This window comes from Thermobia domestica, chromosome 2 (assembly GCF_964235325.1).
Source record: "Thermobia domestica chromosome 2, izTheDome1.hap1.1, whole genome shotgun sequence".
Classification (NCBI taxonomy): domain Eukaryota; kingdom Metazoa; phylum Arthropoda; class Insecta; order Zygentoma; family Lepismatidae; genus Thermobia; species Thermobia domestica.
Window position 1 is genome coordinate 191969869 of NC_137455.1, and position 72089 is coordinate 192041957.

The following is a 72089-nucleotide window of genomic DNA, read 5'->3' on the forward strand; positions in this document are numbered from 1 at the left end:
TGGTGAAACCATCCGTCTGTTGCGGAGATACGCCTAATAACTGGTCTCGATCGGGGTGCGTGTGCTACACTCCCGCAAGAGAACCAGTCTAGACTCGGCACTGAAATGCCTGCTCCAACAACAGCTATTGGCCAGAAAAGAAAACAAGAAAAACATGCACTACTAGAAGACTGAACTAAAAACATGTAGAGATAGAACTAACAGGGCAAAAACAATTCTCCACCAATTAGGACAGTAGCAGGGGTAAAAAGAAAGAGTAAAAAGCCACATCTCCACCATATAAAGGGTGTGTGGGGGAGGAAAAAGAAAGGAAACTCCACCTACACACAAGCCGTCAGAAGAACTAAAGTGGGGAATTTAGCTCAGTTCACAGGCACTGGATTCGGACGGCTGTCCTTTGAAGAAAAAGATCATTGGGGATATTAGATTAATTTACTGAGAATTTCTATGAAAAGAAGAGAGAGAGGGTTTAGGATAGGATTATCAGTTAGGAAAGGTGTACCTTCATTATGACGTCCGGGCGTGCGTTGGTTCCTCTCTGGTCTCCTGGTGTCTCGCTCACTCTCTATGGATCAGGGCCTGGACTACTGGCAAAATACTGCGGGCATCTGCCAGTTCATAGAAGGAGTCCGAAATTAGCTTCCACTCTGAACCGTTACTCCCGGCTACAAATCTGTATCGCTACTCCACGAGACGGAAGTAACCGGGGCTATTTAAGGAGGGCCCCCAGGCTCGGTGACTATTCTGGTTGATATCGAAAGCGAGTCCCAGACGTCATAGGAGGTGTGGTTGTAGGTGTTCGGAGGAGTCAGGAAGGTGTCTCTCGTAACTTTATTACAATAAATACATAACATTCATAAATTGCTGATGTAGCAAAACAACAACCAGTTGGCTGTTGACAGTTCAGGACGCAAGCACTCTACACAGAAACTCCACAAAACACAAATAAAATTAATAGAAACCTGTCACCAACATCATTGTTTGCATAACTCAATGCATTATTAATAACAGTCTTTGTGAATCGAAGCAAAGACACATTGATTCCTTTACACTCCATTACTCAACGGCTTTCTCTGAACAGATTCTCTAATTCCAAAAAATGTGCTTCTACGTCACACATTTTCCAGTTGGAAATGACTGAAGTACTCCTTACTAAGAAGAGCCAGTCTGAAGACACAAGGATAAGGATGGTATCGGAACGAGACGAGATAAGACAAAACTTAATACAGTCTCAGTCTCGTCTCAGTTGACAAATAGTTGTCTCAATTTCAGTTTGATCTCGAGTCGAAAATAATCGTATCGGTTTCTGCCTCCTCCCGATCAGCATATACTTGTCTTGATTTCGGTCTCGGTCTCATCTCGAAATAAATTAATGAAATTAAAAATGGATAAGTAATATCATATCACAGTATAACATTTTCTACATTTATTTCTTTTTAGTTCATTCTTGACTGTAGCGTTATTGTAGGTCGAATATTCTTTCGTAGCTAAGTATCAATAGTTATGCTTTCTGTGCGTATAATAAATCCGAGTAAAGTGAGCAGAAGGTTAGAATTTCTTTTCTATCTTTTTCCATGTCACTGCCTGGTTGGCTAATTTAGAGTATCACATCGTTTCCATTACTTCATATACAAGACTTGCACCTTTAACTTAATTCACAAGATTCTTACAGCAGTGTATGATATACGAATCTAATTTCAGTAGGATGGCGAAAGAATAAATCCAGTAACAATCTCAGTTCGAAACTTGAAGTAGTACTACATGAAGGCAGTTTACACAGCATACAAATAGTGAAAAACAGCAGAAAATGTGTTTACAAGTATCACCATGCTTCACTGACATCAAATTACACAGTATGAACAGAGGATTGAGTTCTTATGGAACCTCATGTTCGGTGTACAGAACACAGCTTTTGTTACCATGAAATTGGAAGTCGTACAGGACATAGCGTCATCATAGTAAACAAAAGACAACTGTACGCTGCTACGATCGCGCAAAGAACCACGAAACTTAGCACACAATGGGATGAGAGATACCGTATGTGCGTGGTCTTAACTAACCGTGCAGTGTAGTCTACAATTTACTTCCATGCTGTCCCAAGACAGCATGTGTGGAGTGCCATCTGCTGAAACATTATACTGAGAGAACCCATGTCTTTACCTACGCTTCAATCGACCAAGAATCACAACGTCTTAGGCTACACTGGACATGTGAAGTCAGTTATGAATCTCCTTTTTACCTATAAAAGAGTGCATGGACTAAGGAAGAATTTATACTCGTTCTAATAGAATCAGTAAACAAACAAAATCCTTAGCCGTTATTAAATTCCTCAGTTCCGGTGTGATGAGTAGCATGTAGTTGTATTTTCTGTCCGTTTCAATCTGTGTTAGAGTGATGGCTTCATATGCCTTAGACACTGTAGTAGTAAGTGCTGTCTACCATAGTGCATTGTCTAGTGTCATAACGGCCGAACTCCCTCGTGGCTGTGATCGTAGTTTTGGCGCTAGAGACCCGATTTCGATTCCCAGTGCGAGCTCATGTAGTTTGGATTAAGCTGTAGGTGTATACGGAATCGATGCTCAAAGTGACGCTAAAACTCCAAATTAACCACCAATAATGACCGAAATAAATCTATAAACGAGTAAAGAGATTCCATGCATGTAACAAGTGACCTCAGTTGCTGCATACTGAGGGCAACCTCACCAGTACCACCTATCAAATTCTAGATGCTGAGGCCATACTCTACCCGCAAATAACTCCAAACACCATATATCGTCAGAACAATTCCTGGTCAAATATATCCTGGAATAAGAAAGCTTTCTTTGAGGATCGGTGGGGACTGTCGTTTCCCTGGCCTACACGGTCGCCTATTATCACGCTTTTCGAACAGGTGTGGTCGGTACTTTGTTCGTTCTTTAGCACATAATATCGAACGTGTCATGAAGTCGAATACAAGAAACGTGGCATGCAATTTGTCAGGAATACGACCAACTTCTATTTGATGCTATGTTATGCTCTGATTACAGCACTTGAGACTTTACTTCATATTGATTTATCAATATTATAGATGCTAGCTAAAATTCTATCATTTCTGTATTCATATAAGGAATTTGTGATACTAATTACATTCCAATTACAAGTCCTGGGATTCTGGGAGAGAGAGAGAGAGTGAAAGAAAGAGGGTACTAATAATGATAAGTTGTAAAAAGATGTTCAGTTATACGTACAAGATGGACGGGAATTAACTGCTTGTAAGAAATTGCTTATATCTTTTTAATGTGTAACCAATTTGCATGAAACAAAAAGCATTTTGTTCCTTACGATGTACTGAGAAAAATCCGTTATCTAGACAGCGAAATATTGTACAAATATACTGAATCCTTATGTTTACTACGAAAACCAGTACGGAGCATACGTTATCCATATACTACACGTACTGCTCTTTTTCCGCTCAGATGTTACAACATGCCGCTGCTGCGGGATGGCTGACATCTGACAGTCTTCCGTATATTACATATGTATACGTGTTACATATGTCAGCTGTATGTTATATATATCCGTCTGTATGTGAGATCCTGACCGCTTATATACAGAATTCCTTTCGTACGGAAAATACATTTATTCAGAACATTTATACGGGAAGTACGTATAAAATATACTTTTTTCAGTTATACGTTTGATGCAGGGTTACATAGGGTTGTATGTTAAGTACAAAACTACAGGATTTACGCATGTAACCTATGTTTTACGTACGTCACATACAATTTTATTTCTCAGTGTGGTAGAATTTATTACATGATATATTATTTTGTAGTTGTTGATATCAGAGGCGGACCACGATGCAACGCGTAACCTTTCGTGAGCGGGCTCAGCTGGTATCGTGGAACGAAGTATGGCAGTTCGTGGTGCAAGTACATAGATGGTGGCGAAGTAAGAAAGAACCTTGTGCCTCCGTAGATGTAAAAAGCATAAACAATTGTCATTCGAAACCAATAGACACAGATTTTGTAGTAGTATTAGAGACGCTGAAGCCCCTCAACATCCAGGACGGATTAAAATGTGCAAGTGGTTCAGGAAATGTTCATTCGAAATCCTCAGAAATCACAAAGACAGGCCTGAGGGTTTAACCCAACGCACAATCCGAACTAAATACAATGCAACACACGATCCTGCACTGTTCTAAAGGAAGAGTTGAATTTTCGTTCTGTCAGGAATCATCATCGAAAGATTGTGATCATCAGTTGGAGTATGAGAAAATTATGTTTCCTTAGTATGAAAACTGGTCCGATCTTTCCGGTAATATCCTGTGGTCAGATGAAGCGGTGTTTCATGTTGAGGATTTGTTAACCAGCAAAATTGTTATTATTGGGCAGGAAATTCGCCAATTTCCAGCAAACGTACCGCTGGAATATCTGCAGAAGTCTGTTGCAAAGATCCCCAACCGTTTTCATAAACTTGGGCACAATTGTGGTGCTTATATGAATTTTTAGCAATGTATAACAATTCTACTATTGTAAGGAACAAAATTCATTTTGTTTCATCCCGCCCACCCTGTATATATAGGTCTACATATAAATAAACTATATATATATATATATATATATATATATATATATATATATATATATATATATATATATATATATATATATATATATATATATATATATATATATATATATATATATATATATATATATATATATATATATATAGATAGATAGATAGATAGATACAAGGAAGTGTCGTAAGTCTTGCAATGTTCTGGTGCACAACTGCATTGTTACAGTACAATGAAACAAATTAACATTCAAAGCATATTCCATCGTGTTGAACTGTCTGCAGCCACTTTCCTACCAGTTCTTCGATTTCATGTCGATATGACGTCTTGTCCTTAGAGGGAAAGAAATCAGTCACTGCTGTTTCCACCTCTTGTTGATTGGTGAAACATCGTGATTACAAGAAATGCGCCATTGACGAAACTGGAAGTAGCCCGAAAGAGCCACTTGAGGACTATATGCTGGGAGTGGCGTCAGTTTAATGCCATCGAGTTCCTGAATTTTTCTTTGCGTTTTTCGAGTCGAATGTGGTTTTGTGTTGTCCTGTTGTAGCAGGGTGCGCTTTGCGCAGGGTCCTGTTGTAGCAGGGTGTGTAATGCCAGGGGGTGCTCTTAACCTATGTCCAGAACCTCTACTTTTACGCTCTCTTCACAGTGACGTCACCAGCGAGGAGCTTGAGCTTGTCGTCTGCTTGGCGCGCGAAGATTTACTTGTGAGACCAGAAAGAATTCTATATTTAGTTTGGGCTTTTGCTGTGTTGAATTGTTTTGCTTTGTTTTCTAGTGGCAAATGTTTGTGGACACATTTTTCTATTATACGTTTTTGAGTACGTGGACGAATATTATTTAATACAGGAAAAGATTTCTTTACGTGGGCTTGGCTGTACAGACATGCAGTATTGCAAGATAGTGTGGTGAACTTCAGTAGTGTGTACATATTTATTTTTACGTGTATTTGTGTCTTTCTTTTCGTGTGATATAGTGATATTTTTTTGTTTGTTGTGGGTGTTAATAAAAATGCCTTCGTGTACTGTAGCAACGTGCAGGAATCATAATAAAAAAAAACAAAAGGTACAGGTATTGTGTATCACAATTTCCCTAAGGACTCTGTTCTTGTTAAACAATGGGTCCACGCATGTAAAAGAAAAGATAAAATAAACTTTAAAAACGCGACTGTTTGTAGTGTGCATTTCTCAGAAGAACATTATTTACGAGATCTGAAATCTGAACCTCTAGGCTTACCACCAAAGAAAATTCTGAAACCAAATGCAGTTCCCTCAGTCCAACTAGGCATTCAAAGTCCAGTTCCTGCACAAAATGAAACAAATTATGTTGAAGGTTGTCTTTCATCTCCAAGTATTCCACATGATAGAACAATAAGATATGAATCGCGAGAAGTCAGACTTTGACTATGATTTTGATGCTCAATGACAGGGACATTATTATTAAAAATAATCTCAGCGATTCATGAGGCTGGTTTTAAAGTAGTTGCCGTTGTTTCGGACATGGGAGGGGGGTGAAACGCGAGAGTCTGGAGAGATCTCAAAGTAGATCATAACTATCCGTGTTTTCCTAATCCCTGTGAGTCCGATAGTCGAGTTTGGGTTTCGCTGATATTCCTCATTTGCCGAAGCTACTACGTAATCACTTTTCGGACAATGGCTTTACATTACCAAGCTGGAAAAAAATAGATAAGAATGTTGTAGAGCGTCTGCTGGCATTAGATGATGGAGAAATAAAAATATGCCCTAAATTGAATTCTCATCTTTTGACCGTATCAGGAAGAGAACGACCTTGCATGTGAGCTCTTTTCGAATCACGTTGCACAGGCCATCGCATACCTACTGCCCGAAGAAAAGGAAACATCTGATTTTTTTTTTCAATTGGTCAATGACACATTTGACATATTAAATTCAAGGGTGGCACATAATGAAATGCAACCTATAGCAAGTGCATTTGGATTGCATGCCACAGCACAAGAAAGTGTGCTACTGAAGTTTCGTTCTATCTGCGAAAAAATGAGAGTAGGCAATGCAAAACATCTTCTTCCCTTCCAACGTGTGTATTTGATGAGTATTCGATCTATTCTGGGATGTTTCTCTGACATAAAAATGAAATGTGACATAAAATATTTATTAACTGCAAAGTTCAACCAGGATTGTCTTGAAAATATTTTTTCTCAGATAAGAGCACTCGGACGAACATATGATAATCCGTTGCCCGTGGAGTTCATAAGCCGCCTGAGACTTTTAATTATGAGCAGGAATATATGCGACCTTCCTTTAAGCTCTGTGACACCTGTTGCAATGGAGAACAAAGAGGAAGATTACTTCACTTCCCATCTTTTTACGGGGCTCACTCCAGATATATAACAACCTGTATCTGCAATTGAAAGTGATGCTGTAGCACATGAAATAATTCTTCAGGATATGTCCAGAGAGAATAATTCTGCCTCATCGCAATCAGAGTGTTCTGGAGAATGTCTCCGTTACTTAGCAGGATACATTGCTCATCGTTGTTACTCACTGGACTCATCACTTGGACAACCCACAAGAGAGACCTTAGTTGAACCACCAAATGCTGAAGGTTGGATTGAAAAATTATCAAGAGGTGGATTATTTGTTCCTTCAGAAAATTGGTTATTTACTGTTCGGGAGTTTGAAGAACTTTTCGCCGGTTTCATGGGAATAAAATTGATCAGAAAAAAGGAGTGATTAAGACTTTGTGTAAGGTTTTATGTGAAAAGTACTCCCATTTGCATCCGACCATAATAAAAACATATGTTCGCACAAGAACATTTATTCGCATAAGACATTTAAATGTGCAAGCCAAAGCCAAAAGAACAATGAAGTATCACCAGAAGAAGGCGCGGATGTGGGTAGCGTCGTCGATTTCAAAGTAAAATAAGTAAGTTTATTTCTCTTATTCATTTTCATAAATTTCTATGTATGCATGAAGTTCATAATTTAAAATGTTATTTTTCGGTATTTTTTTCTGCTTATTGGTTCTCTGTAGGTATAACTTTAAGCCTGAATGCCGTATATTGAACAAAATAAAATGCTAGACATCAAAGGGTTTCCGCAACTGAAAGTGGTGAAGAATAATATTACAAATAAACATGACATACTTAAGTCATTATCTAAGTTTATATTGAAAAACCATTTTTTACAGATAAGTGTTGCTTTTAGAATACCACTAGAACATTCATTTTCTGAGTGTGCGAAACCTCTCGAATTATAGATGCTACATTTTAATCAAAATCATAAAAATCGAAGAAAATGGTAAGAATATTTTTTTAAAAACGTACGATTTATTAATACACTTTACTGATAATAGAAAATTTTAGAACAGTCTAAATACATTACATTCCTGCTTAATAAAAATGTCTCGAAATTGCAAATGTTGCCCTAAGGGATATCGGTGGAAAGATTATTCGAACAGAAGCAGAAAGGCATGAAACATTATTCTTTGTTAATTTGTATAGACGTTCAAGGTACATTTCCCGCAATGAACTACTTTTCATATAGATGATGGGAAATTATGAGTTTATTGGGAAATGGTCAAGGTGGCAACCTTTCTAATATTGTTTACTAGTGTAGAAAGTTCATGAAAATATAAAAATATTTCTTTCGGAAGGAGATACACACCATCCCTTTTGTACTTTAAGAGCTGAAAAATGCTTTGGGAGGGAATTTTCCAGAATTTCCCATTTTATTTTCCTTTTCTGTTCGTCGCAGCCCAAATGATTAACATTGTTGGAAAGACTGTTCCAATGGAAGCATAACAAGGTCTGAACCGTTATTCTACGTTAATTACTGTAGAAGTTACAGATAATTTCCCAGAAGTCAATAATTTTTTGGTAATATACAAATGATGGGAAATTGTGCGTTTTGTGGGAAATGTTCAAGGGTGTGTAACCCACCCAAGTTTCATAATAAAATGAAACGTTGTAAAGGAAAACTTTTGTGAGATGAAACTCCAGTTTACTGTTAAGTTGGTTCTTTCTCTTGGAGTTGGAAGCACTGCTTAACCTTCGGTTGGATTTGCGCGAGTCGTCGATCGGGATGACGTCACGTTGCAGCCGAGGTTCTGGCTTTAAGCCTGAAGCGCTTTGCAGTGTATAAAATGAGGTAAGAGTGATAGGTCCTCTGAATGAAAATGGGTCGTTAAAATTAATATTCTTTCCGTATAATCGTATAGTTTAGTTAATTTCTTTTGAAATCTATAACAATTCCTGACTATGGTTATTATTTAGAAGACATTATTATTATTCAATATATTTTGGAAGCACTTATTTCTAAAACATTGCGAAAGGAAAAGTAAGAAAGTAAAATAGTTAATTGAATAGTTCATGTTACTGGTTTTGTGTAGGCAGAATTAAGCCTTGAGTTAAAACATGTTGATTCTTGTTTTTCCTTGATAAAACTAAAGAAAAGTCGCCAGTCAGGAAGTTTAATATATTGAAATTACGGAAAATATTAAGGCTAGTGGAGACTTCAAATGAATGATTTATGTCTTTGGTCCGCTTTGAAAAGGAAAGAAAAAAAATAAGAGGAATCTATAGAGTTACAGATGAGCTGATGCTCGTAACTCATGTATTTTGACCCATATTTAAGGAATCTTTTCCTCCCACATTTTCATTCCAAAGAAAGCCACTTTGCAGTAACTTCGAGTTCCATACATTTTAATGATATTGTTATATAGGTTTCTAAATTCTATATTTTGGGATTTACGATTGGTTATAGTATTTACTTCAGAAATTTTGTTACTTGGAAAAAAAAAAAAACTTTTTGGAAAATTAATGTTGCTTGCTAACGGCGATTTCGATTAATGATATTACTGCTTGTTAAAATTGTTGAATGTTTTCTATATTACTATTTATATAACACGTTTCGGATTTGTTATAATAAAATTTTCCATTTTGTTAGAAAACTCTTTACATTTTCAAGTAGTTATAGACATATACCTGATTATCTTAATAGTGATATTTTTGCATACAGTATAAGCCTTTTCCAGTATTGAACCTCACTCTTCACGTCGTCATTATTCTCAGCCGTGGGGGAGTGGAATTCTCCTTTCTCTCTCCTTTTAAAATTCTTATATTCTAAAGGGGGAAGTGGGGTGACGTCCGTTCTCGCAGGACTGTGGGTAGTGGGGGCTATTTAAAGATTATATGTGTATCGTTCATCCGTTACATATATAATTTTTAAATAAAAATAAATTTTATACACTGCCCTGGAAAGGCAAATTTATGCTGGCTTCGAGGTCCGGTTCGGGGAGGTCCAGCAAAAGTGTTCCCCTTTATATTCTAAAATTTATGTGTATTTCTTTGGTCAAATTAACCTCTAAATTAAATAACATATTTTCATTATACTATGCCTTTCTTGTTGAGTAATATAAATGTTGTATATGAATGTTAATGTAAAATACTTAATACAGTGTTGCCGGGGTCGGATACAAAATTTATGGTTTAGTAGGTCATTGTGTAATAAGCAGATAATTATTGATAAGGTTGTAAAAATAGTAGTAATTATTCTTTTGGTTTCTTTGTGCTTAATATTTTGTGGTGTGCTTGTAAGGATGGCACAGTCAAAGGAGACGCATGTAAAGTATAGATTTTCGGATTCTTCAAGTTCTAGTGGGGATGAATTTCTTGGATATTCTTATGAATTTAGTAATCCTATGTTTGATCATTTAAGGCCTTCAGCCCATATTCAAGTGAATCCTCACGAACCTTTACTAGGTGGTCAAAGTAGACCATTTCAGAATCAAAATTTTAACGTGGATCCACAAAGTAATGTGGGACACAGTACACAGTTTGCGAATTCCTCGCCTAATTTAAGAGCAGGAGGGAGTCAGAGCTTTCAAAATAAATATAGAGATCGACCATTTAATATGGCAGCTTCATTAAATTTAAATTTTGAGAAATTTGCTTCGGAAGGAATCTATAAATCTTTGTTGCATGATATTAATAGTCTACCTATAATAGATGGTACCAATACTGAGTCTACATTTCAGTTTTTATTAAAACTTGATAGTATTGTCAGAGGTAAGGGTTTGCCTTTAGATCTTGTGTTAGTAGCTTGTCTTTCTCGTACAAAAGGAGAAATGCAAGAAGTTATACAATCGTTTATTGGGGACGCTTCCCCTTGGCAAACAGTTTGTAGACATTTAGTGGTGCGATTTATTTCCACTATTGGTAGAACACAATTCATGCGACTATTTTTCTACGTTCCCATGCGGGAGGATCATTCATTATATGAGTTCGTAGATAATAAATTATCGATTATTCACGTACTTGATATGTCCTTTGATGAAGCCACCATTTGTAGTTTAATTACTAATATGGTAACGCCTTCTGCCCATCAATTTCTAGCTGAAAGAGGTATGCCTATCGATTTAAATCAATTGTATTTAGCTGTAGAACACTATGACGCTTTGCATAGATATAGGAAAGATTATTATCGATTACGTAATCAAGGTAGTAGCGTACGGGACTTGGTACCACCCCGTAAATCATCTTCCTTTATCGGAGCGAAAAACACAAAACAGCAAGTAGTGTTGCAATCTCGTGAACCAATAAATTTACATAAAACTTTAGTTTCTCCAGCTATGTATTCTTTACCATCTAACTATAAAAATTTTGATAAGGCGGAATTTTCTCATAATCATAATTTAGAATCTCAGTACTTAACTCAAAATAACTTAGACTTAAAACAAAATGGTAGTAAATTGGAAAATTTATTAGCGATTCCTGTTTACATTACGAGCATGCGTTTTAAGTGCTTAATTGATACTGGGAGTACGAACTCTTATTTGGCTCGACATCTTTATGATGAACTTAGAAAAAAATGTAAAATAAGAACAGAAAAGGTGAACGTTCAGACGATTGGCTTAGGAAATGTACAAGTAACAGTGGATATGAGAGTAAGACTATATTTTAAAATTGGAAGACACCAATTTAGTGAAATTTTCTTCATCGTGGACTCTAATGAGTTTGATCTTCTGCTTGGAAATGACTTTCATACAAAATACAATTCCGTGATAGACATTGCTGGTAATTTATATAATATAAAAGCTCGGAAGTTAGTGGTTCCTATGATCCGAGCTGATGAACTTTTGTGTGCCCAGACTTCTCTCGCTTCTGCATATACTTCTAGGAATGGGGTGAGTGGAAAGCAGCCGCTATGCGACCTTGGTTGTCCGAAAGCTACACCTCAGCCTAGATCTTTTGGTAATTTCAATCAGAGTTTGACTCCATCGACATCAGTAACCAGAGACAGCGGAGTTAATACCACGTTTGACCCAGGAGTGGAATTCGTTTTTGATCAGTCCATATTGCATCCACCGGAGACTAAACCGGAGGAATCTCAAGGTAATTATACGGTTCCTGATCAATTATTACTATGTGATTCTAATTTACAGGAATATGTTAATAACTTGTTAACTTCATATTCTGATGTTATTGGAAACAAAATTGGTAGAGTAAAAAATTTCACTTACAAAATTGAACTTGCCGAAAAAACTCCCATTCGATTGCAACCTTATCAGCTTCCAACGCATAAGCAAAAGGAATTAGATTCTTTTATTGCACAGCTTTTAAAAGACGATATTATAGAGGAAGTAGATTATTCTCCCTACACGTCACCCTGCTTTCTAGTAACAAATTCAGACGGAAGCAGGCGGCTTGTAATTTCATACGGAGAGGTGAACAAAAAGGTGATGGTAAACAGCTATCCTTCTCCTAACATGGAGAATGTAATATCTAGTATTTCGGACAACAATATCTTTTCAAAACTTGATTGTAAATCTTGTTTTCATCAAATTCCTCTGTCTGAAGAGAGTAGAAATATTACTGCTTTTGTGACAAAAAACAAAATCTATCGATATAAATCGGTACCAATGGGATTAGTATTATCACCTTTTGTTTTAAGTAATTTGATGTCAAAAGTCTTTGAAGGGTTAATTGGTAAGAATTTAGAGATATATTTTGATGACATAATTTTATTTAGCAAAGATATTGAGAGTCATAAAGCTCTATTAGAGGAGGTATTATCTCGACTAAGAAATTGGGGAATTACTATTTCAGAAAAGAAGTCCTGTCTATTTCAAACTAGTATTAAATATTTAGGGTTTCGTTTTGAAAATGGCAACATGTCAATAGACCCTGAGAGAATTAAAGCTATCCAGGAGATACCAAAACCAAAGAATAGAAAAGGAGTGAACAGAATATGTTCATTTTTCTCGTTCTATTCTAAATTTATTTATGGGTATTCAGAGTTAATTGCTCCCCTTCAAGAATTAAGATCTGTAAAAAAGCCTTTTAAATGGACTAAAGTTCATGATGAAGCCCTACAAAAATTAAAGGATGCCTTTTGTAGTCAGGTTATTTTAAAAGTCCCAGATATGAATTCCAACTTCGTAATACATTGTGATAGCTCTTTGCGTCATTTTTCTGGGGTTCTCAGCCAATATGATTCGGAAGGGAATCTTAGACCTGTATCTATGTTTAGTCGGGCAATTCCACAATCTGACTGGAGTAAAAATATATACGAGTTAGAACTTAAGGCTCTTTCTTTATCTTTGGAAAAATTCGAGTATTATTTGGCAAATCCCTTTGTAGTATATACTGATAGTAAGAGTTTAACTTGGTTACTTAATAACCATAAAAGACAAAGGAGATATGGAACCATGTTAGAGAAAATCTCGAGGTTTAAATTTCGTATAGTCCATGTAAGATCAAAAATAAATAGTATAGCCGATTTCCTTTCAAGGGTTGGAAACCATCTAGAATTCTATACAAAAGATGAAAATACAATGGAAGTCGTAAAAGATCATAATAAAACAGTAAATTTGTCTTTCATTAATTTTTGGCAAAATCCTGTGTTTAATGTGCCTCTTACAGATCACCAGAGGAAGGATCCTGAATTAAGAGAGATTATCAATAGGTTAGAGCAAAAGGAAGAAGTTCCTCCGTATGTATTAAGAAATAAGATCTTGTTAAAAAAGACTAAAGGTAAAGGGAATAATGGATTTAGAATTGTAATACCTAATTCTTTAATTCAGTCGATTATTGAGTATTCTCATTGTCCAATAATTCATGGTGGGCATATGGGATATCGAAAAACCATTGCGAAGGTCGCTGAAAAGTATACCTGGCCTACTTTATATCCTGACATTAAGAATTTTATACAATCTTGTCATTTGTGCCAAACCTGTAAAGATTCTAATCGAAAACCTATGGGTCAATATTTTACAAAAAAGGTAATGCACCCAAATTATACTTGGTTTATTGATATTGCAGGGAAATTGCCTAGTAGTTCTGGATTTGAATATATTTTAATTGTCACTGATGCCTATAGTCGTTTTGTCTTTTTAGAACCTTTAAGACGACTAACCTCAAAAATCATCTGTAATAAGTTGCAGGAATTATTTCTTCGATACGGCTTTCCTGGTAAAGTCCTAAGTGATGGCGCTTCTTATTTCGTGAGTGATTACTTCTTGAAATTCTTGTATAGCTATGGTATACAGAGTGTAAAATTCTCCCCATATAACCCACAATCGAACAGAGCCGAACGCACGGTGAGATCGGTTAAAAATTTAATTCGTATTTATGTTGATAAGTCTCAACAGAATTGGGCCCAATTACTATCTAAAATTGCTTTTACTATTAACATAAGTATGAATGAAACTACTGGGACCAGTCCATGTGAACTTTATATGGGACGGAAATTTTACCATCCATTAGATGTTAAATGGTTGATGGATTTAGATCTTTTAGACGATGACCAGGATAAAGAGCAAAAATTAGTCAATATAAATAATAACATTGAACGCGCTTGGAAACATAGTGCGAAGGTATATAGTCAAAAACATAATCCTGTTAATTTAAATATTGATGATTTAGTATTGGTTAAAAGGTTCATGAAAATTTCAGCAGAGAAACATTTCAATCCAAAAATCGCCCCTCAGTGGGAAGGCCCATATCGCCTTATTTCTAAACCGACACCCAATACAGTTTGGCTAGAAAATATTGAAAGACCATATGTTCATATAAAACGCCATGTTCGTTTTTGTAAGAAATATTTTCCACCGAGACAAGTTAATCAACCTAACCCATAAGGTAACACAGAAAAAAAGATTTGATATGAGAATTGAGGTTAAGTAAATTATTAATATTGTACTTATTTATATATTTTAGGATGTTTGTTCGAACAAATTTTGTGTGTTGTATATTTTTTTTTTTATTCCTGCAGGAATGCCTCGTCCGAGAAAGTGAGAGGTCAACCCTTTTCATTTTGTAAATACCTCATCATCATCCTTTGTGTATGTTATGTAAGGAATTGGAAAATTTACTGTAGAAGTTTGTAAAGAAGGCGTTAGCATTTGAATATTTATGGAAGATTTGGTAATGTATTGAAATTATTTTATTATTCAACTTGGGATTTGTTATGGTTAGGAATTTTTTTTTGACCGACCCTCGGATATTATGTAACCCACCCAAGTTTCATAATAAAATGAAACGTTGTAAAGGAAAACTTTTGTGAGATGAAACTCCAGTTTACTGTTAAGTTGGTTCTTTCTCTTGGAGTTGGAAGCACTGCTTAACCTTCGGTTGGATTTGCGCGAGTCGTCGATCGGGATGACGTCACGTTGCAGCCGAGGTTCTGGCTTTAAGCCTGAAGCGCTTTGCAGTGTATAAAATGAGGTAAGAGTGATAGGTCCTCTGAATGAAAATGGGTCGTTAAAATTAATATTCTTTCCGTATAATCGTATAGTTTAGTTAATTTCTTTTGAAATCTATAACAATTCCTGACTATGGTTATTATTTAGAAGACATTATTATTATTCAATATATTTTGGAAGCACTTATTTCTAAAACATTGCGAAAGGAAAAGTAAGAAAGTAAAATAGTTAATTGAATAGTTCATGTTACTGGTTTTGTGTAGGCAGAATTAAGCCTTGAGTTAAAACATGTTGATTCTTGTTTTTCCTTGATAAAACTAAAGAAAAGTCGCCAGTCAGGAAGTTTAATATATTGAAATTACGGAAAATATTAAGGCTAGTGGAGACTTCAAATGAATGATTTATGTCTTTGGTCCGCTTTGAAAAGGAAAGAAAAAAAATAAGAGGAATCTATAGAGTTACAGATGAGTTGATGCTCGTAACTCATGTATTTTGACCCATATTTAAGGAATCTTTTCCTCCCACATTTTCATTCCAAAGAAAGCCACTTTGCAGTAACTTCGAGTTCCATACATTTTAATGATATTGTTATATAGGTTTCTAAATTCTATATTTTGGGATTTACGATTGGTTATAGTATTTACTTCAGAAATTTTGTTACTTGGAAAAAAAAAAAAACTTTTTGGAAAATTAATGTTGCTTGCTAACGGCGATTTCGATTAATGATATTACTGCTTGTTAAAATTGTTGAATGTTTTCTATATTACTATTTATATAACACGTTTCGGATTTGTTATAATAAAATTTTCCATTTTGTTAGAAAACTCTTTACATTTTCAAGTAGTTATAGACATATACCTGATTATCTTAATAGTGATATTTTTGCATACAGTATAAGCCTTTTCCAGTATTGAACCTCACTCTTCACGTCGTCATTATTCTCAGCCGTGGGGGAGTGGAATTCTCCTTTCTCTCTCCTTTTAAAATTCTTATATTCTAAAGGGGGAAGTGGGGTGACGTCCGTTCTCGCAGGACTGTGGGTAGTGGGGGCTATTTAAAGATTATATGTGTATCGTTCATCCGTTACAGGTGCCAGCGCGGTACCGTTCCTAGTATTGTTTGCTATTGTCTAAAGTTCATGAAAATATAGAAATATTTTCTATCCGGATGGAGATTCGAGGTACGGCTCTTGGATATTAAGAGCTGAAAAATGCTTTGGGAGGGAATTTTCCAGAATTTCCCATTTTATTTTCCTTTTCTGTTCGTCGCAGCCCAAATGATTAACATTGTTGGAAAGACTGTTCCAATGGAAGCATAACAAGGTCTGAACCGTTATTCTACGTTAATTACTGTAGAAGTTACAGATAATTTCCCAGAAGTCAATAATTTTTTGGTAATATACAAATGATGGGAAATTGTGCGTTTTGTGGGAAATGTTCAAGGGTGCCAGCGCGGTACCGTTCCTAGTATTGTTTGCTATTGTCTAAAGTTCATGAAAATATAGAAATATTTTCTTTCTGGATGGAGATTCGAGGTACGGCTCTTGGATATTAAGAGCTGAAAGATGCTTTGGGAGGGAATTTTCCAGAATTTCCCATTTTATTTCCCTTTCCCTTTCGTCGCAGCCCAAATGATTAATATATTTGGAAAGACTGTTCCAATAGAAGCATAACAAGGTCTGAACCGTTATTCTACGTTAATTACTGTAGAAGTTACAGATAATTTCCCAGAAGTCAATAATTTTTTGGTAATATACAAATGATGGGAAATTGTGAGTTTTGTGGGAAATGTTCAAGGGTGCCAGCGCGGTATCGTTCCTAGTATTGTTTGCTATTGTCGAAAGTTCTTGAAAATATAGAAATATTTTCTTTCCGGATGGAGATTCGAGGTACGGCTCTTGGATATTAAGAGCTGAAAGATGCTTTGGGAGGGAATTTTTCAGAATTTCCCATTTTATTTCCCTTTCCCTTTCGTCGCAGCCCAAATGATTAATATAGTTGGAAAGACTGTTCCAATAGAAGCATAACAAGGTCTGAACCGTTATTCTACGTTAATTACTGTAGAAGTTACAGATAATTTCCCAGAAGTCAATAATTTTTTGGTAATATACAAATGATGGGAAATTGTGAGTTTTGTGGGAAATGTTCAAGGGTGCCAGGGTGATACCCGTCCTAATATTGTTTGCTAGTGTCGAAAGTTCATGAAAATATAGAAATATTTTCTTTCTGGATGGAGATTCGAGGTACGGCTCTTGGATATTAAGAGCTGAAAGATGCTTTGGGAGGGAATTTTACAGAATTTCCCATTTTATTTCCCTTTCCCTTTCGTCGCAGCCCAAGTGATTAACATAGTTGGAAAGACAGTTTCATTTGAAGTATAACAAGGTCTGAACCGTTATTCTACGTTAATTACTGTAAAAGTTACATATAATTTCCCCGAAGTGAACGATTTTTTAATGAAAAGGGGAAGGGAAAATCGTTAGTGAGTTTTGTGGGAAATGCTCAAGGGTGCCAGCGTTGCACCCGGCGGTTTTGGATTCAGAACATCAAAATCTTTAAGAAAACATCAAAAAACCTTGGTCACCCCAAAATGCAAGGTTCTCTTGCTCTGCCACCAGACTACTTTTTGTCACATTTGAGAATATATTTCAAACGTAAATCACATGAATTTTGAAGCAGTTGTAGGCACACATCCCCTCTTTTCTTACCTTGATCTGGGGTCAACTCATGTGACTAGTGGTCTCCCCAAGCTCATAAAGCCGACGCACTACAGCGCACTGGGGCATCAAGTGTTGGTTTGATAATCGTCGTGTGTTGGTGGATGGAATTTTCTCAACGATGGGTCGTATTACCTCAAAATCTGTTACCGTGGGGTGACTGGACCCTGGCTGATCTTCGATGTTTTAACAACCTGTGAGTTGGTGTACTGTTGTTCATTTCATCTTTCCCTTTTGGATTACAAATATTTTGGGTCACTGCTGCAGCGTATCCTCGAGTTCTACTCATACAGTAACTGTTCACGTATCAGACGGGCGTTGTTGAGCACTTGTCCTTATTGTTACTAAACACTCACTGATAACACTGACAGATTTTTGGCTTTCGTATTAAGTAGTCCACTTGACACTAACTCTTGGGGAAGTTTGATCTTATACTTACGGCTGATCACGGCGTATACATATGCCTGCTGTTTGGATTGTAGAAATATTGAAAGACTTAAGACTTATCTTTGTAGATATAACGATGGTATGTTATGTCCATATTTGTCAAAGTATAATTTTGATGCAATAATGCATTACACTTTCATATTACTTACCTATTATTATTATTATTATTATTATTATTATTATTATTATTATTATTATTATTATTATTATTATTATTATTAACCTTAAATCTACCTTTCCTTACTTCAGTCTTTTTATATTTTGTCTAACCCTTCCACTTCGATAACCGATAATTCAATGATGTCATGCCATGTTGAAGTGTCCCTTTTTTCTTTCTTTTATTTTGGAAAGCTTTTAAAGTTACAGGAAGACTTCTGTTAATATCTATTGACAAAATTGTTTGAGATACAGGTTAATATATTCGCTATTCCTATTCAAACTAAAGGGATTAGAATTGCAATCTAGACTTGACATCTTGTTGTATGAGAGGAAATGTGTAAAGTATAAGAGTGTGAATCTGTGCCTGAAACAGGATATTCCATTATTGACAGATATGTAATATTGTATGTACAATATAAGGTACCTTCCAGCACAATAAAGATACATACGCTTCTTGTCTGTTGTTCATCTAACCATATTCGAAGTTTTCCCCCCACAAGACGACCACATAACACAGAGTAATAGAGGTTCTATCTCAAGGCAGCACTATTGTCACTTATATATCTGCTCTTTGCTACCAGCTACCTAACTAATATCACTTGTCACAAAGTTGATAGAATATCTTGAGGCTATTGTAACGACAGAACAGAAACATTTTAAACTTTTTAATTCGAAAACAAAAGTCACAGCTTGCGACACGAGGCAACACTGACACAGAGACAGTAAGCCAAAAAGAGGAGAGAGAGGAAGTTTAATATGAACTCTGTGTGAAATGAGACAAGATCTACGAGTCGCGCAATAACTTATTATTTAAGGATACAAGGAACTACTTTGGTTGAATGCTTATGGGCAAAGAGCGTCAAAATCAAAAGGGTGTTTCAGGAAATTGAGCAAAACAGAATGAACGAAAGCAGCAGAAGAATTCTCTAATGTTGTTGACGATGGAAGAATATTCACATGAAGAGATTTTGCTTAATCATTTCTCGAGGAATGTGGACTTGATTATGAAATTACTAAGTGATTTGCAAGAATGTATAAGCTATATAAGGATTTCAATACCTGTCCCCTTTAATCAATACTATATTACACGGGACACATAATTACAAACTCTAGAATTAAGGATTACATTACATGTGACAAGATACAGATATCCATTCAAACATTTCTCTGCTCTTCTATAACAATAAATTAGTTTTCCATGTTTCCTTGTTTTCTCGGAATAAACACTGAAATAATTTGACATAATACATAGGAAATATGAACATGATAATGGAATTCTCAGTATTTATCTGACTTCATTTTTTTCTTATCAATATTAATTAAACTACAGAATAACTCTTATTAACTATTTCAAATGCCTTTTAATGGAAAATAACTACGTTGCTCAATGCATATAAACTTGCAGCTTTCCATTGTTCAAATCCTTAAAGATTATTGAACAGCAATTTTAAACAAAATTATTCTACATTTATAACGATTATTATTTTTATTATTAAAGGGTATCATTTTTCAAAGCTGTCATGAGCTATTACGCGTAGTTCTATGTGCTATTGAAGTATTGACTAGTAAAAAAAAAAATAATTGAAAAAGAAATTAATCGTTTATAGGCTATGGTCTCTAATTGTAGCTATATGCTTAGCGCACATGATTTTGTTGCAATAGACTCAGATTTCATTTCTTGTTGGAGCTTATGTGGTTAGAATCCTACGCTGTAAGTCCCAGTTTCATATAGCCTTGATGCTAAAATTCACGCTAAATTCCAAACTAATCAACTAACCAGCCAAATGTCTAGTCTGCCACAACAATTTCAAAGAGTAACTGAAAAGACTTTGCTCGTAGTACTGTTTGGAATTGTATCTTAAAACTAATGCAGGTAGTCGTATCACTACGATATATCTTGCTATCGTTCGTAATGAAAACACAAACATCAACTCAAAATAGGTATAATCTATGTTAACATTTAAGTGCTGTGGAAAGTTGTCAAAATTTTCTGTGGAGAATAAGTTCTGATCAGTTGTACAGTATTCATTGTTAAAATCAGGGTTTGCTTTAACTTATTACCTAATGTTCATCTTAGTCCAGTAGATAAGTGAATTTTAAACTATACGTACATTAAAACTATGTAATTCTAATTTAACGTACATAATGGAAAACTACAAAGGGTTTTGTTCTCAATATTAGAAGTTACTAATATTTTTATCTTTTCTGGAAAGTAATGTCTGTTGTGAGTTCTAATAGCTGCATAACACTTTTTTTTTTAATTAAAAGAACTGTTATTTCTATATGATATTAAATGGGGAAAAAGTGTAATGTACGTAACATATTGTTCGTTTTTTTTTTTCTTTTGAGATGAGAATCATGTTCGTAATGATCGTTAATACTAGTCAATAAGTACTAACTAACTAACTCTATGGCATATGGAACCCGGAGATTCACAAAAGCTCTCCACTGACTTCTATCCTTAGCCGACTGGAACAGTTTCTACTTTGTATTCCTATTTCTGCGAGAATCATTTTAATATTGTCCTCCCATCTGCTCCTAGGTCTTTCTAATGGTTGTTTTCTGATTGGTATTCCAATTAAGACATTGAAAGCGTTCCTACTTTCTTCCATCCCGGCTACATGACCTGCCCACCTGAGCCTCCTAGATTTGATGATTCTAACAATGTTTGGTAAACGGTATAAATTATGTAGTTCCACGTCATGAAGTTTCCACTATTCTCCATTCCCGTTCCTGTTGGGTCTGAATATTCTTCTCAGGATCTTGCTCTTAAATACTTTCAGTCTTATGTTCTTACCTCAAAGTAAGCAAGCGATCATGTTTCATAACCGTACAGAACAGAAACCTTTTTATTCTAAAAAATATCGTATATAATTATCATACAAAGTCTTAATAAAATCTTTCTCTAAGTCTCTAATCACTCTTAATGAATGTTTTCAGTGTTAGATTAAATGGATCCCCTCGGCGTATAATGTTGCTTTGGGTTCATAGGAAGGTGTTCTAGCTTAAAAAGGCCTCAGACGGGACTGGTGACTCTGTAGCTCTTAACAGCCTCAGGAGTAGTTATTGTAGATTAAGTCTCGGGAATAGGTACTGTAGAAGGATGACCAGTACAAGGCGCTAATAACTTCTTGATCTCTATGTCCTCTTTGTAGTCGTTATTTGGAGGGAGAACCTGTGGAGGGATAGTCGAATTTCTTCTTGGTTCTTCGCATCCTCTTTGTCTGTCCCTGAAAGTATATTTTCCTTCTGTTCTCTGCCACTATTTATTTACAAATCGTGAAAAATATGTATTTATAGTAAAAACGTATGGCTTATAGTCCGTATGTGTGTACTGATCCTTGCACCCCTACACTGGGAAAAACTACTCTACTGGGCACTAGAGTAAACAACACTAAAACACTGTGGTGAACACTGAAAAATATTGGTAACAAAATGATACTATGAGTCCTTCCCTGCTAAGCAATATCATCGAAAAGATGTCACCTCCCTCAGAGCGGGAGGGAATGTCACTAGTGGAATGAATAAATGTAAACTAGTTCACTGATGGTGTTGTCATTAGATATGTCGTGGGAAGTTGGAACAGGCGTCGGCGAAATTGTCCTTTCCATAGGAAGTGAAATCTTTTTACGGGAGTCTCATTAATAGGATGAGTCTTACAGAAGACACAAATAGGTTATAATTAATATCGAAATAAAACGAAGAAAAGGACTGGAATCAGGATTGAGAGCTTCTTTCTGAAAAGAAGAAGGTTCTTTAAAAGCGGGTCTTTATATGTTTATAAAGAAAATGCAGATATATGAGAACCACAGTTAAAAGTACAAATATGATACAAGACATGATTAAAACAGTCCATAGGAAGGAATTATAGGAATGCAATTCAGAGATATTGCTCGAGAGATTTTTGCGTTCCCGTTGAAGAAGTCCTTGTGATGGATTACTAGATAGCCTGCAGATTACAGAATTCTTCACTGTAAATTAAAGAGATTAGTGACATTCTTGAAGAAACTCGCCTTCAACTGAACGGCGCAGTCAGTGTTTTTGTTTATTTGTTTCGGGAAGTAAATATTCGTTGATTTCACTGGTTAACAAAGGTTTTGTTACATAAAAGGAAATACCTATTCTTAAAGGAACTTTTTGCGCTGAATTCGAATATGCGCTCGGTTTTTCTCCATCACGTACAGTTTCCCGTAACAGAGGGATTTTCGGGAAAATCCCTCAAAAATTTCCCTTTTCGTTTATTTTACACCCCAAGATCTTGTCCCCTTGCATATACTAACATAGAAATTATACCTAAGTATACTTTGATTCATATTTAACAAACCCTCCAAGTTTCGTAATAATCGCTTTATTCTTTCTAGAGAAATAAATGTTTGTATGTATACTGTGTGTACTGTTTATTGCACCTTATAGTAATGCTTTCAGATCTCTTAAGTTGAAATAAAACGTTTTGCTTTATTACCACAAACACATATATAAAATATAATACAATATAATTTACAAGTGTGACAATTTACAATAAACAATAATACAAATGTACCAAAAGGTCATGAAAAGACAATCAAAACTATCACAATATATGAAACTTCCATTGGGTTACAAAAACGTACACTACTTCCTTCTTTTGTAAGAAATGTTGCATTCTCTAACAAGACCCCAACAATAGTCCCCCATCATTGAAGGATCCCATCGTCCCTGGTACCTTTTCTCCATTGCCATTATATCTTGGTGGAATCTTTCCCCCTGTTCGTCGCTGAGAGCACCTAGGTTAGCAGGAAAGAAGCTGAGGTGGGAGTGCAAAAAGTGGATTTTTAAAGACATCCTACAACCCAACTTTTTGTATTTCTGTATCATGTCCTGTACGATTTCTGTGTAACTCTCAGCTTTGTTATTGCCCAGAAAGTTGCGCACAACACACTTAAATGCTGTCCAGGCAGCTAGCTCAGCACTGTTTAACTTGCTGTCAAAGCTATCATCAAGCATTAATTTCCTAATTTGGGGACCAATAAACACTCCCGCTGAAATCTCAGGTTAGGGAACTTATCTCGCAAATACTTGAAACCTTCACCAGATGTGTCCATGGCTTTGACAAAGTTTTTCATAAGTCCTAACTTGATATGAAGTGGCGGTAGTAATATCTTATTAGGATCTACCAAAGGAGCGTATTTGACGTTGCATTCTCCAGGTACGTAATTCACTCTAGGTTCCCATTCCTTCACTTCATAATGTTTGTCATCAACTCGGCTATCCCATAAACATAAAAAACATTGGTACTTCGTGTAACCGCACTGCAGTCCTAATAAAATACCAACTACCTTGAGATCACAACATATTTGCCAACAATGGTCCTTGTAATTTATAAGATTTAGCAAAGTTGACATGGTGTCATAGGATTCATTAATCTTCACTAAGTGCGCAAGTGGTATAGAAGGTTTTTTTATTTCCATTATGTAAAAGGACAGCTTTAAGGCTGACCTTTGACGCGTCGATAAATAACCTCCATTCTTCTGGAACGTAAGGAATTCCTAGCTCCGCCATCAACCCATTTATATCCGTACATACGCACACATTATCTTGCATTGAGAAATAGCTTGAAAATTGAACATGCCTTTTCCTGTACACTGATATGTTTGTTTCTGCATCCAATAAGTTCCACTGCTGGAGCCTTGATCCCAGAAGTTCCGCCTCTTGTTTTGTCAGGTGCAAATCACGGACTAGGTCATTAAGTTCACATTGCCGGATGAAATGTGGCTCGCGAACACAGTCAGGGATGAACGTTGGATCCTTGGATGTACATGTTGATGTCGATGGTTCATCAAGGTCATGATCATCATCAGAGTCTTTTGGCCATATCTCTTCCCAGTTGGTAGGGGGCTCGGGAAGTGGAAGTTCATCCCCGTGCGGAATAGGTCTAATTGCGGATTTAACGTTGGGATAACTTATTGTGTATTTGCTTTTTTTAGAATGTCCCTTAACTACTGTGAGACAAAAATAACAATCATCCAGATGGTTGGTGGGTTCTCTCCACACCATTGGTACAGCAAATTTCATGAAACTCCGTTTCCCTTTGGCCCATGCAAGTAAAGTGACGTAGCACGACGCACAAATTATGTTGGGTGCCCAAGTTTTGTCCTGATCTCCCACACGACATCCGAAATATATATAATATGCTAGTTTCACCGATGACGTAATGGATCTACACTGTCCTTTAACTTCAAACTGGCCACACACATAACAAAAACTATTTAGTGAGTTAACACACGAACGCCGTCCTCTTGACGCCATTGTACTGATCACAAACTAAACTTCTGGTCTTAGTTGGGTATAATGCCGTTAAGATCAAACATGAAAGCACTCTTAGCAGCAAAGACAACTTTGAAAGTGAAGTAGTGTTAAACCACACGTCAATATAAAATGTACAAAACTCCCTCACCAGGTGTCAAGAACACAAGAAAGAAAGAAATGCGCGGGGGAGGGGGGAAACGATACCGTAGTGGAAAATTCAGACTGCATTAGTTCATTGTTGTCAACAATGAGTCTGTATTCCATTCTTTCTTTCTTTTGCATTCTGTTACATTTGATAACAAATATTGATAACCATTTCATGAACAAAACGAAAAAACTTGGAGAATTGTATATATATGTATTAAGATATACATATACTGTACGTTTTAAAAAAATATACGTTGGAAGTACATTCTATTTTTATACACGTTTCTAATTTACAGAGAGCAATACAAGTGTGTTGTTGACTATTGTAAATATTCATTTTTATGTCTGTGTTTGTAGTAATAAAGCAAATCGTTTTTACCCCAACTCAGGAGATCTGAAAGCATTACTATCAGGTGCAATAAACAGTGCATACAGTATACATACAAATATATTTATTTCTCTAGAAAGAACAAAGCGATTTTTACGAAACTTTTAGGGTTTATTAAATATAAATCAAGGTATACTTAGGTATAATTTCTATGTTACTATATGTAAGGGGACAGGAGCTAGGGGAATAAAATATCTGAAAAAGGGAAATTTTTGAGGGAATTTCCCGAAAATCCCTCTGTTACGGGAAAACTGTACGTGATGGAGAGAAATGGAGTGCATATTCGAATTCAGCGCAAAAAGTTCCTTTAAGATCAGGTGATTTTTCTCATGTAACAAACAAAAAGTTTAAATTTGTTAACTAGTGTTTTCGTCGAAATTTCGCCGTAAATAAAGGAAATTATTTCACTGTATGTGAATGAAGCTTTCCCAGTTGGTCTACATTTTTATTTGCGTTGAATTGTAGCGTTATATTTTCTTATTTCCGTTTTATTCCTGTAATTGGGTAATTGGGTTTTGTTATTATGTAAACATAATTATTACCTTGTTAGCCTTATAAATAGTTGCAATTATGTTTTAATAGTCGCGGGGTAGTTAATTAATCGAAAAAAATATATCTCATACATAGGTGGCGTCATTTATATGTACTCGTATGATGTATTAAAATGTTCATTTTTTTCTTACTGAGTTGACCAACATATAGTTTTTCAAGGGTTCACGCCTATATTGACGTATATAAGGGAGAAAAATATTAATTTGAAGGAAAATAATAATTGAATCAATATCAATAGAGAACATAATTAGTCTTATTAATTGAGAAGTGTGGATGTAGAGAGTAGAAGTGATTGGATGTACGATAACTGGGTATTATCTTAATTAACAATTTCTATCTTCATCTTTTACTTGTATTTTCATCATTTATTAGATCTCGTCTCCCCAGGGCTGTGCCGTGGAAAATCAGCGCCCGGGGCGAGAGTATACGACGGCGCCCCCATACATATATTCCAAGCAATTTTTCCTATCTTTTTTTCCTTTTTCTCCCGAATTTTTCGCCCCCTTACTTCGGCGCCCGGGGCCGTCGCCCCGCTCGTCCTCCCCACGGCACGGCCCTGCATCTCCCCAATAACTTCATACCGATCCCTTCACTAACTAGAACTTAGAGTTAAGATAGTAAAATCTTTCCTTTGACGACAGATACCGACCACTGCTTATTAGAGTATCCTACAGTATTCACTCATCCTACAAAGAAAGACGTTCCCAGAAGTTTGTTATTGATCTCGGAGACAAATTCAGAATTAACAGCATATTTTGCTCAGAATTTATGAATGTACAGATTCAGAACTAAATAAGTACTATAATAAGAATACCAGCATCTCCGTGTATTTTTACAGAATAAAAATTGATTTCATTCACACCACCTTTTATAAATAATAATGCAGAATTTATTACAAAGCAAACTAATTTTTACGTAAGTGTCTAACCTAAATTGTTTTCACATCGAATTTCAATTTTAAAAATTTCCGTTGATTCATTGATAAGTTTGCGTAACAAAATTTGCTCTGGGGTGTCTCTTCTAGTATATAGTGTATTAAAATATAAAAATAGTATTTTTATTTAATGATAATAAATAAAATAAAAATAATAAAACATACTACGTCCTGCTTTTATGTTGCCCCGGCGTCCAAGAAAAAACTACAGGTAGACCTACGACGGTATCATCCTAACTCTATTGAGTTACCAGTGGTGACAAGGAAATGTCTCTGGGAATATTATATGTTGCTTAGTCTCGAGTCCGAAGGCTTAAAGATATATTATTCCTTTAAGAAAGGATCTCATTCGGCATTACAAAAAACGTTCAAACGTAGAGAGAGCCTCCATGACACATTCATAATTTCTGAGCATAAAAACTGCACAGGCACAGGCACTCCACATCAACTGACGGAGGTGAAAATATTTGTAATTCGGACTCTCCTATCAAAAGCTTATTCGCACTTCGTGAACTGCGACAAAAGAATGAATACAATAAGCTACATTGATTCAAGACAAAGCCAAGATCATCCTACAAGAAAAAGGTTGTGAATGATTTTCGTGAATTCCAGAGAAATTATCGGACGAAAATGGAGCAAAGTACAGCTGTGTTTAAGATCATTTTCGATAATCATAATAGACCTCATAAAGTTACAATGCTGATTATAATGCTTTTGTTATGTAGTTCTGTAATATATATCAAAAACTGCCTGTTCATATACGTTTGATCTTGCTTAAAGATATCTCTGAACTTCGTACTTTGTTAGCTTACGAAATAATATCTATAAATAATTTTTCAGCCTCTCAGCTTAAAGGATTGATTCACATTGAATAAGTTCTTTTATCACACAAATGGTTCAATTGCATTGCATGATTTCTTTGCCTAATTGCTTCCAGGATTTTCTTTCTGATTTTGGCAAGTTTTTGTTCCATTTCAATGTCATTTAGCGCACAAACAGTGTAATTGAATGAGCACATTATGAGCGTACTGGCAGAGATCTGTGTCACATCTCAGCCACATGTTTCTCGAATCTAATCTAGTACTGTTAGGGAGATGCATTATAAACTGGTGAAAACTGAACAGGTAACACACGTAATATTTGGAGAAAGAAAACAGCATAATCGTTACAAAATTCTGTTGAAAAGTAAGGAGGCATTAGTGCAGTGGAAATACAGGTTTTATATCAAATGGTTATTTGTATCCCACTCAAAATAAAACCAGATCCTTGGTTGGAAGAGTTAAAATTAAATAATGAAGTATCTCAGATATAGGTGTCGGATCTCCAAAAGTTGAAATATTGTTAGGTATGGCCAGTCCCAAGCCCGTGTTGAGAAAGGGGAAGGGGCCCTCGTGTTCCTAAACCGGGTTCGCATCTGGTTCCGGGCACGGAAGTAGCATGGTGGAGATATGTGACCCTGTAGCCGGACTCGCTGCCCGTACCTTAACTGCCATATGACAGCGGGCAGCATGCGGGGTCAACAACCTACCGACGGAGGTGAGGCTTTGGCTATCCTCCGAAATGGGCGACTAACTCGTGCCATTGTATTCGGGAGAGTACGTGTGACCCCATCACGTCCTCAGTGAGGTAGGTAGTTCTTTGGCTGCCGCCCCTACCGGCGGGGGTGAGCCCTCGGATATCCCCCGAAATGGGCAACTAAGCCGTGCCCTTGGGTCCGGGAGATAAGGCTGCGTGGTACCCCAACATGCTAAAAAGAGTGGGTAGCTGGTGTGTCCAAGAGTGTGGGCCGATCCAGCGCCCTACCGGGAGGATGATGTAGGTTAGGTACTGCCCTCAAAGAGAGTGTAATGCGTTCTCTTGAGTCCGAGATGAGATACCTAGTATCCTAACACATACTCGTACCTCAGGAACGCTGAGGAAGTGGGTCACTCCTTCGTCCCAGGCTTGCACGTGCACTGGGTGCAGAAGCCACGACCCTACCAGGGGAGCCGCCGCTCCTTAATGGCCATTGTCTTTAAAGGTAGACAGTCTACATCAGCCATTGGGTTTGGTCATGTACGGTTGACCTCTCACGTAAGAATGGGTAGTTCCGTATTGTTTGAACGAGCCTACCGAAAAAAGGGTGTGAGTGTCCCTTCTAATGGTGATTTACACGTACCATTGGGATTCGGACAAGTAGCTTAGCTACAACGTGTACGTGGTACCTAAACACGTTAAAGATAGGTAGCCCCGTATTGTTTGGGCGGGCCTACGAGGGGAGACACGGCTCCCTCGCGAGACACGGCTCCCAAATGACAATGTCTGCCTTGAGCAAACGGTCTATATCAGTCATTGGCTCTGGTAATATACGGTGTGCCTCTACCGTAATTAGAGGAAGTCCCGTATTGCTTGGACGACCCTACCGGGGGGAGTGTCGGACTCCTGCCTCTTGGGGGGGCAAACGGAGGTGGAGTAGGGGCCAATCCCAGGAATCTGGGTAACGGTTCTGATCCCACTAAAAAGAGGCAACTCTGTAGGATATGAGCCGACACCAAACTCAAATGGTGACTTAACACGTACCATTGGGTCCGGGATGAGATACGGGAGTATCTTGACGTGTGCATGGTACCTCTACACGACAATGTGGTTGCCAATTGAACGAAAGAGGTAGGCAGGGCCGGGATTGAACAAGCCCCCTCCGGCATTGCCTGGGACCCCGGATTTGGGTTGGACTCTGCCGGGATGTGGTCATGCCGTGGGATTCGGTAGCTTGTGGGAGCCAATCCCAGGAATCTGGGTAACGGTGAACACGGGCGGGAGGTGAGCTTGCCTTATAACGCTCGGGCGCCATGCCTGCAGAGCATAGTAGGACTTACTCGCTAGCAGTCTGCCTCAAACAGTAGATTCACTGGTAGGCACTCAGGACTTCGGTCTGGCCGCGCAGTGGGCGTATCCCACTCCCTCAGAGAATGGAGGTTACATCGCTTAGGCGAGTCAGAGTTAGGGGACAAATTCTGACGGTGATCCAGGTGCAAAAGGATACAATCCAGTATCGAGAAACTACGGGCGGGGTGCCTTGTTTGGCGGAACCCGTCCATCAAATAGACCGAACGGTCTCGGGCATGCTCTCCATGCATGCAACAAAGCGTGGCAGTAGTAGACCACTAGCAAACTATGTGGAAAACTATATACTGAAACTTTGCGTCACTTAGATTGTGGACTAACTGCTATTTAAACAGTGCTAGCCGGGGTAGTAATGAGAAAATTGGTCGAGCGTATATAGAATTCATTCTATGGTGCCTCCTACTCATTTTAATTAAAACTCATGTTTAACTACTCTGTAGAATTTAAAAGTCATAGGAATTCCCTATCTATGTGAAACTTTGAAAAGAAGTAAAATAGGCACAGTGGTTTCAAACCATTTTGAAAAGAAAAATTTTAACAATCAATGAAGAAAAAAGATATAAAACGTGTTTACCTTGGTTAGACGCCAACAGTGATCTTCCTGAAAATCATGAACTAGCAGAGGAACAATTAAGAAGGGCAACTGAGAAATTAATAGCAGAAGGGAATTCGATAAATATAGTGCAATTTTTGAAGACTGGAGAAATAAAGAAATTATTGAAAAAGTCCCGAAAGAAAATTTAGATTATCGTGGGCACTATTTACCTCAATGAGGAGTCTTTTTTATGACTATTTTTATGAATTTTAGAAAGAAAAGAATAGGTGTTATCTCTTATATAAGAACAGTGCTTTTACAAGTCTATATTGACCGAGTGGATCGTGATTACCTATGTATTTTGTGCTGAGAAGATTGTAGCGAACGACCGGGTGAAAGCGTTTCGACACCGCAAGATAATTTTTGGAGTTAACTGTAATCCTTTTCTGTTGCATGCTGTGATAGACCATCATTTGAAGTAGTACAGTTATCCTTGCAGTTGTGTAACTGAAAAATTTAGAACATCTATTTATATTGATAATTTTGTAACATTTGTTGATTCCGAGAAAGTATTGAAAGCATTTATCGAAGAAGCAACTTATGCCGATAGGGAAATTTAGCTTAAGAAGGTAGAAGCATGCTGCTGTATCTAAGAATGAATAGAAGTATGAACCAATATCTGATTTTGCCCTATTGTGGACTAGCAAGATTTTGTTTTGTTCTGTGACCTAAGACTAAGTGAGAAATCTCCAGAGCAAGAAGCAAGAAGTTTTGTTTTTTTCCCAACAAGTGTTTGATCATATTGATTTAATATGTCCTGTAACTCCCTCCCCAAAACTCTGAATGCAAGAAATGTGGAAAGAAAAGTTGAGTTGGGAAGCTAAAGTACCGAAAGAAACAAGCAAGTAGTTTCTTATGAGATTAGATGAATTGTCTTTGTTAAGGACTGTGAAAATACGTAGAAGTATATCATTTACAGACGTAAAATTTAGTTTGCATATGTTCTTTGATTCATCTAGTATGTCTTATGCTGCAGTGTTTAGAGAACTGAAGTTAATGGAGTTACTTCGGTAGAAGTAGTGCCAGCCAAATTTCCATTTAAAGGTATCACTATACCAAAATTAGAATTAGCGTGTTTTATAGAAGCTCGTTTAGCGGATTTCTTGGAAAAGCTATAGGGCTTGGAAAGATCAAAAAATACTTCCGGATGGATTCATCTACAGTCTCATATTGGATACAGAATGAAAAGCCATGTGCAACGTTCGTTAATAATAAAGTAAAGGAAATACAAACTTTAAGAAAATTAAAAAGATTGACATCATATCCCAGGACAGCATAACGGCGGATCTGCCTCCAAGAGGATGTTCCGTTAGCAAAATGTGGGAATCTCAATGGTGGGAGAGTCCACAATGGCTTACGCAAGATGAAGGGGGTTAGCATTGATTTACAGTCATAGCAAATAAAGAAGTAAGCTCTGAAAGGAAAGAATGTTTAATGATCAACATGTTTGATAATGTTACAACAGTCCAGTGTGCTTATTTTTCCATGGATTCGATAGAATGTTTGCTTGGATTATACGATTTTGTACAACGCACAGAAATTAAACAAGTAAATTTATGGAGAATTGACAGCTATTAAGGTTAATTCAGCTGAAAGAATTTTAATCGGGATCGTACAAGAAGGAAAGAACAATTTTAATCTATTTGGTTCTTAACAGACTTCATTAATACACACAGAAAAATCATAGAAAATTTAACAGTAAAGATATGTAAAGTTGATTTTTTGTAATTCAGTACTTAAATTACGGAAATTTGGGCTTGAAACCATTATAATGTTAATTTATCATGTGGCGAAGTGGAAATACAACATGCTGCATTTTGTCTTTTATGAAAAATCTGTAGTACGCAATAAATGTACGTAACGACAGGAAGATTTTCAGTTCTGTAATTTTAAGAATACATTCCAGACTGGACAGAAAACGTGACTCATCCAAGAGAGATAAATGTCTTTGAGGAATGAAAATATTACAGGTTATCCTATTCAGTACGTGTTTTTTGACATGAGTAAGGAAAATATCGCAGGAAGAAGAACAAATTGTCCTTGTAATGCATTTTTTACATTATAAGTTAAAAGAAACTCAACAATGTGAAAATGTTCGTAGTAAAGTGCAAACTTCATGTCAGGAATAAAATGTTGTCATGATAATGAGAACTACCCATTCTACACTGCAAATAGCAAACAAACCCCTACTATACAGACATTATGTAAGGACACGAATTGTTTTATCATTACTATTAAATGATAGTCTAAGGAAAACATGACCACGTACAATTTCTATGTACAACTGACCTTTTGCTCGGAAAGTGCGACAAATAAAGTACGTAAAGGTATGATAGAAAGTCATTATAATGTTATATATCTCAAAAAATGGATATAAATACATTTAGAACGAGTAATTTACAGTAAGTAATGGAAAAAAATCCTGAAACTCTGTGTAATCATACAGTTGTTTGGTATTAAAGTCTGTGTTGTCATGTTACTTTAATATTATCATACAGACAGTAACACATTACTCCGGTTATAATAGGTGGGGAAAAAGGAATGCAAAATTTCCACCACCCACAATTCCGCACTATATGATAAAAGCAGGATATTTTTGTGTCGGACACAAGAATAACAGATATGGAAAACAGATGGCAGCACTGTTGTCATGTAACTTTTATCCGACAATTCAGACGTTTACAAAACTACACCCTCTTTCAAAAAGAATATACGTATTACGAAGAATTATTTTGTCCAAACAACGATCGCTGCGCCTCGGCTCCGCTATTGGAAAAACTAATACATAGCCGCTAGATGTCAGTTGTCTTCTGTTTTGCTTGGTAACCGTCATACCAGGTACGAAGAAGCTCATCGGCATCACCGGCAGATCCATCGCACAGTCTCTAATTACCTTAAAGCATATAAATTCCGAAACTGGGTAAAAGCCTGTAATTCACTTGCTGAAGCAGCTCATCCTACACAATACTGGAAGCGGTTCCATCAGCTTACAGGGAAAACCACTCGTACTTCGTACCCCTTAATAGATAGCGACACTCCACTACAAAATGACAAGGATAAAGCCGATGAATTTGCAGCATACCTACAGGGAATCTTCACTCCGCTTCCGCCTGCTTTTTCTCAGAGTTATCATCCGGTTGAGAGACTAAATTTCGACACCTTCCGTCTTCAGCCTGACATCCATCATACTATCTCTCACAATACTGAACTTACTAAACCAATTACAGTAACTGAAATCACTCGCACTGTCCAGAACAAGAAAAATACAGCACCTGGTTTTGATGAGATTACTTATCGCCATATTAAAGAAGCGCCCTATCAGTTGTTTTACCTTCTTGCTATCCTTTATACGTTCATCCTTCGTAGAGGCTTTATTCCTTATGAGTGGAAGACTTCAAAAACTCTCATGTTCCTCAAACCTCACAAACCACCAAATACTGTTTCCTCTTAAAGACCTATTCAACTTACTTCCGTGTATTGCAAAATTCTTGAAAGAATTATTGTCCGACGCCTCCATTCTTATCTATCAGAACGTAACATCATCCCTTTAGATCAGGCTGGCTTCCGCCCCGGTTTTAGTATCAATGATCAGTTACTCCGTCTATCTAATATTATTACCTATCGGTTTAATACACAATTTCCATCGTGTCTAGTGCTCTTCGACCTGGAAAAGACATTCGATAAGTTATGGCATGCAGATCTCATATATAAACTTATCCGTCTGACACTTCCCATATCATACATCAGGTTTATCTATAATTTTCTTCACAACCGGATTGCATATGTCGCTCTTAATGACACTCTCTCACACCCGATATTTATTTTCTCTGGAGTACCACAAGGGTCTGCCTTATCACCTTTGCTTTATCTTCTATATGTAGCAGATATGCCGTTGTTGCTACCTAACACACACATTTTTCAATATGCAGATGATACTGCATTTCTTACATTGGGCCGAACAATCCATCGCATCAGTACTGAAATTAATGCAGCAATTCAAAGCTTTCTCACCTGGTGTACGAAATAGCGTTTGAAACTCAACCCAGATAAAACCCAAGCCATAGTCTTTCTCCCACCAAAACGCAGATCTCGTGTACATCGAAATCCTTCGCTACTTACATCCAAGTACATAACACGCAGGTTCATCCAACTAAACATGTCACATATCTGGGAATTATTTTCGATCAACACCTCATTTGGCGCCCTCACCTTCAGAATATAATACAGAAAGCATATAATAGGATTAATCTTCTCAAACGTCTCATAGGTACTACATGGGGACCACGAGCTAATACTGTTCTTAACACCTATAAAGTATCCCTACGACCAGTCCTGACATATGGCTTGACAGTATAGATATCCGCCCTCCAACCCCATTATGAAAAACTGAAAATACTTGAACGTCATGCCATACGACTAGCCTATAAAATAAAGCTCCCGAGTCCTACTCAAGAGCTTTATGAAGTACTCCCTTTTCCACACCTTCTATTTCATGTTGAAGTTTTACGATCGAAGTATATTACTAGCAGATTTGTGTTCCGACATCCGTTGCTCCTCGCTACCATGCAAGCAGACATTCCATACAATTCACCTCGCAAGCTATTGGAAACACCTTTATCACTTCTGTTTGCACTTTACCGATATACACTCCCTCCTGATCATCCGGATCTGGAAGCAGTGGCAGCATTTTCAACATTCATAGTTCCTCCATATATAGCACCATCATTTACTGCACAGTAAGAACCTCATGTCTTAACAGGGCACCCATTTTGTCTTCCTTACGTCCAGAGTCGCCTCTGGACAGAAGATAGCTCTTACTTGTCACACTAACCATTACCTATATGTTGTGTTGTTACAGTGCACTTCATGTTTCTCATTTTCATTCTTCATTCTCTCCTCTCCTGTTTCAGATAAAGGATATAAAATAAAATAGTAAACCAATAATATACAGCCTAAATCCATTTTAATGAAATTAAAATAGAAAATTCTACTCCAGCTCTACGAACATCCCTTAGCCCATCGAAAATTATAGACCTCCAATAATGCGTTTAAATCTATTAACCTTCTAACAGTGTCCAGCATTGGGACAAAAAAATTAAAATGGCTACTCCGCAGTAGAAATCATTTTGTGTTCTCGAGTTAGCGAAGTGCAATTCCGTGATCACAGTACAAAGACGTTTCAGGTTGAGGTATCAAATTGATCCTCCGAATGGGTGGAACATTCGCAGATGGTATCGACAGTTTGTAGATACAGGATGTGTATGTAAAGGAAAGAGTCCTGGCCGCCCTCGTGTTCCTGAAGAAAATGTTGCACGAATTCGAACTGCTTTCCAACGTAGGCCTTCAAAATCGTCGTGCCAGTCGGGAGTTACCGTACAAGTGCCTACAACAACAATTTGGCGTGTTTTGAGACGTTGGTTGGTTATGAAGCCGTACAGGTTACAGCTGCTACAAGCTCTGCATCCTCATGACAAACGCAAACGTGTGGCATTTTGTAACGAGATTCTGGATGCTATTGACAATGATAACACTTTTGCACAACGCATCTTGTTCAGTGATGAAGCGACTTTCCGTGTTACAAACAAAATGTTCGAATTTGGGGCCTACAGAACCCACATGCAGTCATTGAACATGTACGAGATTCGTCCAAAGTCAATGTGTTTTATGCGATAGCACGATCATCTGTTTACGGCCCATTCTTCTTTAATGGAAACACGGTTAACAGTCAGCAGTATCTCACTATGGTACAAAACTGGTTGTTTCCGAGGCTGCACGAAGACAACTTCATTTTTCAACTAGACGGGACACCCCCTCACTGCAGTCGCCAAGTGCGTGAGTATCTGAATGAAACTCTACCGAACCGTTGGATTGGTCGTCAAGCAGCTGACGACTTAGTATGTCTCAGCTGGCCTCCACGGTCACCGGATTTGAAACCCTGTGACTTCTTCCTGTGGGGTTTCGTTAAAGACAACGTTTACGTACCTTCACTCCCACAGAACCGGGAAGAGTTGAAGAACCGGATCCGCACTGCCATAACGTCAGTGACGCAGGACATGCTTGCCCGAGTATGGGAGGAATTTGAGTATCGATGTGATATTGTTCGTGTCGCTGATGGAGGACGTATTAAACATCTGTAATATGAGCTTTAAACTGTAATTTGAACTTGAGAGGTTCGTAAATATGTGTGTAAAATTTCATATGCGTATGTCTTAAAGTTTAATAAATACATACATTCGAAATACATATATTCTTTTGGAAACAGGGTGTATTATTGAGACTGATTGGGCATACAGGACATATATAACGTTATTTGCTACTTGGTATAAATGCCAAAGATACTGCGTAAATCTTTGCTTATTTCAAATAATAAAACCATACAAATTCTTACAGCCAGTATCCAAATATTTCTGATATGTTCGGAAGACGATGCGCTCGGTGTTTGCTTCTAAACGGGTGCTTACAATTTGCATATTCCGAAGGAGTATATTTCAATCCTATGTAGTGGAGTCTACATTGTATTAGTATTTGCGTGCACTATTTACTGCAAGCTTTATTCCGCTGCTTGTAGAAATAGTCTGTATAGAGATAAGAAAAAAACATTGCTCGATTGGGTTTTAGTCTTCCTTTCATTAATTTCGTCCCTGACTGATTACAAGCATTTCATTATACCGTGGTAAGAAAGTTATGCATAAGGAAAACAATGCAGTCAAAGCATGTATTCGTATCCTTTCATTATGGCATTTTCACAGTAGTTAATGCAGATTTAACTGGAATATACAATGCTTAAGGCTCCACATACAGATTTAAATGCAGTCAAGCATGGAGTTTCTACCATTCCTTCATGTGATTTTTCCATGTTTGCCTCGGTGAATGTCTAGCAACAGTTGGAAATACAACAATCCTGTTTTGTGATTTTCTCATTACACTTGAGTTTTGACATGACCGGTAATGGTGTCGCTCCATTATTACTGTTATTAACTATGACGTCATATCTTTAATAAGTTCTGACGTTTTCATTTTTATCTGGAAAAGTAAGGAGAAAATATACGTAGAACGGACAAGAACAATTAACATTCTCAATAATGTTGAAAAGTCATTCTTCTGAAAGGTCCTAAAAATCACTTGAATTTACGTACTTTTTACCCGTAATTTTTTCTCAGTGCAGGTATAAAATACGTACATAATTACAATGTACGTAGCCAACAATTGGTATACACTGAGAAAAATCCGTTCCCCGGACATCGGTATATTGTTCAAATGTACGGAATCCTCTTGCTTACTACAGAAATCAGTATGGGGCATACGTTATCCATATGCTACATACTCACTGCCTTTAGATGTTACATCATGCAGTTGCAGGATATCTGACATATAACAGTTTTCCGTATATCACATGCATATACTTATGTTACATTCCTCAGCTATATGTTATATACGTCCATTTGTATGTGAGATCCTGACCGCTTATACCTAGTCTAGCCATAAATTCGGTCACACACTTTTTTGTGAATATATGAAATATGGTTTGAGATTTTTCAATCTGCTTTTAATATGTTATAACCACATATATTCTTTACAATTGGCACCTATCAAACTTCAAAATGTCCACCATTGGCACGCACACAGGCTTTGAGTCTCTTGGGCCAGTCATCTATTGCAGTACGGAGACTATCAATCGGAAAATCCGCCACTGCTGCCACCAAGGAACGCTTCAAACTTTTAAGTAAAGGGTCTTTTCTTGCAGACCATGTCTTCTAACACTGCCCACAGTTTGTAGTCCAGAAGGTTTTAATCGGGGCTACCAGAAGGCCACTCAGCACTGAAGATGAAATCTGATACATTGGCCTCCAACCACTGTTGTGTCATCCTTGCCTTATGAGCTGGCGCAGAATCCTGCTGGAAGGTCCAGTGATCATTGTTAAACATGGTGTCACTCAAGTCCTTCACAATAAGCTCCAGAACAGTTTCCAAATATACCCTGGCACTTGTTTTTACACCTTGCTCCCAAAAGTGAAGTCTGGTGTGGCCTTCATAGCTCACCCCCCACCAAACCATGACTGAGGAGGAGTGATGACCTCTCTAAACCTTAGGAACTCTCCCACGAGCTTCTCGAGAGCTTGCTGCATATATCCTATCATTTTGGCGGTTAAAGCTCTCTTCAATGGTAAAGATTTTCTCGTCGGCAAAGAGGATTTGCCGATGTCCATTGTTGGCGTACCGCTGTAGGAGCTGTCTTGCTTCAGTTTCCTCTGCTGCTTCAGCTGTGGTGTCAAGAAATGCTCCGTGCTCCGCCGATAAGCTCTGACCTTCAGGTCTTCAGAAAGTAACCTGGATATTGATCTTGGGGCCATGTTGAGCTCCCGTGCCATGATCTTCTGCTTTCGAAGTGGATTTCGCCGCACACGAGCAGCCACTGCTTTAACAGCTGCCACTGTTCTCACATTGCGAGGACGACCATCCCTTCGCCGGCCACGTACACTGCCGGTCTCAGTAAACCGCTGGATTGTGCGGTAAACAAATCTTTTGCTGATTTTCAGAAGTTTCAGCAGTTTGAAAACCTCACTTGGTGAATTTCCACCCTTATGCAAGACAAACACTGCAACTCTATTTTTGTACTCACTCCATTCCATGCTTAAGGGAAGCAGATCCACCCGTTCTCTTTCCCTTTTCGACACACACTGGCCAGGGTTGACCTTGAGCTAAATTGTACCTTGCCACTTGCACAACAGGTTCTACAGTCAAAGCCAAAAGTTTGTGACAATATTTATGGTAGACTAGGTATTGTTTGATACGGAAAATACGTAGAGATGGAACACTTATACGGAAAGTATTCTAAAACGTGCGTTTCTAGCTATACGTCCGCTGTACGCCAAGTCCAAAAACTACAGGAATTACGCATGAAATATACCTTTTTAAGTACACCACCTACATTTTTTTTATCAGTGTACACTTAAGAAATCTCCTTAAATCTTCAACACTATCGGAAACTTCGGATGAATTTGGCATTACGTTCTGTACTTATCGCCTATCTCGTCTTTATCTTCTTTATTATCATCATCAGATGAATTATGTTTTTGTGTCATTCTTAGCTACGGCTGCCTCTGAATAACTGAAACACAGTTGAAACTGAGTTCTTCGGATTGCAATCAATCAAGAACGCACCCACGGGGGTCCTTGATCTCGGGTCCGGACCTCCCCCGAAACTTCCTAACTCAACATACATTTGTACTCATTGTTAATAAAACCATACTTGTTTAACAGGGAAATGATTGATGTAACATGAAAATTTGATTTTTTACTTCATCTGTACTTTTTGTCTCATAAAAGCAATCTAGTTGCACCATTTTTTCTGAAAATATAGATGGAAGTATTTTTCAATTACTTGCAGGGTACAGAACAATACCTGTTCGATACCACATGAAAGTAGTGGCTTGTACTATTGCACTTTCTTCCCCACCCCACCCGAACAACAATTTCTGGGTGTGCGCCGGCAATCAATTCAACACTAAAAATTCTTGTGCTCTGTTACTTCAAATTATCCAAATAAGAGTTCAAAAGTTCGATTTACGCACGACTTTTACCATTGTATTCAATACAGTGTTCAAAAAGAATAAACTTTCTTGTTCGAATTATACAGATTCGAATTAATGAGAGTTCCCTGTATGATTGTGTCTTGATATATATATATATATCTTCGTAGCAACTTGATATATTATGTATGGCAGATACGAGTTAATTAATAACATAGTAACACACTAATAAAAATAAACGTGTAACCCTACTTATACCGGTGCAGAATTTTGTCCCACCCCCACCTCACCAAGCTAAACCTAAAATAAGACTCTTGATTATGCGATTCAAATATTATTTTATTGTAATAAACATTTTAAAATACTAATGTGAAAAAGAGTATAAAAGAAATGTGTACCAGAAATCTTCCCTTCAACATTGACTACTAATTTAATTTGCATATCAAACGTTAAACTATCCGTTCATAGATCAGTAAACTTAAAGAGAAAATATTAAATTTTTTCTCTAAACATCTTTCATTGTTTTTGCAACCAGCACCCTCGCGGAGTATTGCTACTTACAGACTAGTGTAGTGTTTACTTCAGCCATCTACAGTGTTTGTAGCTACCTTAATCAAAGTTCACTTGACTGGTGTATTTTTCATCTATCACGTTTATTAACTTCTTCATCTTTTATTCGGTAGAAAATTGGACTTGCCCAAGAAGAAAGTAAATACAACAGACTCTGATATCGGCCATGGCTTTGTTCGCTAAATTCGTCTCACGAAAGAGCACTCAATCGAATACGTTGGGGGAGAAGTGGAAGGTACCCGCAGAGACATCTATCTGAAAAATAGTAAAGCTCCACTCTCGCTCCAGAATTCTCAAGTGGATCCTTCACTTCGCAAGTCAGAGAAAATTACGCCGTTAATTTTGTCTCTCTTTGCGTACTAAAATGGTTTCTCGTAACAGAGGATCTTCAGAAAACGAACTAATTTATTCCAAACTAGATTTGGTTTGTTTCTCAGTTCAGAAGATTAAACGAAAGTGAAGTCTGTTTAGGAGGGAAAGAAAATGTTAACTTCATTGGGAGTGAGATGCTGTTTTCAACCGGTACTTTTTTCCCATTCTAAATACATATTATGGGAATAACTAATGAAGTGAATTTCTGTAAAGTAAACGAAGTACTCACGCTTCTTCTTATTATTATTTTTTCCACAGGTAATAGTTGTTCAACATATTCAATGTTACCGAAAAATTAAATTAAAAATTAATTAATCATTCATAGCATACTATATTAGGTATGCCCAGTTTGGTATTTTGTTTGAAGGGAAAGTAGAAGAAAGGACGGGACAGGAAAGACCTTGATTAGAGTGAAAAAGAATGAAATCAAATCTTTCAGTTTTACATCCCACGGTTATGCCGGCTAAGCTAAAGGAGATGGCAATGATGGTAAATGAATGCAATGGTGGAATGAAGAAAGTGAAGGGAAACGGGAGAACCTCTAGAAAACCCACGCACACGGTGTTTGTCCACCACTAAGTCCACTCGGCGGGAGCTGATAGCGAACCAGGGACCATACGCACCAAAAGTGAACGCTTTACCACTTTTTTTTAAGTTAACTGATTCACCGAACGTGCCTCATTAACTTTCTTATCTACTTATTACTAGTTTCTACTTAATTTTACTCTCTTTACCCAAAACAACAGGAACACGAACACAGAAACATCGAAGAGAGTTAAAATTACAAAGGCATTCCCACTGGGATTCGAACCCGGGATCCCGTACACCAAAGACGCACGTACTAGCCACTAGACCAGCGGGAAGGGCACCCCTGAGCCACCACGGCCCTTTTAATTATAGTATCAAGACGAGCAATCAAAGAGGAGATCTTACCAATGGATAAAATATGTATCTATATCAAACGAGAGGAGAGGACAACCATGTTACTCAATTAGGGGTGTCAAGGGAAGCAAGAGGATAAAAATGCAGTACCCGAGTTTAGGACATGTACTTTTTAAGCAATAGCATAGTGCCTGTGATATACTAGTAAATATCGTACTAAAAACTGAAAAAATCATACTAAAAATGTACAAAATAATTATATTTTTAAGAATTATAGACTACTTTTAAATAGAATTTGCGGCCACGCGAAGCATAGTCGCTTACGCTCTCACCTTTGGTGCGAGCGATCCTGGGTATGATCTCCGATAAGGGCATTCGGCCAAAAAGGTGTAAAAGGCCAACCATTCTGAAGGAAGCTCTTTCCTTATGCATACCAGGCAAATGCTGGGATAGTAGAGGGTGCCCGAGAAAAAAGGACGAATTTGAATTTCGCACCATTTTGTCATATGACGGTTGGCAGCCGTGGTTTTACCATGTTTGTTATCCTCTATCTTTCCGATTAGTAGCCTGTGTGGTGAGCATTGTTGGTTGGTATTAATTTCGGCATGGAGCGTTTGACAACAAAGCAACGCATCCAAGTGAATAAAAGTTATTACAAAAACAAGGAAAGTCCCACGGCAATCGTTCGAGATTTGCGTGTGACACTTGGACGCAATGTTGCTCCTACTGAATCATCAGTTCGGAAGTTGGTCCTGAAGTTTGAGACCACGGGGTCAGTGTTAAATAGTAAGCAAAATGGAAGATCGAGTTCTGTTCGAGCAGAAGAAAACATTGCTGTCGTGCGTGACAGTGTGACCGTAAGCCCTATGAAGTCAGTTCGCCGACGAGCTCAACAATTGAATTTATCACCAAGTTCACTGCATGAAATTCTGTCGAAAGATCTGAGAATGCATGCATACAAGATTCAACTTACACAAGAGTTGAAGCCTACAGATCATGGAAAGAGACATCGATTTGCTCAATGGGTATTGGCTTGACAAGCGGGGAACGAGAACTTCACGACAAGAATAATTTTTTCAGATGAGGCACACTTCCATCTCAGTGAATACGTCAATAAGCAGAACTGCAGAATTTGGAGTACAGAAAATCCGCAAGTGACTGTGGAAGAACAGATACATCCTCAACGCACGACTGTGTGGTGTGGGTTCTGGACAGGAGGAGTGATTTGAAGACGATGAGGGAGCTGGCGTCACTGTGAACGGCGACCGTTACAGACACATGCTTTTGGATTGTTTTTTTCCCAGTTTTGGATGAAATGGAAATTGAAAATGACGATTTTTAGTTTCAGCAAGATGGTGCGACCTCTCACACATTCCGTGAAACAATTGGTCTGCTGAATGAAAAGTTTCCTCAAAAAATTATCTCTTTGCGAGGAAATCAGGAACGGCCTGCCAGATCATGCGATCTTACCCCTTGTGACCTTTTTTTTAATTATTATTATTATTTGTGAAATCTAAAGTGTAGGTGAACAAACCACAGATAATACAACAACTGAAGGATGAAATTAAGAGGGTTATTAACGGCATCACACCAGATGTTTGTGAACGCGTCATCGGAAATTTCAATGGACGCATTGCTCATTGACGTGCAGTGGCTGGTCATATGGCAGATTTTTCATACAATTTTTCATACATAAATGCGAGAAAATTACCTAATTTGTATGTATACATAAATGAGAGAAGTTACTCAATGTGTTTATAAAAAAAATTTTCAATATATTTTATATTAGTTTTATAGCATTTTAATATTTGTCCCTCTTTCCCGGACACCCTCTACCTAACAGAATAGTCCCAGGCCGCTTCCTTTCTTCCCCAATTCCCAGGATAATGTAATCACCGAGGGACATTATCCCTTATACGTAATAGGCTAAAAATGGCCTTAGATACCGACAGCACAGAAATATAATTCCTAATTCTAATCTTTCTTTTTTAAAAAAAATATGTCTATTTCAGTGCAGTGTCTTGATGGGGTGAGCAGGACAACGGCCCCGGGCGCTGAAGTAAGAGGGGCGCAAAATTCGGAAGTAAAAAAGAAAAGAAGGAAAGAAAAAGAGAGGGGGAAAGTCATGTTCGGAAAATGTATGTGCACATATATAAAATGGAAGGAAAAAAGTAATAAAAAGTGCTCAAAATCAAGGAAAAACAGGATTAATTTTGCAAACTTTTCTTACACTTCGCACCAACCATAGCGGCCCTTCGCGGCTGGTCTGTCGACTTTACTCATATGTACGGGGGTGCCGCCGTATACTCTCGCCCCGGGCGTTGATTTACCACGGCACGGCACGGCACTGGTCTATTCAAGCGTAATTAATAAGAAATAGCATGGAGAGCGTTCTTATATATTCAACAGAAAGAAAATCTCTTCCCGCTGGGCTAGTAATTAGCACATACGCCCCTGATGTCAGATTTGATTCCCAGTGGAAATCATCTTGGTGTGCTGATTCAATCTGAAATTGTAGATGCGCGTATCATATAGCGTCGATGAATGAAAAGGGACGCTAAACTCCAAATAAAGTAGACTAAATATAAGAAAAATTTGCCCTAAATAAAAGTAAAACCCGACCAAAGCAAATCAATAAATAATAGTGTTATTGTTTCGGTACTGTATCCTTGCCTTCATCTGACAAATTATTAAATAAAATCTGAAGCTATAGCTTATAAATCTCAGAGGAGCACACCTGCGTTATCTCTTTTCTGTTCTATCCAAAATATTTTTCTACTACTAAGGCTTATGTTTGCAAACATAGCAGCCCAGTGTATAAGGCGTATATCAAGTATAGCATGGTGGGTTGTCCTGGTAGTATGGAGGCGGAAATTATCGTATTGAAAGGTGGCTCCTCACAAAGTGTGCATATAAGGTTGCAGGTCAGTATTTAGGACCTGATGACTGTACGACCAGCTAGTCATACTTCTACCAATGAGGAACAGAAGTAAGTGGAATATGTAGCTGACGGCCTCCATACCAGAATGTCATTTGATCGTTGGACATGCAGAGTGCGAAAACACACTGTATTGTCTCGATTATATGCAAGCCTATGGACCAGTACGAGTCAGGAAGTACGTGTCCCGTGAGCCAGGGACAGACAGATCCATTACCATCCAAGCCTTGCTAACGCGGCTGGACCCATGAGCAGTTGTTACCCAGAAAGGAAAGGACGAAACATCATCGTATACGTGGAGAGTATTATGATATTGCTAATGTAATCCTGAGACGATTCTATCCTCTTTCTCCCTCTCTCGTTTGTCTTCTCACTGAATCTGTAATTTTCTCTCTTCTGTGTTGTGTGCATCTCTCTCTGTGTGTGCGTGTGTGTGTTAAAGCATTACTACACTAGAAAGTATATCAGAGCATAAGTGCATCATATTAGCAGAAAGGAAAACCTGCATGTTTTTGTTATAAGGTTTCATCAATGTTTGATCAGCGAATTTGTAAAACTTGTCGCGTAGCCTAGAATATAAAAGATGACACTGAGCCTAAACAGAGTTTTGTTAAATCTTTTTGTATAGCCTGTGTTCCAAACCACTGTATTATTTTCCAGTATGAAGGGAGGAATAATTGAAATGTTCAAGACATAGTCTCTTGATTAAGAAATGTCATTCCGAATCAAAGAACTGAATATTCAAGCTCGAATAGTGGAATCATTAATCCAATGTAAGATTCTGCAGAATGCTGAGCTGGTTCCGAATCGTCGTATTATTAGGTCTATCTGGGTCTCCGACTCTATGAGGGTCACTAGCTCTGAGCAGCGTGACTTAGACCCGGGTGGAACGGACAAAAGTCACTTCCCAAGTGTTTCAGGTTTGCTACGGACACACAAACGGCTGAGACAGAAACACTCCTTTCCATTCCATTTGTCTTTGCTACTGTAGATCATCAAAGACTTTCGGAGACGAAAGCGAAAACATCGATCTGCTTCCCAACAATCGATTTTTTCAGGGTGTTCATTTGCTCACATACAGGCCACGATACCCTGATTGTATGGCGGTTGTTACCTTTTCATTTAGGACGGTCCGAATAATGCTCTCCTCGGTGCTCTTGTAACTACTTCGATGAAGACCTTTCTGCTATTCCTCCCATCCGCATACCGATAGACCACAGACAAGCCAGACCCTTGTGAGCGTCAATTCTACGGAAGGACTACCCGGCCTCCGCAATCCAGTGTACGACTACGAATAAAGTCACTTAATTGTACAGCGGGGGACACTTCTAAATGGTACACCTTAGCCGTAAATCTCCATATGGCTGTACTATTTAGAAGTGTCTCCCGCTGTACAGCATGCATTCGCTCGACACATCGATTGTTGAACATGTGTTGAATATGATTGGTCAGCACCCTGTTCGTCACAGCACTCCTGAAGATTGTGAGACCTTCGATATATGAGTTGTAGCAAACGGTTTCTCAAGGAACACATCCAGGCTAGCAGCCAATGGCGATTATGAGGGCCTGAAGCTCCTAAATTTTCTTTCACCTCTAAACCACAATGCGTCATAATATGTTCTATTAATACAAGAATTAAGTTTAGATATTAATGAAAGATCTCGAGAATACGAGATGAAGAAATATAGAAAACAATTAGGAACGAATGATAGACAGGGAGAATACATGTCTTTTCAGCGAAATTTTTACACAAATTTCTTGGTAATTCCACAATGATATCATAGACAAAATGTAACGAGTAAAAATGAATAACGGTAATCGTAGTAAGCGGAATGAAACGAAACAGACATGGATTTAGAAAAGGGCGAAATTCATGTGCCAAAACCCGCAATTTCCAAAACTGTTTTGGAACATTTTTTGTGTGTCTGGATAAACGTCTAGAAGCTAGTAGGTGTAAATGGGGCTGACAGCTCATGGCAAGCAACAAGGAAGATAGATCTAAATTGCTTACAGTACAGCGTTGTTGTAAGTATTTTTGTTTTTCAACTGCTAGAGGATAGGAAAATGGCTATTGTTGAGTTTTAGATTTAATCGGTGTTACTGTCGAACACGGGCCCAAAAATTTGCAGAATTTTGGAACAAATTTGTTATTTTGTCAATGACCATTGCTACTGCTCTACAGTTGTGCAGATTGATAGGGCTAAAAATAAAAAAAAAAGCACGATTTCGGGAAGGTTATTCAATGCCGTACTCCCCTTATTTTCTGCAAAACAAATAACAGTGAAAATGTTACATACCATTAGTACAGTCAGAGACAAAAGTTCTTTCCGTTTTATGAAATTAGTTTATGAAAATAACTTCAGACTGGAAAGACAATTTGAGTACAGTTTTCAGTAAATTAAAAATAATGTAATTTTCTGTAAGTTCCAGCTATATCATTCTTGTACGTTCAAGCTATACTACCGTTACTCCCAAAATAAATTTTGTAGAATTTTTGTCGCTGACTGTACGTCCGATATTCTATTTTATGTTATTTTATTTCTGCGTATTTTTACTTGTACTTTTGAGCGAGACAAGAGAGAAGAAACTATGATGATTGCGCAAATAATCGAATTTCAGATTTCAACAAATTTACACGTTTCATGGCCCTACATACTGAAAAATATATTTTTGGATATATATCCATCCGTTCGCTACCAGATGTATGCACGCCTAGTGGACATATATTTCAACGTATTTAGATCGAAAGTTTAAACTTAAGGTTTTCATAAAATTCTCTAGGGGAGCTTTTAGGATTATCATATATTTTTCTAGCCCCCCATCACCAAAAATAAGGATGAAAATCAAAATTTAAATTTTCTTGAAACTGGCTTTAATAATTTTGGTTATGTTTCCTAAATCAGTATACCATTAATGACCCTATAATACATTATAAGTTGTTTTTCTAGCAAAAATTCAAAAAAGCACAGCTTCTTTTTTAGACGATTGCCCCAAATACGACTCAGACGATTTTAATATATTTCATTAATAACCCCATACGGCGTAAGTAATTTCTTCTCAAAATTCAACAAGAAATAGTTTAATCTTGGAGCTGATTTGTTTTCGGACGGGATTTTCATAAACATCTCAAGCGATTTTTATTCATATTCCGCAAATATACGTATTCTATTAAGAAAATTGCAATGTGGCGTAAGTGGTTTCTAACTCCGAAATACACAAGGAGTAGTTTACCTTTCGGAGTCAGTTATTTCGGATGAATTGCACAATATGTCATGTCGCAAGCAATTTTGTTCATATTTCATAAACATATATTTTATTAACTTCCCTATAATGTGAGGTAAGCTAGAATTTCAGAATGGGAAGTTTATTCCTGGTGGTGAGATTTTTCGATGATTTTCTCAAAGTTTTCTCAGATTATTTTTTTACAATCTCAGATGACTTTGTTAATATTTCAAAAATATACTTTTTTTGTTAACAACGCTGTAATGTGGCGTAATCCATTTCTTCTACAAAAGCCCACAAGGGTTGTTTACTCCTTGATGAGAGTTTTCCTTATGCAATTTTCTTTCAAACTGCTCAACCGATTTAATTCATATTTCATCCTAAACTCACCCCAAAAGTGAACTACTGCTTGTAAGTTTTTTCGTAAGAAATTACTTATTTATTGAATTATTATTAATGAAACATTTATTCATGAAATACTAATAAAATCACGAATCATTTTTGAGAAAATTGTTCGTACTCACCCCAAAAGTAAACCACTCCTTGTGTATTTTTTGAAGACGAATTATGCCATATGCTCAGGTTATTAATGAAATATTTATTTATCGAATCTGAACAAAATTGCTTGAGTCGTTTAAAGAAAATCGTCCAAATAAAACTACCTCACATAGATTTTTCAGAAAATTGTCATGTGGACCTGATAGCATTCCTCTGTATGTTGTCAAAGGCTGTATTGATGTATTCAAGCATCTGCTCCAAACTATATTCAGTATGTCCATAAGAACAGGCACTTTTCCGAACATATGGAAAGAAAGTTTAGTGTGAAAGTCTGGAAATAACAGCGAAATACAAAACTTCAGATCTATAGCTATATTATATTCTTTTGCCAAAATTCTTTAGAGTATTTTATATACACCAATTCTGAATCACGTAAAGCCAGCTATATCAATACATCAATATGGTTTCTTACAAAATAGATCTACTGCAACAAACCTAGCAGTTGTAACAAACTTTATAGCAATTGAGTTAGACAAAGGCGATCAGGTAGACGTTATTTATACCGACTTCAGTAAGGCATTTGATGTCGAGAATCATGATATTTACAACGAGATATTTTGTATCGGTTGATAATTACTTGTATGTTGGGCAGAAAGTGCTTCTACACAAGCACTATACCTGATATAATGTTACTTAAAAATAACAAAAGAAGAATGTTTGAATATATGTAAGAAATATACATTATTATCGTATAGTTGGTTGCTATGTAGTTGTTTATAGATACTTAATGGACATGTTTTGATTGCAAGACAGTTTGTGTGAATATACGTTGAAAGAGTATCAACGAATAAATTATCTAATACTTATCATGGACTTATAATTTCAGTATAAAAAGTGATAATACTAGTGAATATATTTACGGAAGATATTTTAAGGTGTAAATGAGTATTGCCACTAAAGATATACTTATATTATTAGCCGAACCAGGGTTGATGACTACCTTTGGTGAGTCGTTGTATATTCTAGTGGCGAAATTAGCAAGCCTAAACTTTACAAAGTCGGCAATAGAACATATTATGTCGTATTTATATAATCGGAAACAATCTATTCTATACAAGGGACATAATACTTAAAAGTTTGCTACTCTGTTTGTGGTTCCTCAAGGACCTCATCTGGGTCCTCTGCTATTTCTCCTATTTATTAGTGATATTCCGCTTTTGATTGAAAACTCTGAGATTCTCGTATTTGCTGATGATCCCCTCAATATTCTAGATTTAATTCAACTGAAGACTGCATACAACTACAACAAGACCTACAGCAAGTTCAAACATGGTGCGATGACAACAAATTAATAATAAATATATCTACGAGTAAATTCTTTTCTTTTACGGGAAAAAGAAATCCCAACACTTTTGACTATACACTGAAAGAAACTAAACTATCTAAACCAAGTATTGTTAAAAATTTAGGCTTTCTTTTTGATCCTGAACTAAATTTCAATCAACACATACATATAGTAACAAACAGCGCGTATAGAAACTTAGGTTTAATGTATAGAATAGGGCAAGACTTCTTCAGTGAGACATTTGCAACACTTTAGTTTACATATGTTAGATCAAAATTAGAATATTGCTCTACTATACCCTGCTCTATATTGTTCTCGGATCCTTAATAATAAAATGTATTCTCAAGAAATAGAAAGCATCCAAACAAAATTTTGAAATGCTTACATACCAAAAAAAAAAAAAAAAACAAAAACAAACTAATTATCCCAACTATTTTTCCGACAATGATCTAATAAACAACTTCAATTTCCAAACTTTAGAAAAAAGGAGATAAATGTTGGACTTGTTATTCTTATACAAATTATTAAATAATAAGATTGATTGTTTGGAGTTGGTCTCGAAAGTATCACTGAGGATTCCCACTTGCAAAACCAGAGTAGATAATACAGGGACTATTGTGCGAAAGCCAAAAGTAATATATTATTTAAATCCCCCTATGTGTACATTATACAATGACATTGTAAATAAGCTTGATTAAGTGGGTGTATTTAGTTTCTCAGAAAACAGGTTCAGATCATATGTGGAGCAAGAAATTTTCTGTGGAAATAATTAAGAAATTTATATATATAACATTTACTGTATGTAGACAACACTAGTTGGGTATTAAGCCTGTGTTGTATATTAAATAAATAAATAAGTGATATATTATAATACAGGGTTGTTATAATATATTGATAAATACAATATAAAGAAAATCATTAGAGTAATTTTCAAGCCGCTTTTTATTTTCGCCCTTTATTAAACTACATTTATTTTTGGGAGTAGGAAGAAAGGTATAAGGCTTTTCACCTCGGGAAGCCTCTAACAATCCAGAATGCTTGTCTTCTAGGTGCTGCTCTCACGTCGGAAGCACTCACTAACGTGCTATTGAACAAAATATCTACTTTAGAATTGTTCTTGTCTCGACTTCCCTCAATTTCAGCCCATTCAACATTTTTCCTTTTACGAGCATCTTTATCAGTCCCTCGCTTAACCTATTTTTTACGATGCTTTCCATCTTGGCATGAGAGTTCTTTGCTGGAAAAATATGATACTGTCCTGAAAACTGGCCTTGAATCAATTCTGAACTGCTCCTTAAATGACAACTCTTGGACACAAGCATGTTTACCTGTTGGTTTGGGCGGTCTTGGTATACGACGAGCTGTGGATATGGCGATTCCTACATTCTTAGCGTCATACCACGGATTTCTGCGTTTAATCGAAGCTCTCCTTCCACAGGGTTATTGTTTGGACCCAGATGGTTCAGTTCAAGAAGGCTCTAATAAGTGGGCAAACTTGGCAGATACAAGCCTTCCGGAGATTAACAAAAAGTGTTATCAGTCATCTTGGTATACACCAATTGCATGTCAATTACATAATCATTTGTTACAATCTGTTGTTGTTCCGGAAGATAAAGCCAGACTTCTTGCTGCCTCGTCTCCCGAAGCGGGTGCATGGTTGATGGCGATACCTTCTCCGCCTTTAGGCCTTCATTTGTCAAATGAAAGCTTTCGAATTGCTGCAGCCTTACGTTTAGGCTTAGCAGTTTGTGAGCCTCATTGCTGTCCAGCTTGTGGGGATGAGGTTAACCAACGTGGCCTGCATGGACTTCCATGCATGAAGAGCGCTGGTAGATTCGCCCGACATTCGTCTGTAAATGATATAATACTACGAGACCTCAACACAGCTGGATTTCCTTCAATACGGGAACCTTCTGGTTGCTGTCGTTCGGATGGAAAGCGACCGGATGGGATGACACTGGTTCCATGGATGAGAGGTAAATGTTTATTGTGGGACTTCACATGCGCTGATACATACGCTCATTCAAGTCTCCCTCTGTCAGTATTGAATGCTGGAGCTGTTGCTAATCGCAGAGAAGCTGAAAAGCAAAGAAAATACAACCACCTTCTCGAAAAGTTTGTTTTCATTCCAATCGCTATTGAAACAAGTGGTGCTTGGGGTGCAAGAAGTCTTGAATTCATTAGGGAGGTAGGAAGACGCATTTCTTGTGTTTCCGGCGAAGTTCGCTCCACATCTTATTTAATACAGCGGATATCCGTTTCTATCCAACGTGGTAACGTCTCGTCGGTCCTGGGCACTTTACCACCTGGCAAGGAACTGGATGAAGTGTTTATACTCTGAGGGACTATAGTTTTTCTTTTGACGTTATAATTACATAATTATTTCTGATATAATATTTCTTGTTTCCGACCATGAATCGACAATCTCGATCACACAATAATTAGTTACGGACAATAATTAATATTCTGTTATTTTGATTTTGTCAGTAGATTTATATTTTAGAAACTTGAACTATTGAAAGATTATTTCTTAATTATTGACAATAAATGTATGAAAAAATATATATATATATATATATATATATATATATATATATATATAAATTATCCTTATATTGAATTTGGGTTCTTCCAAAATAAATTAATGCGTATGTGCTTGTCTCATAGGAATTCTGTTGAAGAATATCTAAACAACTCCAGTTTCCTCAGAATCACCAAATTTAAAATTTAAAATTGTATGCAACTGCTTTTAACAAAATAGCTATGTTATTAAATTTACATTTGTACAAATGTTGCTCCGCCTCTTTGTAACGCCGGCATATTTTTTGTTGGTTCTGTCTTCATGTCTACCAGTAATTCGTTCCATTTGAATCGCACGTAGAGATTTATCTCTTGAAACAGCATTTAAGAACTTCCATAATGAAGTGCGAAGCATCTACATTCGACTCGAATTCCCGATGCACGTATCTTGGGTTTCCTCGTAATTCCCTTACAAAGAACAACAAAGTCCTGCTTCTTGCTTCTGCCCGCTTTTACTTGCTTCTTTACTGCTCGCCCGCTTTTCTTAGCGTACAGTTAAGTGTAATTTGCGGCCATGGAGAAAATCTCTGTTCAAGTGCGTGAGATGCGGCTATTTATGGTTATGTTCAAAAGTTCTTTAGATAGATGCGTTATTTGCAACCATGTAGAACTGTTAGGTTTAATTCGATTCCATTCGATTAATTCTCAATTGCACAAGTTAAATGTACTTTTTTGTAATAAAGATAGTATTTTTGTGGAAGGTTATTTATCAAGGAGTATTAAAATATCGAACTTGAAGAAATACGTTTGTATCGACTCACCTTAACACGTATGGTGTCGTTAAGTTTCGTGGAAAACTACTTGCTAAAATGTTCGTTGCAACATTAATTTTCAAGTAAACGCAACTCTAAAGAGTTGTATGCTATGATGCAGTACCTATAATGGGCTATAAATATTTTTCTTACGTTACTAACACCAAAGATAGTAAATTTTATTTGAAATTCAGAGTAAATATGATACACACGTCTTAGTGGAAGGCAATTAGAGAATTCTACGTATTTTATAGAACAATTCTAATTTAAAATGTGGAGGAATATTCGGCCTATTACAATCAAGAATTCGTTGACATTCAGTTTGCTGACTGAAGTAGCCCTAAATGGCAACAAATACTTTCTTCTGATTGGCCGAACAACTACTTCTTGATTGTAGTTGGCCAACTATTTTTCCATATTGAAATCTAAGTTACTTATTTCAAATAAGGAGACATTACAGGTCTTGGAATCACTTGTCCTTACAAGCTGCCAAAAGTTACGCAAATTGAATTATTTATACCATATTATTTAATCTGAGATGTTTTATAAATATGATTAAGCATTACTTTTTAAATGCCTTTGCACTAATAAAGTACATACAACTTTAGTTTCAATTTCAAATAGAATTTACTATCTTGTTGGTTTAGTCATATATGCATACGAAAAAGCTTTGTTATGCTATAGTTTTCTACTTAATGCCCATAGAATGAATCAAATGAGAGAAATAAGCCATGAGAAAAATATCTTACATTGTGAGTTGGTTTATAATAACATAGTAGCATTTGAAAAAGAGCAAAGTCTAGATTTTTGATCTTACACTCATAGCACACTAGAGGTACTGCACCATAATGTACGACTCATTATGATTTTTTAAAAAAATTTTATGCTACAATGAACAGTTTTGAGGGTGATCTTCCACGGAAGGTTTATGCTAACTAAAGATAGAGCTTCTGGTAAGTAAATTTCTTATATTCGAATGGCATTCGAAAATCAAGGGAAAATGAGTATTAATAAATTTCCCTCAAATTTAAATATCCCTTTTGCGAGAATTAGAGAGAGCAGGAATTCCTGTTCTGCCTAAGGATAAGATTAGATAAAAAAAAAAATGTGTCACTAAGTGCTAGAGAGTCATCAGGCAGAACAGGAAGGAACCGTCTTTCTAAATTTTCGAAAGTTCTGCGGACGTTTCTATTTTTTTCCTTGTCATTTTAATATCTTGTATTATAACCGTGGAAGAAGGCCTTACAGTATGGTTTGAAATGAATTACGAAACATAGCACTTCGCTCGAGCTGGCTTATTAATTCAGGAGAGTGGGTTCAAAAATTCAGGCCAAAATTAGAGTGAGTCACGAATTCCTCGAGTGGTTAGCCAGACGTAATTCAGTATAAGCTCCTTATTAAATATGAAAAGTTGACACGTTTCCAAGCGTTCTCGGAAATTACGCTTCTAAGAGGGGTTAGGAGTCAATTCCTTTAATATTTAAACGACCCATTTTGAATTTATAAAACGACCAGCAAGGAAACGTTTGAACCATTTACAATAAACTTTTTGAGTATAGTCGTTCTGAGCTTATATCAATTCACTTTGATTGAAATGCATATCCAAAAGGGAAAATGAGGTTTAATTTTTTCGCATAGAATAACTGCTAAAACGTCTGAAAAGCATGTCTCAATATAGTCAACATTTGGGTCAAGCTGAATTTTTTCCCTTTTTTTATTTTTTTTTTTTATTATTTCGCCTTGATTGAAATAAGCATCTTAGAGGTGAATGGGTGGGAATTGGGTTCTATATTTTGCATGAACTTATTATTTTTGTGTAAAGAACAGACACTTCAGCCAGTTAGTCTATGTATTAAATCTTTTTGTTACTTCTTCGCATAATTAAACCGCAATAGTCAGCCCTCAGGAAATATTCAACACTACTAAAACGTACTTCGAAAATTCCGATTTTGTTTTACCGTGAGTTTTGTAGGCCCTCATCACCTTGGACACTGTTTCACGTAACACACGCACGACACTTATCACTTTCGTCACGCTCGCACCACATAACCAAGCACAAACAATTTGTCCTCTTTGGAAATCAGAGGCTACCCTTTTTACATTATCACTGTCTGTTCATTTTACGCACACCGCCGTTCTACTGCTCCTGGCGTAGAGTGGAGTTTGTTCTAACACATCAAGAACAGTCCGGTCCCCACCTGACCATTGCCAATCCAGACATCTGATGTGTTCCCAATTCTAGGTGTTTTCATAATTTTGATAGCCATCTGTATATTGATACTTTTATTTCCTGCATTTTGTTTAATGTTGGTAGCGTTGCACAGATTCATTAGTTGTTTGTGAGATGAAAAGAATCTTCACAATCATACTAATGTTCTAACGACATATTCCACTTGTAAAAAATGAAATGAAATTATGAAACGGTTATGCCGGCTAGGCTAAAGGAGACGGAGATGATGCGAAATAAATAAAATGGTGGAATGAAGAAAGTGGGGGGAAACGGGAGAACCCCGAGGAGACCCACGCACACGGTGTTTGTCCACCACAAAATTAACTTGGCGGGAGCAGGGTTTGAACCTGGGATCGATCCCATGCACCAGAGGTGGACGCTCTACCATTGAACCACCGCGACCCATATTCCACTTGTAGTCGTTGGAAATTAAATAAACATTAAAAGAATGTTTCGCAGCTATTAACAATTTATTTCAGGTATATTCAATTTCTATAAATGCATTATTATCAATAAAGAACTAGGTACAGGTTTCTTTCGTACATGATGATAGCTGGAGCCTTTCGAGCGACGTTCCCTGACATAGCTACTGTATCATACAAAGCGGAAAAGAAACTTGAGATTTGTGATAAAAGAACAAGAGTATTGTTTATCTCAATCTCAAGCCTTATTGTAACATACCGCCATACACGTACAACAAACCCTGTTTTGTTATTATTTATTTAAACGACATGTTACAATAGGCTAACAACATATTAGCATCCAGAATGTAAGTATTAAAATGTACAAAATACAGGAAAACACATTGAAACCTACGAGACAACTTGAGGACTTTTATTTAAAGGCCCTCTTTGCTGCAGTCTATACAGAAAAAAAAAATAAAAAATAAACAGAAATATTGGAGCCGAAACTAGGAGACCTATTTGTTCAGCACAGAATACGAATCGTTGACTCATGTCGATGTTTCATACCGTTCTTTGATGCGTTTCGTATTCTGTTAGTAACTTCAGAAATTTTGCACATGTAGATAATTAGAAATTTCCCCTTTTAACTTGTTATCTGACACTACAAGAATGAAACCATATTAGTATTCCATAAGTATGATAAATTTAATTTCTATAGTAATTTTGTTGTAAATTATATGCAATTTAGTGTGGAAATAAAGAGAAAGAAATTGACAAATATTACCACGATATTCTTTCTGTATAAAACTTTGTTTTCTTAATCACTGTAAAATCATCATTTAGATCTAGTGAGGAATATTAATGGCTTTATAGCCAACCACACAGCTATTCGTTTATCTGTAACAGAATACTAGAATGGAGATTTCTTATTGGATATTATTTTTTATTATATATTATAAAAGTGATACTAGATCCAGATCACAGGCAAAAAATTGATCTTCCTATATGCTGTATGGAAATTCGGTTGTACCGTTTGAAATGAACGTTTGATTTCGTCACAAGGAGTTAGCGCTCTCATCGGATTTTACACGTGATGTCATGAGTTGCCACAGTTATCAGAATACTTTCATCCTTTTCGCTTAGAGTGGCTTCACTTTTATGTGAGTAAGAGGTTCAGTGCGGAAAGATCAGATAGAAAATGAACCATATTGTAGCTTTCTTACTGCTAATTACTTGTTTCTGCTATTATAATTATTAGTAACTCAAATAATAGCAGGTGTATTTTAGTTCATTCTATTTCTTGGACTGTGCACACCAAGTCGACAGTTAGATTCAAATTTTTCACATAGCTAGCATCAGATCAAAGTTAGTTCTTTCGTCGCAAGTAAAGGCGCTACTGTGGATTGCTATGTGAGTCAAGTTTTCGCTCAGTTTACTGTTTGTATGTATTCTATGTCTGTGGTTCAGATGTTCTACATTATTCAAATTTGTCCACCATTTATGCTATGAATAATTCCAATAATTCGATTAATTCGATTTTTTTCTTGTATTACTACCACGGATGGTATAGCGCCTACATAAAGACACTTCGAGATCAATGTTGTGATAAATACTACACTTACGTACAACATACACATGTTTCATTCATTTAAAAAAAATATACATAAATAAAATATATACAGTAAATTCTTATACATCCTTATACATAGTTTTCTGCTGATGTTTTCAACTTTCTGTAATTTTAGTTATATTTCTTTGATTTTATATTTCGACACTTTTTGCATTTACTAATAAATCCTGTGTTTTTCAGCAAAGTAAATATGAAATCAGAAAAACTACCAAAAATATAGCAACATGCACCATATTTAAAAAAAAATCACCGAACAGACGGAATAACTGTCTGCGTGGAACGTAAGGAGAAAATCATTTTAAGTATGATTATTAAAATAAATTCATAATGTTTAGGTTTCAAACATTACTTGAAGTCTAGCTTTCTCCTACTTTGAAAAACTTACATTTAGAACATCAATTCTTGACACTAACTGGACAACCATATTAAAAGTGAAATGTGTATAGATATGGCAGAAAGGATGACCAAAACTAACAAAATAAATCACGGGTGAGTTGAGGACTGGGGTCGTTCCACCACCATTTATCTGTATTGGTAGTCGCTCTTTTCTATCTAACGAGCATATCTCTGGAATTTTTAACACTTTCGGTTTCATTTTGTTTCATTTAGAATTTACTTATCTACGAGAAAATTAGAATATGTTGATTTGTGTGAATCCAAATGATAAATAAAATGTGAATATATATATTCTGTATAAGGTTTATTTTTCTTCGAATTGGTAAGTATGTGAAGGGGACAAGACAAGCCTGCAGCTAAAGGATAATTGAAGTCTTGAAAGGATATGGGAACTTTTGGAGAAGAACTGTGATTCATCTACTTTGGGGGACAAAAAGAGGAACTGTGTTACGAAGATAATTTCCGCTCCAATATTACCAATTTTCTCCATGCCTGAAGGAAATTACCATATATTATCAAAGTGTAATGATAAGGCCAGCACATAGTCAAACACAGGACTTAATTTGCAATTTTCTGCTTTATATAAATAGTCATTATTTTTTTCAGCTCTACAGTACATCACTATTCGCTACATTAATTACATCTATAGTAGCACATACGTTTAGTAGTAGATTGACATTTCGTCACTTCTAAAAATATTCTTTGTAATAATATTGTAATACGTAATAAAATATTGTTTGCGTTTTGTCAGAGCATCATGTCTACTAAGATAGATTCCCTGAAGGAAGTTAGAAGTAGCTGAATATATATATATATATATATATATATATATATATATATATATATATATATATATATATATATATATATATATATATATATATATATATATATATATATATATATATTGTGGTAGCCCATTGCTTACGGAATAAAGATTGCTATGTTTAGTATTCGAGCTCCGCCTGGAACAGACTCGGTTCCGCTCGGCTCTCTTTGTATCCGATACTTCATTTGCATTTTTCTATGAGAATTAATGTTTACATGAGTATAAGAAGTAAAAAAGGAAGTGTTCTTGGCTGAGTGAGGTCTATGCACGTCGGGAACTTCCAAGTTCGGTTCACCGAGTGTGTTTCGCCTTTATCTTTCTTGCTATTGCAATATTTTTTTTTCAAACAACAGTGTGTATATAAACTAAATGGAAAACCTAAATATCATAACAGAAGCATTTGCCAATAAGTGACGATATAGTGTACTTCAGGACAATCTCGATTACAACCCTATCGGAAATACACGAATCATATCGTAGGCCTGAATTACACCAAAATTTTATTTCAGAGGCTTTGGATCATAACAGGTTTTATAAATAGGTTTAATCGTATTATTACGTGCACGAGAGTATAGTTACTTGAAACTCAACGTTAGTCGAACATCATACTTCCCCGTTTAAAATTATAAGATGCATCCATTAGCAGATCTAAAAGGTTCGTTTGATAGTGGTGGTGGTGGGAGCATCACTTGTCTTATCAGGGTGAATAACCACTGAGTTCTTCACGGAATGGAAAGTTTTTTAATAGTCAACTAGCTGAACCTGCGCTGTCTACTCAGCGCATCGTTCTCTTATGACCATGAATCTCCTTCCCACTGTGCATGTCTCCTTAATCACACAAGTAAAGGATAGGAGACTCACAAAGGAAGTGAATTGATATGTATAGATGTTGGAGTAAGTTTGTAGCAAATTTGTAGAAGTAACGCGATATCAAGTTGAAATATTTTATTCTAATAAATCCATATCCGTGCGTGTATGCCACATTGCGTCTCTTGAAGCCTTTGAAGTTGCCAGCATGCCATTCTGCAATGTCCGTCAACCCGCCATACGTAACTTCTCTACCGGTTGCCTAACGCCGTAGTTTCGGCCTGCAACAATGTTAATCTTATGGGCTCAAAACGGCCTCTGAAATGGTAGATAGAACAATAACGACACGGTTTTTGAAAATTTGAATGAGAAATGGACAATCTACACAAAATTTGGAATCGACCAGATAAAACGGCAAGTTTCTAGTACGTGTGATTTTCGAGATCTCATTGTCGAAAGGATTGGGGATAAACATATAAACCTAGCATTTTAATATAAAGACTAGAAGCTGACAAATTAGTTTGTCTGGCCAGAGTTGTCAATCTCAGAGAACAAAATTATCAATTTTCGTTTCTAAAATTATCGTATATTACAAAAAAAAAAAAAAAAAATCGTATATTCATTGAGCACGTGAGAAGTGTAGAAACAATGCAATCTTCAGTTTTCAACTCCAAATCGGCGTCACTGTCCCCATTTTTTTTCTTTTTTGATCCTTATTAACACTATTGTACTTTGAACAACAACAATATTTCCATCCCCTCCTAAACATAGTTTAAAGAAGGGATGCAGGGTTGCCATTTGTCAATTCGCAAATCGTTATCGATTTATTTGATCGGAAATGACTGTTAAAAACCTTAGTATGTGTGTTTTATTATTATTTAGTGCACTCTGCAATTTTTCTGCCCATTCAAAGACTGCAAAACATGTGCCTTCTAAAATCATCGTATATTCATCTATTATCGAATGAGCATTATCGTATATACCATTAAGGCTTAAATGACCTATATCTCGAAATACCACGTAAACTAGTTGTCATAAATGCAGAAATGCCACCATTTACAACCTACTTGAGATTTAACTTGAAAAAAATTGTTTCGCTATTGCGAAATTTATCTCAGAAATACTAGGAGCACTGCAAGAGATCAATCACAGAACTCGTAAGAATGTGTATTTTTATATTAGAACACACGAGAAGAACCAACAAATTTTTATTGCTCTAATCGTTGATTAAATTAACAATAGTGATGAAACAATAATTACAAAAAAATGTCCATTTAAGAGCAAAAAATAAAATAAAAATACAACAATGTTCTTTATAACCATAGCAGCATGTTATTAATCTATTTTTATTTTCCCTCATTTCTTACACTAACATTTTCTTTCAAATTTCCTTATTTTCTCATCTTCAACAATCCTCTACACACACATATTAGAATACTTCTACTTCATCATTCTCTGTCCCCCCTCCCTTTTTTCTGACAATAACAAATTCTTTGGTACAGTATCACAGCAAAATCTTTGGGATTGAAAGAATATCAAAGGGTTTGCGTCGTGAAATACCAAGAAATTAGTTAGAATTCCCCCACCCTTCATCTCATCATCATCCACTAGCAAGTTACTTGATAAAGTATCGCAGCAAAACCTTTGGCATTAAAGGAATTCCAAAGGGTTTGCTAAGTGAAATATCAAGGAATTTGCTAGAATCTGGTTCTTCGGCGTACGATCGTATGGTGTATGAAAATCATGGAATTGGAACAACATCGTATGGTATCTCTGAAGACACCGTGGCAATAAAAATTCAACATCTAAAGCTCCAGAAGATTGAAGAATGAATACAAGGAACAATTTGTGACGACAGTAAAATGGAGGTGCTTGAAAGGCGTTTAGAAGTGTCCAGCTCATTACTTTGAAGCTATGATGTAGTGCAGCTCTAATCTATGGAATGGTACAACTTAGCTAGTTAGTGGATGAAAACTTAAGTGTTTGAAGTGCTTGAAGAAAACCAACTTATTCACTCAGTCTGACAGTTGGATTATATTCATGAGTGGTTGATTTTAAGATGTAAAAGAAAAACGTGCTCAAGAATCGATAGTTATCAAGAAACTGGAGCGTAATCATATAATGATACCGTCTACTGCCGTGACTCATTGCAAACAAAATCAGAGTGGTCTTCAGGTTGCCCCAGAAAATATTTAGTTCCTTCCTTTCAAAATTAAGAATAGTTGATATAGGAGGGAAATTTGATTCAGCACTACGAAGGAATTTACGAAACCAGGAAGGATCATTTTTCCCATTCTAAATAATAAGGAAAAGCGTACAAGTTCTCACTCAAGCAGAAGTGTTGACTACAAGGGAAAACAAAGAAATTTCGTGAAAATCAAAATTCTTACATTCAGCGAATTGATCTATTAAAGAGTTATTTGAGCAATAATTTTCAAAATTTACCAAAATTCTTCCCCGACACACAATATATTATAAACGTAACCAAGAAAGTTCTGTCTATTTTTCAACCACCATCTTCGAACAACGATAACTGGAAGATCCTAAGACGTAACTGGAAGATCAAAAATAGCCCTAGCAACATCGACGACCTTCTGCGAACGTTCTGGAAGGCCATGGATTCCATGGCGGTAGAGCTTGGTGGGCCGTGAAGCGAAAAAGGTATCAAGTGCATTTTGCACCTCTACTAGGGATTTGAACTGGCGTCCTCTAAGGTGATTTTCCAAGAAATGGAACAGGTGATAATCGGAAGGTGCAGTGCCCGAGGAATATGACAGATGCAATAGTGTTTCGCATCCAATGGATAGAATGGTGTCCCGGGTCATCCTAGTCACGTGGGGCTTAGCGCTGTCCTGTAACAGGAGGACCCCTTTGCAATTCAGAAGTGCTGGCTTCAGAGTTTAGAGATTTTCTTCAACACGGCTCAACTGCTGACAGTACACAGTTGTATTGATGGTCTGACCAACTGGTATCAGTTCCAGATGCACGATGCCGCGAACAGTCCACCAAACACACGGGAGGACCTACTTCTGGTACAGTGCTGTTTCGGAACCAGTTCATTGGATGGTAATCAATGATGACGGTGCCGTGGAGCTTCGTACAGGACCCACTTCTCATCACATGTCAATACCCTACTCAGAAATGGCAAAAGGGCTCCTTTCTTAGACGAGACAGCAAAGAAATACAGGTGTCTGCTCGCGTTCCCTTCTGGCCTGGACTGAAATCATGTGGGACCAATCGACCCAATTTGTTCGGCGTAACAAGTTGATGGAGATGATTCCGAATGGTTTCTCCACTCACACTGAATTGTAGTCGCAGTTCCTCGCATGTCTGGCCACTATCCGCCTCAATTGCTGCCTGAAGATCTTCATTTTGTACATGTGTTGGTCTTCCGCCACGTAGTGCGTCTTTGAGTGTTTCGTCGCCGTTCTTAAGCTTGTTAAACCACCGTTGCACTGTCCACGTAGTCACGACACCCTTACCAAAGGCCTAGTACTGTATATCTTCGGCCCCATTGCAGCGGCGTTTGACCTCAGTTTCAACTCGTACAGCATACACGCCCTTATGACTCTGTGGAGGTCCCATGTTCACTCTGTCCTTACGGCAAGTTCACGGCGTAACTGAATTGCCGCAGCCAGGTAGTGTGTGGGATATACCCACACCAACAACTAACCTTCGCCTTATCTCCATTCGCATTCAACTCACGGTGTGAGGGCCAATTGAACACAGACCTCCACAAAAAGCGTTAGAACTTTCTTGGTTACTTTTATATATTTAGGAATAATAACAAATTGATAAAAGGAGAAAAGAGTAAGAGAATTAAGAGTTATTGAGTATTTGTCTGCAATTGAAATCAATTCTTAATCACACAGAATAGAACATTCACGAAACTTAACGTTTGAAATGAAGTGAAAATGAAATGAAATGAAATCTTTCAGTTTAACGTTCCACAGTTTAGCCCTTTAGGTTAAGGGAGAGGATGATTAAGGCAAGCGAATAATGATGGAAGATGTGATGGAATGAGAAAGTAGGAGGAAAGGGGAGTACCCCCGAGAAAGCACACAATTGACCCATGTGTGGCAATCGCTTTTCTGCACACTCTTGTGATGCCATCTGTGCCAAATAAGTTTATTTTTGTCTGCAGATGATACTATCCTAAAATTCCTCACTGTCATTCAGATGCCTCTTAGCAAACTCACGTCTAAGAGCACGATTTTTCTTGCTAGCATATGGCCTTTTCCTTACTCTTCTACCATGGTAGCCGTTTCTCCACAGCACTCTACGGCTTGTCTTGTTAGATACTACTTTCCTACGCACACTTTCTACTGCTGGACGATGCTGTGGTACACTAACTTTAGAATTTATTTTGATTTCATTTACAATCATTCGTTCATCTCCCTCACTTAGTTTCTTTTCTGGTGCCACGCGCGGTAAATTATCGGTCATTTTTTGATTATTTTTACACTTACCCCGTTTTGATCCTCTTAGATACTAGGGATGTCTCGCCTAAATTTGGGCTTAAATATCATCAGAAGGTAACAAATCATCTTAGCGATCCCCGAAAACTAAGGACTTAACCGAAACACTATGGGCTCAACACTAATATAGGTTGTTATCGATTATTTTTACACGTATCCCTCCTTTTCACCTCAAAAGGAGTGTTATGTGTGTCTTACTCTCTACACCATTTTTTTAATGTTGTAAGTTACATTGCTCCAAGTTTAGCTGAAAATGCTCCAAGTATTCCACATATACACATACGTAGTACATTTTTATACAGAGTGTTTCAAAACAACACCGCCAACGTTAGTGAGGTGATCACTGACATCAAGATAAGACAAAAATTATAGAACGCCATGGATGTACAAATGCTTCCTTTCGGCGCTATGGCCAGCCAAAAATGTGTCGAAAAAATGAAAAAAAAACATAACTGGAGAACATAATATAGATCGAAGTCGGGTAAAAGGGAGTTGAGTTGTTGATTTTAGTTTAGCGTCCCGTTCAGCAGCGAGGCTATATGAGACGTGGACCTACTGATTAACGTGGAATCCGAACCACGAGCTCCCGCCGGGAATCGAACCCGGGTCTCCCACGCCAAAGGCGCGTACGCTAACCGCTTAGCTACGAAGGAGCTCGGGGTAAAAGGGAATGTTCATTATGTTTAGTCGTAGATTCCATTATTTCAGGCCGGTAACCAGCCCAAAAATGTAGGGGAGACCGGTAGAAGTTAGGGGGGGCGATAGAACCATATTATATTCCATCACCATATTATAGTTCATTTGCAAGCCTACCGTGAAAATTTTAGGGGAGCGTAAAAGTTTAGGGGGGCCGGCCTCCTAGACCCCCTTGCATACGGACCTGCATTATTTCACGGTTAGATGTGATGCAAAGGCAGCGCAAGGGTGACCTCCGAAGGAACTTGAAAATTGAAGGGGTATTAGGTTAAAAATTAAATTAGAAAAATAAACAACAATCAATCACAATATTTCAACAAACAAAAATCATAATCCATTGTTCAAGTTAAAAGAACACTGTTAGAACTCAAAACAGGAGATATATATATATATGTTTGATTCATCTACTTTGTCTCTGTACATAATAAACTCGTTAGAAAATCTGAAATGAAACGGAGTCTTTAAATTCTTACAGGTTAATGGGGACGGATGATGAATGAAAGTTAATTATTGCAAAATAATTCATCGAATGAGGGTGTAGGAGAAAATGCCAAAACCAGAGAAAAGTCACAAACATGATGTTGTCTATCACATATTTTTATAGTCTGAATTCGAACGAGGAACCCTTTACACTAGAGGCGAGGATTTGCTCTTCCATTTCTCCCTGATGATACACTCAAATTTTGATTGATAGTTATATTTAATAACATTTTGTCTCATTCTGGGGAGTGTTGTCCATAATGACTGTGTAGGTAATAATGTAAAAGATTCTGACGTAAGCTAATGGAGTCCTATAGCGTTAGATTTCGTTAAGAGCATCTGTTACACTATATGTCCACATTGAGGGAAAAAAATACAAAAACATCTTTATGTAAGTTTCATATTTATTTTAAAAAAGATGAATATTCTTTTAAAAAGTTCGTGTAATCTGAAACATTTATTTCCGAGAATACCAAACCCAAACGTTTATTCAAGGAACGTTCAGTGCCTCATGTAAACAAATACACCATGTGATGATTGTTTCATCTTATTGGTTAAAGAGGCTTCGAACATCCATGCGGCAGAAGAAAATAGTCAATTGTCAAGTAAGCTGTTTTTCAATGCATTTGTTGCTTATAAGGCTTATTATCAGAAATGCAATTTCCTTACAGTTAAATAACAGAAACATTGTATCTCAGAACTAAATTGAATTAATGCAACAAAAGAGAATATGCATGCCTAGAAGGTGGCTTTGACCCATCTTACGCGCGAATCACAGTTACAATATGGCCGCGTGCGGGAAGTATGTAAAACACGGACAGGTTACAAACACGTGCTTCTCGAAAGAAGCGCTGACCGATAGCCAATTATCCGATGACTGGCGGAATAATACCAAGGGGGCTCTGTTGAAGTGGCAACCGTAGATGCTTACAAATACAAATATTTTTGATTGATTACACAGAAAAATATGTAGATGGCGTACTTAAAGAGGTAGGTTACATGAATAATTCCTGTTGTTTTTGGACAACGTACAGCAGACGTATAACTGAAAATGCAAGATTTATAACACTTTCCGTATAAGTGTTCCATTTATACGTATTTTCCGTATAAAACAATATAGGCAGTCAGGATCTCATATACAAATGGACGTATATACCTAGGTATCACATAGTTGAGGAATGTAACATAAGTACAGTGAAACCTGTGTATGTTGGCCACCATCAGTTCCATCAAAAAGTGGCCAACTTAGACAGGTGGCCAACTTACAGAAAATAAATGTGATTTGGGTATTTTTAGAATAGGATTTCTAGTATTACTTCATTGTAAAATTTTAATAAGCAGTGGCACGAGAGCTACTTATAAATAATGTATATAGAGTAATCATAAAAATACACAGTACTAGAATATATTACTATAGTATGTTTAATATATGTACATACCTTTCTCTTCCTGAAAACTAGTCTGCTACATTGGATTATTCGGATTGAAAACACAATAACACAACCAACCATGAAACAGAAACGTATGTACGCAGTTTATTGAAATTGATATTATAGCATACTGAGTTATTCAGATTGAAAACAAGAAAAGCTAAGTTATAAATTGAGAAATTCATATGCAATTTATATGACTTCTTTTCAGTTGTTACTGAATGGTGGTTCATTCTAGACATATTTGCTTTATTCTTTTTGGCAGATATGCACATTCTAATATTGTAGTTAACTACCTCTTGTTAATGAACTAGAAGTGTTTCCCTCGGAGCAAAAGATGTTTTGAGAAAATCTTGAGGGAATTCATATCTCAAAACCTCCGCTACCTTTTGACATGCAGTCAGGTGCCAATAAATGACAATTGAGCTTTAACCTTTGAAAGGAGCCGATATAGCTAATGGTTTTACCAAAACAGACAGGGTAAACAAATACGTATAACCATTTCCTGAATTCCTGTACGTGCTTTTTCTTATTCACATCTTCCTTCACCACCCTTTTATGAGGGTTTTGTTCTAGCCATTGACCTCCAAGAACAAATCGTGCGAATCTATGCTTCTTTGTGTCCAGTCACAAATACAGAACATCTACCTCTCATATGGGAATTCGAAAGAGTTAAGAAAAATAACAAAACTGTATTTTTCGTGGCCAAGATACGCAGGTAAATTTATCATTATCATCATAGGGTAAACATTGCTTCAGTGTGGCCAACTTCCAAGATAGACAGGTGGCCAACTTATAGAGTAGTAAGTAACGAATGTCTTATGGGAAAATGCAGGTTCAAGACGAACTAGGCCAAGATAAGCAGGTGGTCAACTTAGAGAGGTGGCCAAGTTGACAGGTTTCACTGTATATGCATGTGATATACAGAAAACTGTTAGATGTCAGATATCCTGCAACGGCATGATGCAACATCTAAGGGCTGTGCGTATGTAGCACATTGATAACGCATGCTCCATACTGATTTCTGTAGTAAGCAAGAGGATTCCGTATATTTGTACAATATACCGCCCTCCGGACAACGGATTTCTCCCAGTATAACATAATTTCACATTTTTAAACACATCGTTATGTTGGTTATATTCGGGTTTAATTCAAGTTGATTATATTTAAGTTACAGTGACTTAAAATATGATTTGCTATTTTAAAATAAACAACATTGTAAATGCATTGGAGTTTGTGTGTGAAGGGGGAAGGGAAGGCACGATGGTTCAGTGATAGAGCGCTCACCTCAGGTGCTAGGGATCCCAGACTAAGTAAGTTTATGGTGGACAACATTGTGTTCGTAGGGTTTTCTCGGGGTTCTCCCGTTTCTTTGCATATTCTGATTCCAACAATTTCATATTCATTAGTTTCATTAATAATCTGCTTCTTTTGCCTACAGGTGATAAAAGATTCCACGCTCTCATTGAAATTGTATATACGTAACGAATAAACATTAAACTTTCAGTTCAGAGTAAAAAGTTATATCATTATGAAATATTTGTAATGAGCGATGAAGTTACGTAACATGGAATCCTTAAGAGGCAATCACGATAATTTAATAATATTTGGATTTTTAAGAATTTGACCATTAACTTTTGAGTACACGACAAAGCGTACAGGTCAATCAGTCATTCAGCTTTTAATAAAATTGTTCTGTAAACTGAAAAACAAATTCAAAAAAAAAAAAAAAAAAAAAAAAACCTTGCGATTATGATATCTCGTGATTTAGACTAGATATGTATATGATACAGTTGTGAGTACGTTCACGCCGTTTTATATAGACACGAATCTGCAACAAATCCTATCGCTAAAGTGAAAAAAAAAGAGAGAGAGAGAGAGAAGAAATATGAACGCAAATTTGGAGAAATTGAATTTCTTCTTATGGTTCAACTAATCTCTTCCCTCCCCCCTCTTCTAACTTTATTCTCTCCTTAAAGTCTGCAACTTCCCAGAAGCTTCCTCTGCTCCTCCCTTTTCACTTAGCATCGACAACCAGCAACGTCTTTTCTTCCGAGGACAAAAGACGTTCTGGAACAACGAGCGATGAACCGGGGGCTCCCAAAAAGGAACGACCGACAACGAGAAAGGAGAGAGAGAGAGAGAGAGGAGAGAGGGGAGATAGTGCTTGACTTTGATCTAACTCAATAGCTTCGATAGCAACGAGCATAATACGCCAGGAAATGAAGCTATTCAAGACGCCTACTGATTTTCAGGATTTTATTGAACAAAGTTACAATTGCCCATGCGACGACCCCTCTTCTCTTCCGCTCTCTGTCTTTTGACTGGAGCGAAACCTTTTCCGGTGCCTTCTGTCCCTCATTCCGAACAATTTACCAGACCCAAAGTGCCTTTTCATATGCACTATTGACAACACTTCAGAGCAAATTAGGCGTATTGGTAAGCATTAAGCTTGTCTACTTGGCGCACGCACACACTCATTCACCCGTTCTCTTACACTGAACATACTAACTAATACAGTAAAGCGGAGACTACAAAACAGAAAAGAATTCTCCCCTTTTCCCCCTTTACCCTCACAAGCAGCACCAAGAAGAATATATATATATATGCATATAAAAAAGAGTATATAATTGCTCCAAATCTTCATTATGTTTTGTAAGTAACGACACAGAAAAGGGGAAAAAAATGAAATAAGAGATGTACAACAATTAATGTTAACAACGACCTCGAACGATGACGAGAAAATTACTTTTAATATCTCTAGCAGCTTTGTTTTCATTTCCGAAACACATGATCATTACACAGAGTACTAACTGAGTAATGTCTTTCATCGTTTTATTTTCGATCCTTTTTTTATTGTTATTATTATTTCAAAGTGACTGCACTTTTCTTTTCTATTGCACTTCCATATAAATGATTACTGAAGTATGTTCATTCTTACAAAGCACGCCAGCTACAATAATTACAAGAATTAAATTCTAAAAATGGTAGCATTGCTTTCCTTGTAATTACTTTCTGAAGAGTAAAATTGCAAGTACAGCAGCTGTATATTTAAGTAAAGAAGTATAGTATATTTTTTTTCAAACCTAAATATATTAAAATGTTAAGCGCTTAATATTTCGTGAATGCTCTTTCTGCATCAATTCTTGTATAGATACTGGAAATGAAACAATTTCTTAACTTGAATCGAATCGTAACCAGATTCATAAAGTACGGTAATATATATGGACTATTGGTTATTTCTGCACCCATATACATAATATTGTTAATTATACAAGGATTAAGTGTAATACCTGAGTTTAACTTCTGATACAACTAGCAATTCTTCATATAAGGTATATACTAAGTACATCACGGTGCAACCACTTGGTAGTCCACCGGGTTCAAAACCCTCAGAAATGAAATGAAATGAAATTTTTGAGTTTTACGTCCCACGGTTATGCCGGTTAGGCTAAAGGAGACGGTGAAAATGAGTAATGAATGAAATGGTAGAATGAAGAAAGTGGGAGGAAACGGGAGAACCCCGAGAAAACCCACGCACACGGTGTTTGTCCACCACAAAGTTCACTTGGCGGGAGCAGGGTTTGAACCCGAGACCCCAAGCACCAGAGGTGAACGCTCTACCACTGAGCCACCGCGGCCCCTCGAAACCCTCAGAGAATTTCATAGCTTGACATATGTTTGTATACTTCCTTTCTAAAACTATGCTTGTTTAGCAGAAAAATGTTTGGTACAGCATAAACCTTTGATTTTACATTTCATCTGTGCTCTTTCTTTTCTTATAAAACAATCTAATTCTATACTTTTTTTCTAAGAAATGGAAGCACTTAACAATTACTTATCGTGTTTTTGGATGCAAAATAACACTGGTTCAATATTATATAGGTAAAGTAGCTTGTAGTTGGACCTCCAGATTTTGGACCCTTCCCAACATGGATAGGACATTTCTGGATGCGAGCCTGAAGTACACACATTACGCACATACGCGCATGTACGCACATACATTACATATTAAATATTTTTCTCTAATAATTTCCAATAGTTATCTACAGAGTGATGAGTCACTCTGATAACAGTATTAAGAGTACAGGAATAGCCTACTTTGCGTAAGGTGAATAATTGGTTAAAAAAAGACATCCGCCCCAAGCAAAACCGGGTACTCTTAAATCAATTAGCAATAGTTTAAGCTGAATTTGTTCATTACGAAAGTAAATAAATATGATAATGAATAACCTTAACGTGAAAAATATTTACTTTTACAAACTAAATACTATAGAAAATCCTTTTAAACATATGAAAATCATAAAAAAAATATACGTGTATATACTTCAATTGAAGATGAACAATGAAATTTTTCGGTCTTGCGTTCCATGGTTAAATGCTGCAGGCTGAAAGATGCGGATGATTAATGAAAGTGACTGCTTCCGAAAGGAATTAATTAAATGAAAATGTAAAAAAAAACGGAAGAAACCCGAGAAAATCCACGGATAAGATGTTCTCCATCACAAACCCGTACATCCTGGAATCAAACCAGAGACTTCTCGCACCAAAGACGAGCGTTCTATACTGAACCACTGTATTCAAATTCTTCAACTGTAGTTATTATCGTCATTCTTCAACTGTAGTTAACATCGCCATTCTTCAATTGTGGTTAATATCGCCATTCTTCAAGTTTAGTTAATATCACCATTCTTCAACTATAGTTACTATCGCCATTCTTCAACTGTAGCTAATATCGCCATTCTTCAACTGTAGTTAGTATCGCTATCCTTCAACTGTAGTTAATATCGCCATTCTTCTACTGTAGCTAGTTATTACCGCCATTCTTCAATTGTAGTTAATATCACCATTCTTCAACTTTAGTTAGTATCGCCATTCTTCAACTGTAGTTAATATCGCAATTCTTCAACTTTAGTTACTATCGCTATTCTTCAACAGTAGTTAATATCGCCATTCTTGAACTGTAGTTAATATCGCCATTCCTTAACTGTAGTTATCATCGCCATTCCTTAACTGTAGTTCTTCATATCGCAATTCTTCAACTGTAGTTAATATCGCCATTCTTCAACTGTAGTTAATGTCATCATTCTTCAACTGTAGTTAATATCGATATATCAGAATCAAAAACTCGATTCGACTTACACACACACACTGTTTCCATCTATAATTGCATAGTGCTATTTATTGCTTTTATTTGGTTATTTTTTAAAACTTTGGAATGGCAAACCTATTGTAATTTGTAAATACATGTAATAATATAGAACATGTAGAGCAATATCCTTGTTATTCACAATCGCATTATGTAAGATATTTCCGTGTATTTCTGAGACAAATACTTGGAAAGAGAAGTGTTCAAATAATGAGAAATTCGGAGTAGAAATCATAGGACATTACACTTGACACTTCAAAAGATTGCAGCTAGTAGGAAGAAGTACCGTAGAAATAATGCTAAGTATGAAAAAAAACATATTTGAACGCAATTAATAAGTATTAAGGAAATAATAAACTTTTATAAATTATTCAAAAGAAATATAAATGTTAATGAAATTTCACACAAACAAAATAACTAAAAATATGAAGGCTTAACTCAAAAAGAGAATAATTTATCTATATACAACTTCACTAAATTCACATTTATTCCATCAGCAACTATTAATGATGAAGATTGAC

General features: G+C 36.7%; 1 protein-coding gene across 1 annotated transcript; it reads left to right on the forward strand.

The window, feature by feature from the left end:
• Positions 1-9521: 9521 nt before the first annotated feature.
• LOC145678330 (uncharacterized) lies at positions 9522-15863 on the forward strand. Its single transcript, XM_081748350.1, has 2 exons — positions 9522-11933; positions 14815-15863. Exons 1-2 carry the CDS (start codon positions 9959-9961, stop codon positions 14835-14837), a joined length of 1998 nt encoding a protein of 665 aa, XP_081604476.1. The 5' UTR covers positions 9522-9958; the 3' UTR covers positions 14838-15863.
• The last annotated feature ends 56226 nt before the right edge of the window (positions 15864-72089 follow it).

What these genes read in the sequence shown, in the direction of transcription:
- LOC145678330 (XM_081748350.1), top strand. Translation starts at nt 9,959, where the DNA reads ATGTTGTATATGAATGTTAATGTAAAATACTTAATACAGTGTTGCCGG. An exon ending in TAAACCGGAGGAATCTCAAG is followed by an intron (nt 11,934 to 14,814) that starts GTAATTATACGG and finishes TTATTCCTGCAG; the next exon opens with GAATGCCTCGTCCGAGAAAG.